This window comes from Arvicanthis niloticus, chromosome 3, assembly GCF_011762505.2.
Source record: "Arvicanthis niloticus isolate mArvNil1 chromosome 3, mArvNil1.pat.X, whole genome shotgun sequence".
Taxonomy (NCBI): Eukaryota; Metazoa; Chordata; class Mammalia; order Rodentia; family Muridae; genus Arvicanthis; species Arvicanthis niloticus.
This window is the reverse complement of record NC_047660.1, coordinates 46,354,499-46,426,304: the sequence shown is the minus strand read 5'-3', so window position 1 is coordinate 46,426,304 and position 71,806 is coordinate 46,354,499. Positions and strand designations below refer to the sequence as shown.

The window sequence follows — 71,806 nt, the reverse complement described above, 5'->3', positions numbered from 1 at the left end:
GGGAAATTGTCTGTGATTATTTTGTTTACAGTTTGTTTCCTTTAAAAAATTGTTTTCTGGGTGATGGTGGTACACACCTTTAATCCTAGCATTCTGGAGACACAGGTAGGTGGATCTCCAAGTTTGAGGCCAGCCTGGTCTACATCCAAGGTTACACAGAGAAACCCTGTCTTGAAAAAAAACAAAAGAAAACCAAGCAAAAAAAGTTATTTTACTGTATATGTATGGGTATTTTACCTGCATGTATGCTCCATGTGTGTGCCTGTCTACAGAGTCCAGTAGAAGACATTGGATCCATAGGAACTGAAAGTTAAGAGACAACTGTAAGCTACCATGTGGGTACTGGGAATTAAACCCAGGACCTCTGAAAGAGTGGCTAGTGCTCTTAACCAGTGAGCTATCTGTACCAGCCCTAATGTTTTTGTTCTTAAAAAATGCAATTAGCATTGAATTCTTCTATGTTCATGATTGGCAGCATTGATTTTTAAAAATAGATCTTATGTGTTTTCTTCATAATTTTTAAAAATAAACCTTTTCTCTTTGAAAAATATTATTTTGGCTGTTTTGGTGGTGCATGCCTTTAATCTCAGCACTTAGGAGACAGAGAGGCAAGTGAATCTCTGTGAATTTGAGGCTAGCCTGGTCTACATAGCAAGTTCCAGGGTAGCCAGGATGACATAGAGAGAGTTTGCCTCAAAAAAAAGGCCTTTTATTTTATTTTATTTTATTTTATGTATATAAGTGTTTTACCTGCAGGTATGTCTGTGCCCATGTGTATGCTTGGTCCCAAAGAGACCAGAATAGGTATCAGCTTCCTTGGAGTTACAGACAGTTGCAAGCTGCCATTTGGGTGCTGAGAATTGAACCTGGATCCTCTGAACAGCCAGTGCTATTGACCCTGAGCCATCCCTCCAGCCTCTTCTCTGACTTTCTAATTTATTGTTGTCATTGTTTTAATGCTCTGGTTCCTCTGCTTGTCTTAAGGCTTAATATTCTGTCTTCTTCTATTGGTGAGGCTTTCCATTGAGCTTTTTATTTGAATTATTGAGCATTTCATTTCCAACATTATAGTTTGGCTCCCCTCTCCCTGTATTTCTGTTTATTGAATTACAATGTTATGCCCTTTATTGACTAGCTTCTTTAATCTGTTTGTTTATGTTCTGGCATTAATTCTGGAGTTTGTGTTTTTTTCTGAGTTCTTTGAGCATTCTTGTTATTTGAATTCTTTGTCTGGGATTTCATGTAATTTACTGGCACAAGAATATCAAAAATATTCCTATTAAAATAGTAAACTTTTGGAGAGTTGTATTACCTTAGTTTTCCACTTTTCTTGTATATATGAAGTTAAGCCACTGGTTGAATTTTTTAAATCACCCACTCTTACTCTTTCTGTGGAAATGTGAGTAACTAGGTTATATTAGAGTCACGGTGTCATTTTCTTCTGCTAGATTTAGGTTGGAGGCACCAGGCTCAATTCCTAGTACTCCCCTGACAGCTGAATACTGTGTACAAAGCCAATCTTGATCAATGGGTAGGCCTACTATGAGAGTATGGTATAATCAAATAAAAATATTTCAGAATGCCAGGAAGTATAGGAATGCTGTATTGTATGAACTAATGTATTAGTTACTGTGGTGTAAATGGAAGGAAGTAAAGCAGTACAAGACAAACCACTAGTATGATCAGAGCAACCACTAGTAATGAGTTACAGAGACGCAGCAGAGTGGAGACAAATAGAAAGTGAATGAACAGTCAGGACAAGGACAGGGAGACTACTTAGTTCTGATAAAGAAGTGCAATCTGATAAGGCAAGACAAGCCTAGCCTCAGGCTGAGACAGTCAGACTAATGCCAGCATGTTAGACCAAAGCTCCTCGAAAGGAAAAGAAAAATGAAAAAAAAAGAGAGAGGAGGAGGTGTGTGCAGAGTGGCGATGGGGTGGGGAAACAGAGCAGGATGAAACAGCTGGCTAAAATGAAGGGTGAGAACTGGTCAGAGCCTTCTGTCTCCGTTTCAGCTTTCCGAGGACTTTCTTCCTGGGGTTCCAGATACCTGTTATGTTCCTGTGATCCATTCTGAGTTTAAGTCACAGATGTTGGCTTTTTCAGTGGGTAGTCCTTCCTGGGTCAGGCCATAGAGGCTGGTGAAACCTCCTCAGGCTTAGGTTGTAAGCACATTTTAACTTTTGTTGAGATGAGGCAGGGATGGGATGCTGTTTCTGTCTGTGAGTGGTTCTTCATGGGCTGAGTCACAGATGTCAGCTATATCTCAGGACTCTGGTTGTAAATGCTGGACTCACCCCTGAGTGGTCCTTTCCAGTGTCGGGTATGCTGCCTAGAACCTGACTCTGTTTTCCTGCAGATAGTCTCCAGCCAGATCTCTGACTTGCCAAATACAATGCCTCAAAATTCCTTTCCCTAAGTCTAGAGGTTTTCTGCTGGCCAAGTGTCGTCATCTAATCCCAAAAGTTTGGTTCCCTGAGGTTCTGGGATGGCTAGACTGATGATTCAATGGGTCTTGTTAAAATAGAATCTCACTGCTGCCCTGGTAGGCAATACCAGGAGTGTTTTCCTGGTGTTTCTCCTCCTGTAGAAGTGTGTGTGTGTGTGTGTGTGTGTGTGTGTGTGTGTGTGTGTGTAGTATATGCATATGTGTGTAGATGTACATGTTCGTGCTGAACCATATGGAAGCCAGAGTTTGATGTCAGGATAGTAACCTCAATTTCTTTTTCTTCCCAACTTTTTTTTTTTTTTTTTTTTTTTTGAAATGAGATCTCTCACTGAATTAAGGGCTCACATTTTAGTTAAACTGGCTGGCCAGTGAGCCCTACGGCTCCTCCTGCCTCTGCCTCTCAGTGCTGGGGTTACAGATGCGTACCACTATGCCCAGATCTTTATGTGGATGCTGGGGAATCTGAATCAATGTCCCCAGGCTTGCACTTTCCCTGTGAGATGTCTCCCAACCCCATGTTGGAGGGTTTTAAGATAGACCTACTCTCCTGAGTTAATGTGAGGATTAATTTTGAAAAGGTAGATTCAGGCTTAGAGCTATACTTACCCTGGGCTGTACTCAGTGGTGGTCTTAATTGTCTTTCCTGGTGACAGACACATAATCATTCTCTGGATGTCATAAGAGGTTTGTTTAGGGAAAGGGCCTACCATTAAGGGCTTTGAAGGGGCTGAGGTTATAATAATGAGGAATAATACAGAATTACAAAAGTGGGCCAAGTAGACCATGGAGTTTCAAGTGTGAGCTTACTGAGAGATTTCTTAAAGGATTAGGCTAGTCTTTTTGACCTTCCAGAAGAGTAAGGATGTTGGGAGTCAGGCTATGTTAATTTTGAAAGCCTTACTCCCTGAATGGTATTAAAAATGAAGCCTGACTATTGTCAGCCAGAAGGGATCAGAGGAGCCTGAGGTACAGAATAACACATTCCACGAGGACAATGGTTACCTCTGAGGCCATTCTTGCCTTAGTTTGAACAGCCTTTCTCTCCCCAGTGAGTACATGCACCCACTACAACTGGTAGTTGTTTGTGTCCCTTGTATGGCTGCAGTTGTCAATCTTCCCTGGCACAGTTCTCCTATGCTGAGCTGGCTGTAAAAGGGGAGGAGGTCTGAGAATCCTTCAGGATTGGCCTGAAAACAGATGGGTAAAGCTTTGGAAATGGAGCATGGGTCTAAAGATTCCTATGCCTCTGAAAGAGGCTCGGTTAGAATTTGGACAGTGTCATAGCTATTGTCAACTTGACACAAACCTAGACATACCTGGGAAGAGGGAATCTCAATTGAGGAAGTGCCTCCATCAGACTGTCCTGTAAGCATGTAGAATATTTTCTTAATTGCTAGTTGATATGGGAGAGGCAAGCCCGGTGTTGACAGAACCAGCTCTGGATAGTCCTGGGCTGGATAGGAAAAGTAGCTAGGCAAGCTTGTAAACACCGCTCCTTCCTTGTCTCTGCTTCAGCTCCTGACTCATGTTCCTGTCGCTACCCACGTCTGACCCACGGAATAAGGCAATGGCAACCGTGTTCTTCTTCAAGCGGTTTATTCAGCTATCCCTGTACAGCGATCTTCTTCTCTCTCTCTTCTTTCCTCCCTGTGCATCCCCTTATAAGCATTACCTTAATCCTATCAGCAGCTGCCACGAAGTCACTGGTAATTGGCCATTCTCAATGATGTGAGGTGGGGTGATCAGGTAACCACACCTCTCAGCGCATACAACTCCACATACGGAGTTGTCTTTTCTCTCAAGCAATGCCTATGCCAAGCGCCACCTTGTAATGGCGAGAGCAGAGCCGCTTCCCACATGTTCCTACCTTTCCTTTCCTTGATAGAGGACTGTAACCCATAACCCGATAAAGCCTTTCCTCTTCTAACTTTGTTCTTGGTCAGTGTTTTATCACAGCAACAGAAACCTAAGAGGTCTTTGGCCCCCAAAATGTGGCCTTGTAAAAATTGTTCAGGGTTTTTCATTAGGAGGATCCAGGAAGCAACAGATAGTTTGAGGGCCCCATAAAAAGACATGATTGGTCCCTTAGGGGTTGTGAAGCCCTGATTTAAAGCCTGCGGTGTGTCTTGAGGGATGTATCACAGATGAGGGGAGCTTTCAGTTGGGAACTAAGGCATCTTGCAGTGGAAGGTGATCCACGATGTGGTTGTTATCTGGAGGATCGTCAGAGAGCTTCTGGTGGGTCTTTCAGTGAATAATTACCACCTAATTTGGAAACCAGGAGGCTTTGAGTATCTCAAAGGCATGTAATAAAAGTATCATGGGTTGTGAAGAGGCTCCTCTCTCTACAGATGGCTTCTCATGGAAAGCAGATGAACTTTATATCAATAGCAAGTCTCACTCCTATCCTGCGACTCTGTGAGGGTCACTAACACCTCTGTTCTGTCACATAAACCTGTTTCCACCTGTGAACCAGATGGCCTTGCAGTGCGGAAGTGGAGAATCTTGTACATCTAGCCCAGTGCTCCAGGTCCTGTCACCTCTTTCACAGAAATGTTGTAGAGGTCTCAGAGTCAGGGTCTGGCAGTAAGGTCATGGGACTTAACCTCTGGCAGGTCTTACCATATGCTCTGGAGGTTTGTAAGGGCAGACACTGGCACTTGCTCTATACCACCTATGACTCAGTGGAAGGCTCTGGAATTAAGAGATTCAGAGAGCTCATGAGGCACGTAGGCCATCATACTTAGCCTTAGGGTTAATGTAGATGTCTCTGCTATTCAAGGAAGTCTAGGAGCCATGTCATTTTAGGGGCTATTCTATTCACTCTCCTCTGGTCTCCTTAAGGCCTCTAAAGAGCTTTAGCTGTACGGCCAAACTGGGGAATCTAATTTCTAAAAAATTCCGTTATGACAAGCAAGTCCATTGTCCTGTTTTCTGACGGGTCTTTGTGGTCAAATGAAGTTCTTGTGACTGGAAAGGATCCTTATGAGTGGAATGATAAACCCTGTTAACTGGAACTTTTGATACAATATTGGGGCTTTTGAAAGAGAAACCTTATCTTCACATAAGCCTAGCTTTTGAAAGGTGAGAACAGTATTTTGATCAAGCCCAAACAGTGGGCTTGTTTGGGCTGCTGGTTAATAAGTCATCTAACATATTGAAAGAGTCTATTCCCAGGGGGGAAATTAAGGAAGGAGAGTTTTTTGGCTAGGGTCTATTCAGAGATAGGCACTCTCTTGAGAGCTAGAAGGGACATAGTTCAGGTTAGCTATTTAGTAGGCTAGTTAAAAAAATCCAGTCTGAGTAGACTGGAATACAAAAGAAAATGCCCTATGATGTAACACATAAATGAAGATGTATTAGAGAGTATATTACCAAGAAGTTCATCCATTAGAGGCTAGAAGCTCTCCATGCCTCAGGCTTTGAAGGATATTGGGACCTTGGAGGAATTGATATGGTTCTCAAGAGGAACTGTGAAAGGAGTAGCTGTTGGTGAGCACCCAGAAATGGGACCATTTCATGCTTCAGGGAGAACTTGATGGGTTCTGTCAGGTCTACAGTATAGACTATAGGGAAGACCTTTGGGCTCCCAGACAGCTCTGTGCCATGGTAGAACAGCAGGCTGGTGTCAGGAATGCCATGGGTGCTTCTGAGGTCTCAAGGATATCCAAAGGACCCTGAAGTTTAGACATGATGTCCTTACCTCAAGGGGAGAAAGACAACCAGGTAGGACCAGAAAGGAATGAGTTTTAAAATATTTGTCTATTGTATAGGCTCAAAAAGGGTTAGGGGAGCTTGTCACTAATAGCAGTGGGGTGGATCAGGGGCCAGATGATTTTCCTTGGGAAGGAAAATTAGTCGAGTGTCTAAGAGCAAAGCCATTCTGTTCCCTACCACATCTAGGGTTGCTAGATCTGGTTTGTGTGGCCTCTGGACCCCAATTAAATTTCAAATGTGAGCTCCTTTTTGCTGGGTCCCTTAAAGTCCAAGAGCAAAGTCAGAGGCAAAAGTAAAAACAAACACCTTCAGGTTTGATCTGAGCTCCTTAGGTGGAAGCTGGCCTTCTCTCTTATGGGAGAGAAGCACATTATCACTTCAAGTAAGCCCCCACTTTGTAGACTGGGCATAGCTGGCCCTTGGAAAAGCTCTGTGGCCTTGGGCACTCCCAGATGAACTGTTATCTTAGATAGGGTTTCTATTGCAGTGATGAAACACCATGATCAAAAGCAACTTGGGGAGGAAAGGGTTTATTTCACTCACAGCTGAATATATCAGTTCATCATCAAAAGCAGGAACTCACGTGGGGCAGGAACCTGGAGGCAGGAGCTGATGCAGAAGCCTTGGAGGAGCACTGCTTACTGGCTTGTTTATCAAGGCTTGCTCAGCCTGCTTTCTTATTTGTTTGTTTATATATGTATTATTCTCTCAGATATTACATCTCACCTGCTGTTTTCTCCTCTCTCCTCTCAGTCCACCCACCCCCCATTTCCCTTCTCCCCCAAATCCACTCCTTTTCCATGTTCCTTCAGAAAAGAGCAGGCCTCTCAGGGAGATCAACTAACAAGGCTAACAAGTTGCAATAAGACTATCAGCCGCTTTCTTACAGAACCCGGGACCACCAGCCCAGGGATGGCACCACCACAATGAGCTGGGGCTTCCCCATCTATCACTAATTAAGAAATACCTTACAGTCAGATCTTATGGAGGCGTTTTCTCAATTGAGGTTCTCTCCTTTCAGATAACTCGAGCTTGTGGTTAAGTTAACATAAAGTTAGCCAGGACAACTGTCATAGTTGATCACAGTGAGAATAGAGAAGAGTCCTTTTATTGAGGGCTGGGTTGGTTTTCTTAGACTAAACCGTATGGTGACTGGAGAGATGACCAAGGTGGAAGCAGTTACTACTGCCATTCATTTCACCTGCCCCATTTGCCTTTTCTTCCACAGGGTTGACTCTTCTGTTCCTCAATCCCTTCCTCATTATTAAAGACTCAGATCTCTTTCTAGTTATTAAAGATCTTAGAACTTGTGTTTAATAAAGTAGGGAATGGAATCTGGGTCTCTGGTCTAGTTTTTGAAGCCTTTGTCTAATATTCGAAGGCACTTAGCTTATAAAATGTACAGCCAGGTCAACGTGAGCCTCTGGCCTCTGGTGAGTGTACTGTGCTCTCTCTCATCTCTCTAGACTGAAACAGTGCAGGGTTTTCAGAAGATCCCACACAATATCTTAACTGTTAACTTGGTAGTTAACAGGCTAGATAAGGGCCCCTCCCAGCCTCCTAATAGATTATAGTGATATGGCTTCAGCAAACTCTACCACACTCATTCCTCACACTGCTGATCTGATGTGCAAGCATGCCAACAAAACCTGAGCAGGCTGTGTCTGGGTTAGGAGTGTGAGCCTTATTTTCCTGGTGTGCTTGAAAGAGCAGATTTGGGACTTTTCTTCTTTTGCACAGGCATGCAGCAAGTCATCAGATAGGCATCTTGTCAGGTTATAAAAGCCACAAATAGCCTTTTGGAGCTCTCTAATGAAGGTGGCAGATCCTGGCTTAATGACCCTGTTGGGCTTGTCCTTGCTTGGGTCAGGTCATTCACAGGGATGGGGATACTCTGAGTATGACAAGGTTAGCCACCTCGTAAAGCAGAAAAATGTTTTCCCTGGGAAGAGGGGGAAGCTTTTATTTATTTTCTGCATTTCCTGTATGAAGTTTCCCAGTGGGTGGGTGACTGAGAGAGTTCACCTGGATAGGGATGGGGTCAGTTAAGAGAGAGCTTCATGGAAAGAGCGAGGATGAGCAAAGGGGTGACTGTTGGCAGAGGGGTCAGAAGTTGAGCAGAGGCTTTGTGAACACAAAGGGCTATCGTGGATGCCCTCGGTGGCTGAGTGTGGTGGAGAGGGACGTGAGTAAGAGAACCTGGCGAGGCACCTATGACCTCCCTCTCATAGATAAGGGATCTCTGACAAGGCCATGAAAGCTTGGCCAGAGAGATGACACAGTCATTTCCTAAATTACAACACCAGAGGCCTGACTGTAGGGATTGGTGCTCACTGTGCCATTAGGCAGCCAGTGTTTGTGGCTGAGTATGAAAGGTTTCTTGAGGGTACATCATCGGGTTGAGTCAGGAGAAATAGAAGATGGGACACCTATTGTGAGTCCTATCAGAGGTACAGCAGGTAGCCTGGAAATGTCCTGGAGAGTATCAGACCTCTCGGAGTGTCTTGGGTGAGTCCTGGTCTCACTGAATTGACTCTTGAGCAGTGTTCTCTTCCGGGACATACCCAAGAGAAGCAGCAGCCTGCCAGCCTGTGATGGTAAAACCTGGTTTCACTCTGGAGCTAAACTGGTCCAACTGGCCAGGCCAGGTCAGCCTCACAAACTGAAACTGGCCACAGCTCAGCTATGAGAGACAGGAGACCCTCCCATCCTGGAGAAAGTACAAACTTGTGGACATCTTGGATCAGGGAATCTGGTGGGGAAAGAAAATGGCAGATGTGAACACCAAAGCCACACACGGACACTGTAGCCACATGTCCTGTTTCCTCCCTCACAAAAGCACAGAAGGGAGAAGCAGTGGGAGGCAGGAATGAAGGCATCCTCACAGACTGTGTACATCTGCCTTTGACAAGCTGCACTTGTCAACACCCCCACATGTTGAGAGTGAGGAAGGGAAGTCGCCTCTTTGTAGACTAGCCTCATTTTCCTCTTGTCTTCAGGTCCCACTGAAGTGTTCAGCCTTGGCCAGGGTCCTTCAGACGCAGAGGGGAAGTAAAGCCTTCTGCAGTATACTGAAAGGCATTTCTTGGCTTTAACCTGATGGGCAAACTTGTCTGGAATTCCAGCTCAGAGGCCTTCAGATCTTACTGGAGAGCAGCTTCAGCCAGGATCTTTAGTAGCACCAGTTGGCCACCCGCTATAGCACCAGAATGGAGAAGCCAAAAGCTGTAAAGAGACTTCCTAGGCAGGCCACCAAAATGTCATGCCAGGAATAAGAATCTCCAAGTATGGGGATAAAAGTATTTACCCTGTCAGAAATGATATAGAGAGTTTTAAAAGAACATACATGTTGGAGAGATGGCTCAGCAGTTAGGAGCACTTGGTGCTCCTTCAGAGGACTTGTGTTTGATTCTCAACGCACATGGTGGCTCACAACCATCCTCATAACTCCACTTCCAGAGGATCTGATGTCTTCTTCTGTCCTTTGGGAGCAATAGGCATGCATGTAGTACACAGACATACAGGAAGACAAAATATCTGTACACACAAAATAAAATAATTTTTTAAAAAATGAAAAGTGTATATGCAGTGAGGGCTGGGACAGTAGCCCAGTTGGTAAAATGCTTGCTGTACAAGCATTAAGACTGAATTCCCCAGCACTTATGTAAAAAGCCAGGTGCAGCCTTGTAAACCTGTAATCCCAGTGCTGAGACAGAATCCCTGGGGTCTGTGGGGTACTCAGCCCAGCCAGTTCTGTAAGCTCCCAGGTCAATGAGAGGCCCTGTCTCAAACACAACCATGAGAAGGTAGGGTGTGATTAAGGAAAACCCTAATATCAGCCTGTGGCCTTGACACACGCATGTGTACCGGCACACACGTAAGGGGTGCGGGTGGGAGAAAGGGGAGGTAGGAAGGAGGAAGTAGGGAGAGGAGGAAGGGCACGACTATGGATAGGAGTGTAAAGAGAGAATTCTCAGAAAATCAACCCCTCTCTAGGGGCTGCGGTGTCCTTAAGAGTTAAGTGAAGTGACATGGTTTTAAGTAGGCAGTTCATTATCTTATACATTTTATTTATTGATTGATTTATTTATTGACACAAGGTTTCTCTTTATAGCCTTGGCTACCCTGGAACTCATAGATATTCTCCTGTCTCTGCTTCAGGAGTGTTGAGATTAAAGGTGTGAACCACCATGCCCAGCTCTTATAAGTTTCATAATGTCTTTTGCAGTTTCTGAGTGTGGCCATTTGGGGTAAGGCTGTACTCGGTGCCATAAGGCAACACAGGTCACTGCGTCAGACTCCAAGTTGTCAAGTCTGATCAAAATAGAGTGGGGAATTGTGATTTTTATTTTTGGCCTTTTTATCTCTAAAGGACTTTCAATTATTCTTCTGGTGTGTGACATTTTCATAAGTTTTTCTGAGCTTTGGGTTTTGAAAGCCAAAAGTTCAGCTTCTTTCAGCTCGAAGCCCATGCATTTCTTTGCAACTTAAAACAGGTCCTCTGCTTACAGGTGTTCCTTTAGAGACTAATAAAATTAATTGATTAACTAATTAAATGAAATTAAAGATGGGAGGTTAAAAATGGCAATTGGGAAGTTGGGCTCGGCATCGTAGGCCTTTAATCCTTTAAGGCAGGTGAATCTGAGTTCCAGGCCAGCCTGGTCTACAGAGCTAGTTCCAGGACAGCCAGGGCTGCACAGAGAAACCCTGTCTCACAAAACCAACCAACCGACCAACCAACCAACCAACCAACCAACCGACCAACCAACCAACCGACCAACCAACCGACCAACCAATCCCTGCAAACAGTTGTTATCAACTCAGGTTCATCTTTGCTTCTAACATTTATAGGGAATTTGTTTTAAGGTTGCTTTCAGCCTTTTGGCTACTTTCAGCAAATGATAATCACAGCACATACACCCATACATTATTCCAGTTCAGAGCTTAGAAGAGTATATAACTTAAGAGTAAAGGTAAGCGTATAATGCATTTATAACTCAGGTTATAAATGCTGATTATAGACATCCAAGACATAATAAAGTTGTTATGTTGTTCTCTTAAAGATAGGTTAAACTCAGACAACACACAGTAGGATAGCAGGTTGAGTATGTAGTCTTAAATGCTCTCAAACAATATTACTAACTCAGCTTCTAAGTCTTAAAAAATAATTCAGTCTGTTTGCAGGCTTTCTCCACCCTACCCCCTCAGAAAATGTTACTACCACAACCTGGCACTTACTATGTGGCCAAAGATTACCTTTGGACTTCTGATCCTTCGGCCTCCAACACTTGAAATGCTGATGTTACAGATAGGTGACACTGTGCCCAATTTCTGTGGTGCTGGGGATGGATCTATGGCTTCATGTTTGCTGGTTAAGCACTTTGTCAGCTGAGCCACAGCGCCAGGATTTCTTCCACATATGTAAAGCTCAGGGAGTCTGAGAGTGGGAGCAGGGGCTCGGTCGTCTGTCTAGCAGGGGATTTTTATGGCCCAGTACATGCTTTTGTGATGGTTGGCTTTAATTATGAATCTGACACAATTTAGAATCACTAGGGAATGGAGTCTCGCGAAGGGATTGCCTGGGATTGCCTAGATTCCGCAGGCCAGTGGGCATCTCTGTGGGGAACTGCCGACTAGTGGGAAGACCCGGTGTTCCCTGGGTGAGGGATCTGGATTGCGTGGGAGTAAAGAAGACCAGCTGAGCAGCAACCCACTGCTCCTCTGTGCGTGGGATGTGTCTGGTTGTTTCAAGTTCCTGTCATCCCGCTCTCCCACAATGATGCAGTCACCTGGATTTGTGAGCCAAGTAACCCTTTTCTATCTGAAGTCGCTTTTGTCAGGGTGTTTTACCACAGTGCCAGGAAGTGAAATTAAGATGATGTGCGTGTCTGCTCCACCTAAAGACTCTAATAAAAATTCCTTATTTCCCCTGGGTGAGGCCTGGGGTGCTTTTCTTGCTTTTTTTTTTATTTAAAAATATTTTTATTAGTATATCTTAACTGTACATAATAATGTGTTTCATTGTAGTATTCCACTTATGTATCTAATACATTTTAAAATTTCACCTTATGTGTACGAGTGTTTGCCTGCTGGTGTGTCTGTGTACCAGTCGCATGTCTGGTGCCCTTGAAGGCCAGACAAGGGCATCAGATCCTCTGGCACTGGAGTTACAGATGATGTGAGCTGCGACATGGGTGCTGGGAATCATATCCAAATGTTCTGGAAGAGCAGCCACTGCTCTTAACTGTGGAGCCATCTCTTTAGCCCCGGTATATAATTCATTTCCATCATATTCACCCATTTCCGTCTTTTGTTTCTCTCCTAATTCTGCAGGCTTTCCCTTCATGTCTTTTCTTTGATGACTGAACAAGTTTCCTTAGGCTTCGCTTACAGGAATGTAGCTACTCCAACTGAATAAACTGGCCCTTCAGTGCCAACCATTGGCTTTCAATTTTCACAGAGGGGTGAGGTCTCATGAGGCCATTACCTCCTCCATGACAGGATGCTGATGGATTTCAGGGATAGTTGGATATCTCTCCCCACCCCCCTTTAAAGACAGCGTCTCACTGTGAGTTGTAGGGTAGTCTGGAGTTCTTTAACTCCCCATCATAGCTTTCACTGGGATGGAACTTCAGGCATATACTACCAGGCATGCCTCGGGGTGGGTATATCTTAAAAATTAGCATACAGCTAATCGGCTTTCTTACAACACTTTTATATGTAGTTTTGGTTGATCTCCTCCTCCCCTTATCCCTGTCCCTTCTCACACGTGTCCTATTAGTTACTGTGCCTTCACCACAAACAAAATATTATTTTGTCCTCTCATGGGGGCCCTCTATAGTTTTCTGGCCTCTAACCTCTGCTCACAAATAAATACATACATATAAAAAATCTAAAGGTAGCATATTTAAATGAGAGAGGACATGTACTATGTCTTTCTGGGCCATGGGTTACCCTACTTAATGTCTTTTTTTAGTTCGAATATAATAATATTTTCTTTTAATTGTACGTGTTGTATGTATGTGCACGTGTGTGCAGGTACCCAGGGAGGCCAGAAGAGGGTTTCAGATCCCATAGGCTGTAGTGAAGTGTCTGACATAGGTGTTGGGAATTCAGCTGGGTGCCACAGCCGTACCAGCTTTTTAACTACTAAGTCATCTCTCTGTCTCAGAGATACTTTGCTAGTGTTTTCAGTGTGGTGGGCTTCAGTAACTAGTGAGTAATAGTCTTTTTAGTATCAGTGGCACTGTTTTTATTATTTTATCTTGTTTTATTATCTATTGTATCTTAAAGGCTCAACGCACACATTGGCTCTCACTAAGCCCATCTCACAGGTGAGACTAAAAGAAGGTAAGAAGACGGAAGTAGCGGTCACAGTTCTCTAGGAAGTGTTCTGGTGGTCCTGTGGCACATGTCACTAAGGTGAAAGTTCTGAGGGCCAAAGTTCGCTCTGTGCCTGCCCAACTAGGCCAGTCCGGCAGCGTCAGGGTTAACCCGAGGCCCCGCCCCGGGGATTGTCCTTGTCCCGGGCCGGGTGCGCCTCTGTAGCAGCTGTGTGTCTGCGCCTGCGTAGTGCTGAGGGGACGGGTCGGACTCAGAAATGGCGGCGTCCATGTTCTATGGCCGGCAGTTGGCTGCGGTCGCCCTGCGGAGCCACCGGCCGCAGACTACGCTGCGGGCCGCCGCCCAGGTAAGTCTGCCCTGTTCGCTTTAGCCTCGGGGGTCGGCGGGCAAGGCGCGGGGGCGCGACCCGGCTGCGGGGCTCTTGGCGGCGCTGGCTCGGCCGGGATGTCTTGCGGTGCTCAGAGGCTGCGGGCCAGGGCTGCGAGCTGGCGCTCGGGTTGCTCGGCTGTGCTGCGGCCCCGGTCCTCAGGAAGCCCGGCAGGGCGGCCTGGCTGTCGGCCTCCTTTGCGGGAGCCTGCCGGAGCGCTCCCATAGGAGACTGGGGCCGTCCCTGCGGGGGGCCAACGCGTCCGGGCCCCTTTTGGGTAAGGGGGATGCCCTTCAAGTGTACTTTCAGGTCCCGCCAACTGTCGTGGATGGGAAGGACTTCGGAACACCAGCAGAGTCGGCCTGCCTGCCTTCCCCAGATAGTTGTGTTTTGATCAGCCAGTCCTGGTAGTGAGTACTGGTTTTACGTTTCCCAGCTGACTAGATGGGAGAGTAAGGAAGGCGTCTTTTAGGGACTTCATTTCTGGACAGACTCTAGTACCCACTTTTTGTTGCTTTGTTTCTCGATATTTAGAGTGTGTCAGGTGTTGTCCTAAGGTCATTAGGCTTGTCAACAGCACTGGAGTTGTCATTAAGGCCAGTTACCATTGATGACAATCTGGTGGCTTAGAGAAGTACTTTGGCCTAAGAGACATAGCAGACAAGGCAAGGCTGAGGTTTTATTCCACAAGGGTCCATTTCTGAAGCTGTGGGCTTGTGTCCGTTCTACAGCATTAAGAACATAAAAACTGGGTACTGGGGATGCAGTTTATTTGGTGGAGTGCCTTCCTGGCATGTAGGAAATTCTGAGTCCCATCCCCAGCATCCTTGTAATCCTAACACTCAAGGCGGAGGTGGGAGGATCAGACATTCAAGGTCATCTTTTACATAGAGAGTTCAAGGCCAGCCGTGGCTAAGGGAGACCCAGTCACTAAAGAACAAAACAAACCAATTAAACAACAATAAGCCCCATAAAAATTGGGCCTCAGTGTTAGTACCCTAAAACTTCAAGAGCAAGATTAGCTTTCCAAGACAGTTTTGGTTATGTTTTGAAGTAACTAGACACACCATAGTTGGATAGATTTAGCCCCTCCCCTTCCTTAAATAATGCTGCCAAGTTTTTAGAGGATAAGGATTTAGTGAACAAATAGGTTTTTATTCTAATAGTTTTTAAACTATTTGGAAATCCCTTTGCATCTCCCCATGGGATGTTTAATACACCATCTTTATTGCAGCTCTTTTCCGTCTACCCTAGCATTAAGAATGAGTCTGTGGAGTGTGCTAGTCGTCTGAAACCTTGCTCTTGTGTCATAGGAGGAAACTTGTTCAAGGTCACACATTAAATTTAGTAATTCAATTCACTTAAAGAAATTATTCCTCTGAGCAGGATGCTGGTGTCTCAGGCCTCTTAATCCTAGCACTTGGGTCTCTGTGTTTAAAGTTAACCAGGTCTACAGAGTAAGTTCCAGGACATCTAGGATACACAGAGAAACCCTGTCTTGGAAAGAAAAAACAATGATTCCTCTGGTCTCCCAGTTTTTCTAAATTTATGTGGAGAATAACCCGGGTTATGGCAGGTATTCATAGCTTTGTCCAGGAATTGGCTACTTTTTTGGGTCAAGAATGTTCTTTTTCCTTAAGTTCTCCTCCTCCCTCCTATTTCGAGACAGATTCAATGAGTATCCTGTGTAGCTGCCCTGGAATTTTGTAGACAAGGTTGGCCTCCAACTTAGACGCCTCCCTCTGCCTTCCAAATGCTGGGATCAGAGGGAGGTGTGTGTCACTGTGCCCAGTTTTATTTATCATTTCTTTATGATGACAACATGTATAACTGTGGCTTCCCCTTGCATTCAAACAGACTATACATTGTTGTTACTCATAGCCACGGCAGTAGAACACCAGAACTCTCTGCTCTTGTCTGACTGTAACTTCTAATGCTGCCCAATCCTTTGGATTATGCAGGGATTTGAAGTACTAACAGAACTTTAAAAACCAGTGAAATTTGAAGAGACAACAGCTAGCGCTGTAAAGAAACAATTTATCTAAATACTTCAGACAGTAAAATTCTTTACAGAGCTGGGCATGGATCTCTGAGTTCAGGACCAGTCTGGTTTATAGAATGAGTTCTAGGATAGCCAGGGTTACACAAGAAATCCTGTCCTAATCAAAAAACAAAACCAACCAAACAACCAACCAAACTCAAACTAATGAAAATGTTTCAACAGTAGTATTGTAATGTTTTCACCTGATTTAACATTTTACAATATATGCTTTATTTTTTATTTTATTAAGAGATTGGACTGCCTCTACCTCCTGAGTGTTGGGATTAAAGGCATGTGTCACCACCACCTGGCTCCATTTGCTTTATCTTAATTATATGCATATATCTAACAGCTAGAGACCACCATAACAAAACCCCTAATACTAGGCATGAGAAGCCCCCTTTTGAATTGTTGGCTAAGAAACTCTCAAAGCATATAGCCTATTGCTCTTGTCCTTAGTTACCCCCAGGAGGTGGAAGATAAGTGTGCTCCTGAAGACACCATGTACTTTAGAAAAGGGCTGGGAGACCTATGAGCTGATACTGACCCAAATGTCCCCTCCGTGGAGACTAGCTTTCCTGGTACTAGAAGGCACCATACAAATCTTCCCAAAGGAGGGAAGCAAACAGCAGTCCTACTGTATCAATGACCACCATGGCATAATAACCCCAAGGGTGCAATAGTGGCACACATACCATCATAGTAATCAGGAACCCCAGTTAGATTTAAGACCTGCTCAATAAGAGGGAGGCCAAGCCTGACATTGGAAACTTAGTTAACTGCTTAGTGGCAGTCAAGTCATGATTATTGGAGGAGAATCTACAACCACTAATTTATTAAACCAGCATAATCCCTAACAACATTCCATCTTATACCCACAGATAAGTATAGTTCTCACCCCTCATTATGGAAACTTCACTTTGTAACAGATGGAGACTACTACAGAAAACCACAACCAATCAAAATGCAGAGTTGTGGAACCCAATTCCAGTGGATACACCTGCAGAACATTCCCTTACCTAAGGCTCAGGGAACATTGATGAAGAGGGGGCTGAGAGACTGTAAGAGCCAGAGGTTCAGTACGGGGGAGTTTGCTGTGAGACTGTGTCTTTTAATAATGTTGGAAGCTATACCCATAAAGTCTCACCAACACAACTGCTCAGTGTGAGCTGAACAAGGATGAGAGCGATGGACATGCCAAAGTGAATGAGGAAAAGGCCACAAGGCTTCAGCCCTAACTCTGAGAACTTAAGGCAACTAAGAACAGCTGGGAATGGGAGAGCACCTCACTTAGTTGTTCAGTGCGAATGATCATCTCTGAGAGCGTACATACAGGGAGCATTAGCTGAACTGAACAGGCTGTATTTAGGAATACATATGTATAAGTTCATCTATAAATGCAATAACTAGTGAAAAAAGAGACCGAATTTGAAGGAGAATCAAGAGGGGTGTATGGGAGAGTTTGGAGGGAGGAAAGGCAAGGCAAGGATAAATATTGTAATTAAATTATAATCTCAAGATTATATGCATATATTTATATATCTATGAAATCATATCATTTCTTTTTGCTGGACTACCTGAGAATAAATTGAAGATATCATGGCACTTATCTTGTGTACTTATATGTGTATCATTAAAAATAAAACATTTTGGAACCCATAATATGTGTAGTACCAGCAATTTGGGGACTGAGATAGCAGGATCACTTGATTCCTAGGCCATCTCAAACCAAACCAAGACCCCCCACCCCCCCCCCCCCTCCGGCTCCATTTCCCAAGGAATAGGATCTTTTCCCAAATAACCATAGTATAGTCATATGGATGAACTTTATCTTTGAGAAAGTGAGTATCTAACTTGGAGTTGAGATTCTGGAATCCCTACAGCATCTTCAGACTTTGTTTCAGGAATGGGGATCTGTTTCTATGGTATTTCTGATACATGCAGCTAAGGAGGTACCATCTACTGGTATAGACTTCTGATTCTTTTATTTTTAAAGGTTTATTTTGTTTTTAAGTGTGTGTTTTTGTTTGTGACCATGCAAGGGTATGTGCACACGTGTGCAGGTGCCTGTAGAATCTGGAAGAGAGTATCAGATTCCCCAGAGCGAGAGTTACATGCAGTTGTGAGCTTTTCAGTGTGGGTGCAGGGAACAGAACCTGGGTCATCTGGAAGAACAACAGTATGTGCTCTTAGCCGCTGAGCCATCTCTCTAGCCCCAGCATTAACGATTGTAATTAGTGGCACACTGTCTCCCTATAGAAACATTAAAAAAATTAGTGTGACAACCTTTACTAGTTTTATCTAGGTACTTCTTTCACCTGTATTTATTATTATTTTGAGGTGTAGTTTAGGTATAATAAAATACATGATTTAATTTAATGGCTAGATTGATTTTTAATGTTTGTCCAACTCTTAAGTCACCACTCGGATAAGGCAGGTAGAGTTGTCAGCTCACAGAAAGCCCTGTGCCTCTCTCTTTATCAGTATTCCCTTGAAAAGTAACCTCTGATTCTGACTTCTGCCACCACAGGCCAGTTTTGACCAGTTTGAACTATGTAAAAAGAGAGCAAAGGGGCCAGCAGGATGGCTCAGTGGGTGAAGGTATGTAGCCCCAAGCCTGAACTTGAGTTGGATCTGGGACTCACATCGTAGAAAGAGAGAACTCACTCACACAAGTTGACTTTGAGCTCTTCATATGTGTCATGACATGAGCACCCACATACATAAATGAATGTAATAAAAGCTAGAAAATATCATAGAAGTTATTATTTTTCTTTGGCATCTTTGTTTCAGCATTACATTTATGATTTTAATTCACTGATGTGTGAGCAACTTCCTCCCTCTGAATTATATAAATACTTATAATTTAACCTGTTGATAAACAATTGGGGCATTTATCTTTCTGTCCTAATGAGTAAGCCTGCTGTGAATGTTATTATCTTTGCCTTTGGGTAGGTATTAGACTCATTTTCTGTTGCTAATATCTAGGAATAGGTCATCAGATAGACATTCATAACAGTTGCCGGCTTTTAATATTGGCATAACACTGAATCAAGGTATTGAGTTAGTTAAATGAAATGTTAGCCATGCCTTTCTTATTTTTTCTTGTTCTTCTTCTTCTTGTTCCTCCTCCTCTTCCTCTTCTTTCTCCTCCTGTTCTCCCCCACAGAGTGTGTGTGTGTGTGTGTGTGTGTGTGTGTGTGTGTGCGCGCTCTGTGCTCATGGGGTTCAGAGGACAACTTTGTGGAGTTTTCTCCTTTCATCTTTCATGGTTTTGAGGTTTGAACTCTAGTTGCTAGGCTTTTATGGCAAGCCACTTTTACCCACTGAACCATGTTGTCAACCCTAGCCAGCTTTTAAATAGATGAATTAGCAACAAATTGCTGTTGAGTGGCTTGTTAGGTTAGAGGTTCTTAAACTAGCATCCTTAAGATTCAACTAAGTGGTTTCTTACTAGTTCAGATTTCTTTGAGTTCACTTTAGAGATTCTGGTTTTGTAGACAATGGAATCCATGAAACTGCATATTAAGAAACAGTTTTCATTTTGATCATTTGCTGTGGATCAAGAACTCACTTCAAGAAACAGCCTTTCTATATTGCTCTTTAAATTTAACTCTTATGATACTCTATTTTTTGATGTGAATTATATTTTGGCGTGTTGAGTTTCCTGTGGAAGTGATGGAACTGTATAGCTAAGGCTTAAGAGTCTAATTTCAGTGTGGCCTTGGAAGATTTTTGTGGCTTATTTGTTCTGTATATTGCCTTGAGGTTGCAAGGATTGAGAGTCTTTATAAAGGAAGGCAGGTATTTCAACGTTTTATTAGGTTCAGCTTAGACTCTGTTAGATGCTGGAGATGTAATGACGTGAGTCCTGAGATGTAGCCTTGGGACAGGAAGCTGAAAAGTTAGCTGCATACTTCTTCTCTTCCAGGAGTAAGGTGTGTTAGAGATTTCTTTTTGACATTTTATTGAATAAGGAAAACAATGTGTGTATATGTGTTGAAATGTCTTTATGTGTTGGGGTGTATGTGAGTATTACCCACTGCATGTGTGGAGGCCAGAGGGCAACTTTGACTTTTGCAGGGGTTCTGAGGATTAAGCTTAGGTTGCCAGACTTGGACTGTAAACACCTTACCCTTGGAGCCACCTCTTTGGTATTTTTTTGGTCATAATTCTGATGTTTTCTCTCTGTATGAGCAGTCTTTCTCCTTCTTATAGCCATCTGTCATGTTTGTGTACTGACTGTCCTTGTGTGCAAATACACACAAGAATTCAGCCTTAGAGAATAATTTCCTCATTCTATGTCTAGTTCGTACATGCTTTAAATGTTTAACAGAATGAATGAATATTCAGTATAGGTTGAAAAGGGCAGGAGTTTGTAGTTGTCATGTTCTCTTGGAAGGAGTGTGGATGGGTACCAAATATTCAGTTATCACATCTCTAATGCCAGATAGATTCCAGAGGAGGATAGAGAAGAAAATTGGGAAACAGTTTCAGTTTGATGGAGAAGATGACATTAGCTTTAGAGCCTCTGAAGTTATGATTTAGGTAAGTATTTCCTGTAAGCTAGTGGAGATATGGTAATAAAACATAGGTTCATAGGTGTAGTAAGATAAGGACTAGGGATGGATGAGGAGGAAACAGTTAAGAGTTACAAGGGTAATATTTGATGTTTAACTGTAGACCAGCTTTTAGTTTTATATTATAATTGAGTTACTTTATTGTGTTTGGATGATTTAGTATAGCAATTTTGTTGTAGTAATGGAGAACTGAACACTCTATAACCAAATACCTAAACGTGTCTCCAATTTTTTTAGGTTCTGGGAAATTCTGGATTATTTAACAAGCATGGATTCCAAATTCAGCAGCAGCAGCAAAGGAATCTTTCACTGCACGAATACTTGAGTATGGAATTATTGCAGGAAGCAGGTGTCTCTGTTCCCAAAGGCTTTGTGGCAAAGTCATCAGATGAAGCGTATGCAATTGCCAAAAAATTAGGTACTTTAAAAACACCTTAGTCACCTTGACATAGAAACTTCTATAAGATGTAAACTTTGATGATTTTTGACACATTTATATATTTTGGGAGGTAGGTTCTCACATTGCCAAGGATGACTTTAAACTCAGACTTTCCTGTCTTTACTTCCTAGAAAGTGGGCTACCACATTTGATTTGGCTTGCTTTTGAGAGTGAGTTCCAGGACAGCCAGGGATGCACAGAGAAATCTAGTCTCAAACAAACAAAAACCAAGCAAACAAACAAAACAGAGAACTATAGCATATAGGATTACTACAAAAGAACACTTATAAAATGCTGTAAATTCACCTACATTGGAAATGTTTACTACCCAAGTCAAAACTTGATCCTAAAGTTAGTCAGGATGGTATTTAAGAACTCTGTAGACCAGGTGGGCCTCAGACTCAAGAGATCCACCTGCCTCTGCCTCCTTAGTGTTGGGATTAAAAATGTGCCCCATAACTTCTTATTTGATCACCAAAACCATTGATTATCTCAGTGATTGGTTATTTATTCTCCTTTATTCATCGGAAATAACTTTTTCTCATAATACAGTGCCCATCTTACGTCTGTTCAAATATGTATTTATAGGGTAGTGATCATATCCCAGAGACGACTTTGTGCTTGAGGTACAGCAGATAGCATGAGGCCCTGTTTTTTTTTTTCTCCATAATATGGTAAATGATGCTACACGGCCAGGGTGGGCAAAATGTTAAGAGGATCAGAAATTGTGCATGTCGCGACAAGAGAATACCGTTTTAAGAGGTATTAACCGTGATTACAAACGGAGTAAGATCTAGATTAACTACCCAGTTTGCTAGGTTTGGGCAGAAATGCTCCTGTGTGGGTGGGTGCTGTGAGGTCAAAGGTCAGTATTGGATGTCTTCCTTTATTGCTTTTCACTTTTAAGAAAAAATTTGCCTTTTTTTGTGTGAGTTTGTGTGTGTCTGTGTGAGAGAGAGTGAGAGAGAGTGAGTGTGTGTGTTGTATAAGTATGTGAGGTACGGGCATGCTTGTGCCATGCTCTGTGTATGTGCATGCAAGTGTTTTGTATGGTGTATGTGAGGTACAAGCATGATTGTGCCATGCTGTGTGCCTTGTGTGCATTGTGTGTGTGTGTGTGTGTGTGTGTGTGTGTGTAAAACAGAGAAAAACCTTTTAGTTTTCTCCTGTGGGTCCCAGGGTTTGAGTTAGGTCCCTAGGCTTATGTGACACAGTTTTGCCTGCGGAGCATTTTGTCAGTCCTCCACATGGTTTTTGAGACAGGGTCATCTACTGAACACAGAACCCACAGTGTTAGTAAGCCAGAGTTTTCCCTGTGTCTGTGGTTGTGCACCTGACTTTAATGTGGGTGCTCAGGCTCTGAACTCAGGTCTTCATGCATACACATCAAGCAAGCACTTTACCCACTGAGCGTCTCCCCTGTCCCAAGTTTGCTAGTTTTGTACAGTAAATTAGAAAGGGGAGGGAAAAATAATATTGTATAATATGCTGATTTATAAACTATATGATTAAACACAGCATTTGGGAATTCTTTTATATGCCTATCGTCCTGACTCTTGGTAAGCACTCTTTGTAACGTCACTGCTCGGTGGTGTGCAGTGACATAGCATTTGCTGTTATTGGAGGGAATAAGGCATTGTAAGTCCTATCAGTCCAGTTACTGGAATGATTTCAAGTCATAGCCTTATCCCAAGTCCTGCTTGAAGTAGTATTTGTGACTCAACAGTCACATGATACAAGTTTACATTTGGATAGAGAGGCTGGGAAATAAGTTGTGTGTGTGTGTGTATGTGTGTGTATGTATGGGTGTTTTTGTCTCCATATGTCTCATGTGTGACTAGTGCCTGTGTAGGTCAGAAGAAGGTATTGAATCACCTGATATTGGAGTTACAGATGGTTGTGAGTCACCATGTGGGTGCTGGGAACTGAGCCTGGTTCCACTGGAACAGTAATTAGAGATCTTAACCATTGAGCCATCTTTCCAGCTCTGGGAAATTTTAAGAAAACATTTTAGTTTTAATATTGTGCTTTTAATATCTTCCAAAGCACTAGTTTAAGAATAACTAAAATATTTTCAGTGTACTATTTCAGAAATGATTTAAAATAAGTGCTTAATATTTAAAGGGATAGACCTTTTATATGGTGAATGTTTTACTTTTCAAATATAGAAAATCTATGTATATGGAATGCCTTAGTCTTAGACATTGTGGTAATGGGACTTCATTTAATAACACTTATTAGTATGCATGTTAAATAAAATACTGTCTTGCATGTGAATCCCTGCTTTCTGTGTAATAAAAGTATTTTTCTTCTAGGGTCAAAGGATGTTGTGATAAAGGCACAGGTTTTAGCTGGCGGCAGAGGAAAAGGAACGTTTACAAGTGGCCTCAAAGGAGGAGTGAAGATCGTTTTCTCGTAAGTCATAGTTACTAAAGAAAAATCATTTAAATTATCAGATTGTTGAAAACACTGAGCTTTAGCTGTGGTGGAGAACAGAAGAATTTGAATTCTTTTTTTTATTATAGTCCAGAAGAAGCAAAAGCTGTTTCCTCACAGATGATTGGGCAAAAATTGATTACCAAGCAAACTGGAGCGAAGGGCAGAATATGCAATCAAGTTTTGGTCTGTGAGCGAAAATATCCCAGGAGAGAATACTACTTTGCAATAACAATGGAGAGGTCATTTCAAGTGAGTATTTGTGGACAGGACAAATGAAGATTTACTTATAACTTTCAATTTCAGAGGTTGAACAATATACACATGAGGATAAGAAGTATTATCCATTATTCACACAGAAAATTTGACAGTTTTGAAAAATAATATGGTAAAATTTGACATGTAATATAATTTTTAAAAAACTATAGGGAAATTCTACTGTAATATGTTTTATGGAGTTTTCAAGTGATTAATTCTTTAGACATACCTTAAATCTCTGAAGATCATATTTGGGTTAATGGATGGAGAAAATTAGTTTCTTGCATTGCAAAATAGTCTTAGCAAAGAAGAAAGAATAAACCAAAAATGGCATCTTGTTCTTTTTCTACTTCTGGTTTTATTTTATTTTCCTGTTTGTTTTGTTTGTGTGTTTATGTTTTACTAGGTTATTGGTATGAGTGGAAGGTGATGGTAAGTATAAATGATGTAGGTGTGAAGGAACAAGGGGTTTCAAGGGCCTTTAGTCCCGCTTCCTTCTCTTTATGGTATCAAAATTTTAGCATTGAACATAGGCATCCACTTCAGTACAGACCCGGTGTACAGAAGATCCAGTGCACAGAGGGCTGTTTGGGATGTTAACTAGCTTTTTGTTCGAAGCAAACTATGCATGTTTGGAAGTCTTGGTAAAGATTGCTATAGAAAACAATTATTGTGTGCTTTAGAGTAACAAAATTTAAGGATCATACAGTAGTTTTCTATATAATAACTTTTAAAAAGTATTTTTTTGTATTGTAAAACTTTCCCTTCTACAGCTAAAATCTTCAGTAATACTCGGTTAATAAAAGTATCTTACAAGTTTTAATTTCTATTAAGAAGTATTTCTTGAGATATAACACTAGGTGGTAGCAAAACCCCACTCCGTATGATTTTTAAAAGTATTTTTTTTTCCTGTATGGTATAATTTAGCTTTGTAAATGATTTCAGAAATTACACCACAATAGTTTTAAGCACAAATATTTGCAGAAGTTGTGTTTCATGCATTTACCTGCTGCTTTTTGTTTTACACATTCTTTTCTTACTTGGTATACATCAGTACTGATCATCTTGTTAGTTATGTAAGTGTCTGGACAAACCAAGAGAGACTTTAGTCCTTTTTTTTTTTTATTAGTGTGTATGTTCACGTGTGGGTATGTGCATACATGCACAAGCATACATAGGACCTGCACTGGGTTACAGGGCTCCTTGTTGTGTCCAGACTTCTTTCTTTTTTAAAAACGTCTTTTTTGAGACAGTCTCATTCTACTGGTAGTCCATGCTGTCCTCAAACTTTCAGGGTCCTTTTGCCTCAGCCTCCTGGGTGCTAGGATTGCAACTTCTGCCCAGAAGAACTCATCTTGATTGTAGTGAATGTAGCAAACTGATACATGTTACTTAAGATGTGGCACAGCATCTGGGAGGAAATCAAATTTGAGTTTATTTCAAGATCTTGAATATTCAGAGAAGCATTTGGGTCTTTCTTACTAATGGAAACATGCTTTTATTTCAATTACAAAAGTAATGTATTTGTAACGATTCAGATCAAAAATACTATTAATAGTGAAATCATTTGGCCAAAACCATGATGTTCATTTGTTTGAGGCAGAGCCTCCCTCTACATCCCAGGCTGGAAAATTATAAGACTCTTTGGTGTTATCTCCTTAGATTGATAGAGAGTTTATTGTGCTTTCTGGAGTATATCCGACTTTTAGGGAAATCCCATGGATAGGTCTCTGTTGAGCAAGCAAATCAGTCAGCAACTGAGGATACAGCTCAGAGCTTACAGCATGGATAAGGCTGTAGGTTTAAAGTCCAACCATACCAAAAGTCACTCAGCAATTAAAACTAAAAAGCAAAGTAATTTTTGATTGAATTAAAACAGTATACATGGCTAGGTGTGGTTGTGCATGCTTATAATCTCAGCACTGAGGAAACTGGCTGGAAGGCAGGAGATACAGTTTGAGGTTACTTGGCCTGTGTAGGGAGTGCCAGGCTTCCAGGGCTCCTTTTGTTACTGTTATGCTTTAGTTGCGGCTGCTCTGGGCTTTGGTAGCAACACATGAGAATCCTTGGGCAGTCAGGCATGTCTGTGAGCTGGTGTGCCAGAGTGACAGACATCACCGTACCCTCTCTAGCACTTTGGGAGATGTGACATTTGCCTACTGCCTTTGGGATTGACTTTGTCCTGAGAAAACTGAATTTGACAGTTGTGTCAATATTTTCTATGGTATCTTCTGCACCTGAGATTTTCTCGTCTTATCTTTTGTATTCTGTTGGTGATGCTTGTGTCTATGACTCCTGATTTTTTTCCTAGGTTTTCTATCTCCAGGGTAGTCTTTCTTTGTGATTTCTTGATTGTTTCTACTTCCATTTTTATGTCCTAGATGGTTTTGTTCAATTCCTTCACCTGTTTGGTTGTGTTCTCTTAAGGGATTTTTGTGTTTCCACTTTAAGGGTTTCTACCTGTTTACCTGTCTTCTCCTCAAATTCTTTGAGAGTGTTATTTATGTCCTTCTTGAAGTCCTCTATCATCATTATTAGAAGTGATTTTTAAATCTGAGTCTTGCTTTTCTAGTGATATGGGAAACTCAGGACTTCCTTGTGTGGGAGAACTAGGTTCTAATGATGCCAAGTACCCTGGGTTACTGATGCTTATGTTCTTGTGCTTGTCTTTCACCATCTGTATCTCCTTAGTGCTACCTGCCCTGTCCCTGACTGGAGCCTGTCTTTCCTTTTTTCTTGGTTGTATCAGAATTTGTGAGGTGGGTGTAACTACTGGGGTAAGCGCTGGGGCCCAAAATCTGCTCAGTGCTCAAGCTCAGACAGGATACTGCTCAAGTTAGAGCACTTGGGATCCCCGCTTCCTCTGGGTTCTTGGATATTGGGGACAGAGCTGCCACCCAAGATCTGCTCAGTGCTCTGGCCCAGACTGGAAGGAACCAGTGTTCTGGGCCAGGAGTGACTTCCTGGGTCCTTGTGGGTCCCAGTTACTCCCTGTTTGGAGTGGGTCTTGCTGTCTGCTTACCTAAGATACTGCCCGAGTTAGAGCGCCTGGGATCCCCGCTTCCTTCGGGTTCTTGGATATTGAGGGCAGAGCTGCCACCCAAGATCTGCTCAGTGCTCAGGCCCAGACCGGAAAGAGGTTGTAGAACTTTTTATTTTCCAAAATTGAAACTATTGAACACTTCACTTTTCTCTTAACTAGGTAATAGCTACCATTCTTTCTCAGAGTTTGGCTATTTAGATGCCTGTGTATATGTAGCATTTGCATTTTTGTGACTGGCTTATTTCATTTTTTAAGTGTCTCCAAAATTTATTTATGATAGGTAACATATAACAATACTTTTTGAAAAGTTTCTTTCCTTTTCCCTTCCTCCCTCCTTTTCAGTTTTTGAGTATATACAAACAGGATTACTGGATCATATGCTAGTACCCTAGTTTAAATGTTTTCTTTCTTTTTCATTCAAATGGTACAGACATCCGATTATTTAATTTCCTTGCCAATACCTATTTTCTAATTTTTTGATAGTGGCTATTCTAAAGGATGTAAAATGATACCTCACTATGGGTTATCAAATTTTAAAAATTACACCTACTGTTATTTGTCAGTGTGTGTGTGTATGTATGTGTGTGTGTGTATGTATGTGTGTGTGTGTATGTGCACGCATATCTGTGTATGCCTGCCTTTCTTCCTTTTACCTTGTGAAAACTAGGATTTGAATACTGGGTTGTTGTGCCTGTCTTTACCTAGTGTGAGGATCTTGCAGGTCCCTTATTGTGAATCTGATTTATGCTTCTGTAAAAATGTCACTGAGTCTTCTTATATGCTTGTTGTCCATATGTATATCTTTTTAGAAAAATGCATATTCATTACCAAGAAAAATTTCTTCTAAAAAAAAAAAAAAAAAAAAAAAAAGCATTCAGTATCACCTCAGCTGCCAAAGAAGTCTGTTAAAAGAAAGGAAAAGCATTTCCTTGTAGGATTAAAAAGTCATTAAACCTGGAGGCCACACCACACAGATGAGCAGTCCATTGTCAGCTTCCATAAGCTAATAATGCCAAGCAGCATGGCAGCATGCAGGCAGACCTGGTGCTGGAGCTGAGAGCTCATCCTGCAAGAGACTGTATTATACTGGGTGGAGCTTGAGCATAGGAGACCTCAAAGCCCGCCCCCACAGTGACACACTTCCTTTACAAGGCCACACCTCCTAATAGTGCTGCTCTATGGGTCAAGCATTCACACACTTGAGTTTTGGGGGACCATACTTATTCACACCACCACAGCATTCATGTGTACTGGGTGGACTGCTTGCGTGCCTGTGAGTGGATGCATGCATGTCTGTGCATGCGCTAGTGCACTCCAGGCCAGGCCATATGTGCAGAGGTCAGAGGACAACTTCTAGGGAGTTCTTTCTTTCCTTAAATCACATGGGGATTGAAGTCTGGTTGACAGGCTTGGCAGCAAGCACTTTTCCCAGCTGAGTCATCTCACTGACCCCTTAAGCAGTTCTTCATGTAGGCATGATCATTTAAAAAGGATTTGGTTTTGTTGCCCATTGATAAGTTTCTCTTGTCCCAGACTTGTGCTTTATTGCTGACTCAAACACTTGAAGACCAAACTGTTACCAGTTGTTTGATTGGAGTCCTTTCTACCTGGATAGAAATTTTGAGTCGGTTTGGAGAAGCTTTTCTAGAGTTAGTGGTCCCTAGTCCTTGAGTGTTCAAGGCCCCAGAGCTATATTTTACAACCTAAAGGGTTGTATCTCCAAGCCCTGAGCACTTGGAGTCTATTGAATCAGGCTTTAGACGCCAGAAACTTAAGGCTGTGTTTATGTTGGTTGCTTATTGCTTTGGGCTTTTAACTACCAATGGCCTCAGTACTTGGTGGCTACTGTAGTCCTTGCCTCCCAGCTGCAGTGAGTGGTATGACTGGCAGCAGCAGGCATGCCTACTAGTGTTAAAGCTCCTGAAAGGGCCAGAGTTGTGACCCTCTCTTTCTTTAGTAGCTAGTGTTACACTTCTTGGATTTAGTGTGTCATGATTCTTAAGCCTGACAGCCTGGCAGCTTCCTGGGACTGCTCTGGTGACTGGGCCCACAGTCTCCATCTCTTCCATCCTTCTTTACCCTCGGCTTGCTGGGTTCTTCCCCTTCTGTCTACTTTTCCTGGGTTTTGTTGTTTGTGCCATCACTTGCTAGGTTTTCTGTTTCTGCTGATTTTGTCGTTGTTACTTGAATTGCTCTTCCCTCCCATTTAGTACACATTTTAACTGTCCAGTTCTTTGTTTTGTTATTTTTTCCCAGTGTTATAAAATTACCATCACACTGTTACTAAATGGCTGTCTTGTTTTAGAATGTTGTGTTGGTAAAGTTTTATCTGGATGCTTACAGTAGCCCTCATCTGAGGCAATCTGACTGCTGCCCTTCCTCTTCAGCTGGAAGCAGTTGAAAGCAGTCTGCACCTCACAATCCCTAACAGCAGTTCAGGTGACCTCTGAGAGAGGGGATTGAGGGGCTAGGAGGGAGACAGATTACCTGATAGGCAGAAAGATAGGGAGACAGGCTGTGGCCAGGTAAAATAAAGATGATGAATTTCCAAGATGGCTCCCTCCTCGTTCTTCTGAACAGAGGCAAAAGCCTGGCAGCTTAAAACTAAGGCCGTGTGTGCTTTTCTCCTGCCAATAGGGCCCTTGCTGATGGACTGGTGCAACAGGTTCAAGGCCAGATTACACAGCAGTTGTGGGCCAGTTAGCCATCCTGTCCTTAAACTGACCAACCTTAAATTAGAGGAGGTAGAGCCTACAGATACTTTAAAACCTCCCAGCCTTAGAAAAGAAACTGTTTTGCCAAGCGCCTTTTTCTTGCTGTGCCTACTGTATGTGTTGTCTCCTTACCTTCAATAAAAAGCCTTTCTTCAACTGCAATCATTGTCATCAACAACATCATTATCCCTGTTTCTGTTAGTTCATCTAACTTTTACTAGTTACTCTTTTGGTTCCTTGTGATATAAATCATATCCCGAGCTGGTGTTTTTTTCTTCATCAAAGTGAGCCACATGTGTCAGTCTGACTAGAGCACTATTTTCTGGTACATCCACAGTCTTTCTTCTCATTTCTTGTCTCTGTGGCTGGTTTTCTAGCTGTGTTTGGAGTTAGAGAAATGGACTAGCACCCTGGAAAACACCCTGAAAAGCCAGAATACGGATGTATGTGTCACCTTTTTACTCCTTGGGGCAAAGGTTGTTTCCCCCTTAGTCCCAAACTGAATTGGGGTGGGTGGCCAATGCAGATAAAGTGAAATGGCTTTTCTTAACAGTTCGTACACATGTGGTTAGTGTTAACTGTTTCTGGGTGCAGTGACTCCACTGCACTGGTTGGTGTCTTGAGGTGTCAGGCCTTTTCAACTGCGGGTTGGTGCTAGAACCTGATGCTTGCGGGAGGCGGCAGATGAGGGTTTGGTTTTCGTCTTTACTAATCACCTAATGCTACCATCTAGAGTTTTTTGTGACTTTATTGTTGCGGGGATGATTAAATTATTATCTCTGCAGTTGACTAAATTTTTAAATCTTTGTCCTCTACATGGTGTTAATCAGCTCAAAGCTGTGACCCTCTGCTCACCTGATTGAGCGATGTCCCATGGCCATTGGCCAAATGACAGTGTCTTAGGTTTTCTACTGCTGTGAAGAGACACTGTGACTATGGCAGCACTATAAAAGAAAATATTTAATTGGGGCTGGCTTGCAGTTTCAGAGGCTTAGTCCATTATCATCATGGTGGGAGATATAGCAGTTTACAGCCAGACATGGTGCTGGAGAAGGAGCAAGAAGTTTGAGCCACACTGGGTATAACTTGAACATAAGAGACCTCAAAGTCCACCCTCACAGTGACACACTTCCTCCAACAAGGCCAGCCCTACTCCTGATAATGCCGTGTGGGCCAAGCATTCAAACATTTAAGTCTGTAGGGGCCATTCCTCTTCAAACCACCACACTCAGCATAAAGTGGGGTCCAGGACCTCTGACTCCTTCCTTGACCATAAAGATGGCTGAAGACTTATCACACTGGAGCAAAGTCCAGCTAGATAATTCATTATCACATATATTAAAATCTAACCACATGATAGAAAATAATTTTTTACTTAAATATGAGTCAACTCTTAAAAAATAGATTTCCTTTAGTTATTGCTTTAAGTATTTTAAGAATTACATTTTCCAGTGAGGGGGACTAAACCATTTTTTGAAATTACTTTTTATAATTGTTACTTAAATACTGTAATGACATAAAAATACAGTGACTTTTTTTTTTAAATGTCACTGAAACTAGAGTGACAGGTGGTGGTTGGTGGTTGGGAGTGAAGCCCAGGTCCTCTGAAGAGCAGCTGTTTTAGCCACTGCGTCAGCTTTCTAGCTCTGATCTGTATTTTCTTATTCTTTTTATTAGCATTTCCTCTAGGCTCCGCCCAAGCATTACCTAGCAACAGCTAGCATCTCCACCCACCAGGTAAAAGCCAGGATCCAGCATGTAAAAGATAGATCCTTTACCCACACCCCTCTTACCCCAGTGTTCCTGGCTAACCTCTTCCTCCCTTCTCTCCTTTTTCTTTCTGTCCTTTTCTGTCCACCTTTCTCTGCTTCTACCCCATTCTCCAGGTCTCCTTCCCTTCCTGCCAATAAACCTTTATATTAGGTCTATCACATGGCTTGATTGTTTAGGGGACACACCTTGGCTGGCAGCCATGCTTCGTCCTGCTGTGTTACACTGCCATTGTATAAAACACAACACATTAATATGATTTTACTATTTTTACATGCCACTAGATTAGTTCTAGTCATACCAGATTAGCAAATTTACAAGACATTTGTTTTGTAATTTTATTGATTTTTTTTTAGAGGAACTGAAAGTTCATAATTTAACTCTTTGTACATATGCATTATTTTCTTACAGTGTGTGTCAGTAGTCAGGACTGTTCTTGCAAGGTGGTTAGTTTTGTTTACTTGCAGGAAGACTAGTGGCTCAGAAGAACTGCAGATTTTTCCTTAGCCTTTTTTTTTTTTTTTGGTTTGTTTGTTTTTTTGTTTTTGCTTTAAGCAATACTTTAACTTCTTTTTAGTTTTATGTGTAAAAATGTATAGGTTATATTTTATATATTTGATTGTATTTACTTATTTGGTATAGATGTGTGTATTTTATCTTTTTCCCTTGCAGGAGAGATGCCATTTTTATTTTCTGTTTCTGCTTCTTTTCTATTTTTCAGTTAAACATTTATAATGATTACTTATTGGAGATAATGTTACATTGTCAAAAATAATTGAAAATATGATGTGGGAGCTGTCGATGCCCCAATCTGACAGTTTACACATTAGTTTAAAAACGTATTGAATTTAAAACAAAATTTGATGCTTTGTCTCCTCTTTCCCTTGTAGGGTCCTGTATTGATAGGAAGTGCACAAGGTGGTGTTAACATTGAAGATGTTGCTGCTGAGAACCCTGAAGCCATTCTAAAGGAACCTATTGATATAATCGAAGGCATCAAAAAGGAGCAAGCTGTGAGGGTAGGTTACATTCAGAAACATCTTCAGTTCTTAATTAAATAATTATAATACTTAAGATAGTTAACTTTGGAAAACACTAAACAGTTTAACTAAGACAGTTTAATTTCTTACTTAAATTGCAGTTTTTGAAAGTATTTACAGTATTTTTAAGATTTTGAAAGTGTCTGCAGTAGTTTTCTTGGAGATTTCTGTGCCATTGCTGGATCTAGTCCATTAACAGTGATTCCGTAAAGTCAGCATATGTCCAGTCATTCTCAATAGCACCAGAAATGTCTCTTATTGTAGAGGTTGTCTGAGTCAAGATCTGCAGGAGGCCCTTCACTGTGACTAGTTAATATGCCCCACACCATTTTTCCTAATGTATAGGTCCCCCTTTCTCACTTTTTAATTTATTTGTCAAAGAATCTGGTGATTATCAGTCATTGCTTTTTATAATCTGAGTTTTAAATCCTCATCAAGTCATTTTAAATGTTCCCCAGCCCCCCTGTAAATTCATATAGTGGCAGGGAGGCTGTCTTACAGCATACATGCAGTAACATTTGTTGATGGTTTCCAGCTTTCTGTACTGTCCTTCCTCCCCTTCTGCCTAGCTTCTGCTCCTTCCAAACAAAACTGTAGAATTTAATACTGTGTGTCTGAGTATTGCTTGATAGTATTTTTAATGATGCTGTTGAATTAAATTATTTGGTTTATGTACAAAAGTAAGCTAAATTATTTGTTGTGGATATAAACACAGGCTCATGAATTGCTGTGAGAAAACATTGTTAAAGTAAGCCCAGTTACTGAAGTATACCAACAGCAGGCCTGTGACTGACGTAAGGCTCACAGGGCACAGGGGTTTCTGTAGTGAGACCCATGGTTTAAACAGATGAGTGGAATAACTATGCAAAAAGCACATATGATTTATTACAAATCATATGAGAGTGGTGACTAGAGAGTAAATTTCAGATGAGGAAGCAAATATTTGATTCATGAGAGCTAAGATACAGCAGCAAGGCTGTGTGTCCCAGTGTTTGGCAATGGCATAGTAGATTGGTGAAAATCATTTTGCAATTCTCAAATATTTATGTCTATACAAAAAAAATCTTTATGGTGAAATGGTAATTAGTATTTAATTTCTTTTTTTTTAATTTATAAAAGCTTTTCACTCAACATTCTATTTTCTAGTTAGTGACTCCACTTTTTTTTTTTTTTTTTTTTTTTGCTATTTGTCTCTTTATATAAATCATATTCACCCTCAAAGGATTTAAGATTTTCTGTTCCTGAAAATCAGGAGTTTATTGCAGCCTTTGATATTTGAAATAGAGGGCGAGAATTCTTTGTAGTGTTTCTAAGCAGACTCCTGTCCTGTGTATCATTATTTCAAAATTTCTCAAGTAACTTTGAAATTGATAATTATTCCAGCTGGGAAAGTAGCTTGGTGGGAGAGTACTTGACACACAGGTAGGAGGCCTTAGTACCCAGCAGTGACACCGCAAGAGGGTTGTGTACTTGCTGCACCATAGAAATTGTGACCTACAACTTCTGGCTTGTGACCTTGAAATTAGTTGTTTAAAATGTTCCATAGATGTCTCTGATTCAGACTTCTGCTCACCTCTGTAACTTTTTCTAGATGAGAGGCTCAAATGCCTGTGTCTTTGGGGCCTGTCAGAGCTGAGTTTTGAATGGACGAGACAGTGTCCTTTGACAGCCTCTCCAATTAGCCCACTAGACATGCCTTGCACTACCTTAAAGGCAAAGTAGGGTACTTTATTAACTTTGCTTAGTGTTTAGACCATTGAGATTATCAACCTTTTTAGATGTTGTTTTAATAAATATAAGTCTCTTTTTCTTCTCTGTATTGTTCCTGTTTTTAGTATATATGCTGCTAAAGTGAGCACATCCGTGTCTTTTTTCAGTTTCGGTTGACTGTAAGCTTCCATAGAGGCAGAGAGGAAGCTATGAAGGGAGCACTGGACTGTGATCTAGGCTAATGGCTAGTGCTTGAATTCTGAATCGATTTCTGGTTTGTAAAATAGGCATAAAGCGTACCCTGTAACAAGTTTTTGTGGTTTAAACCTTTAGTAGCTGCTCTTTCAGTGATTTAACTACAGTTCTCGAATACCTTTTTAAATGATAAAGTTTTTATTTGTAATATTTTAATGCTGATTAGACATATACAAGTTACTACTGAAAAAGACAAATTACTTTCAGCTTGCACAGAAGATGGGATTTCCTCCTAACATTGTGGATTCTGCAGCAGAAAACATGATCAAGCTTTATAAACTTTTTCTGAAGTATGATGCAACTATGGTAGAAATAAACCCAATGGTAGAAGATTCTGATGGAAAGGGTAAGGTACCTTCTTCTATCACATGTGTCATCTGTTGTTCTTGTGTAGCAGTTGATCTTCTGATGAATTATGTATGAGCAGATGTGAAAGAAACCCATTAAAACACAAGAGTTGTGCTGCCTGTGACCACTATTCAGTCACAGTTGTCTAGTTGAATTAATAAAAATGGTACAACTTGAAAATCCAAGTGAGTAGTCACCCAGTCACATTCCAGGGGTTCAGTAGTCACCATAGTGGATTGGACAGAAGTGGAGCATTTTCACCCAGGCAGGTGTTGTGGAGCAACACTTGGTTGGAGAAATAAGGGTATGGTAAGAGTTAGCTATGATCCGGGAGAATTAGCCATCCAAGCCTCCGTGCTTGAATCCTTTCTATGAAAATATATGCTCAGACATGAAGTCATTTCACAATTTAGAGCCACTAGAGAAGAAGGGTAGCTTGCTTATCTTTTATTGCTGTGCAGAGATACACCATAACCATGGCAACAGCGTACACAGTGGCCTCACTAGGACTCCATGCAAGGGACGTCACTGACACATGCTTGGCCTCGGTGCCTTTTCTTAGAGTGAGATTCCATAATCCCTTTCTTCTATTCTTGACTCTAAAGCCATGTGGCTGAAGCTGCCAGTTCTGCTGCTTGCTAGGGCTGGAACGTGGCCCTGTTCAGTTTCATCTTCACCAACTTTCTGTTTTCTAAGGTTTCCTTCACTGCCTCAGGTTGCCTGTCCTGAATCTTACTCTGTAGATTAGGCTGGCTTCAAACTCAAGGTCTTCCTGCCTCTGACTCCTGAGTGCTGGGACTAAAGGCATGTGCCACCACACCTGGCCCTAAGCTTTTGTAAAATTTCTTTTCACAAGTTAGACTTTTAGCTGGATGGTATAGTTTCCTGATGTCACTACTCTCTTTATACCATTTAACATCAAGCTTTTCTTTTATCTGGTTATCTCCTTGAACACAGGATTTAGCTCCATTCCACTTCCTGGTGCTCTTTTTTTTTTTCCCCACTCAAATAGTACATTTTGTTTTTCCTTGCTCAGCTTGCTCCTTTTTCTTATAGATCTGTGTGAGAGTGACCACTAATAATAACACAACAGAGTCAATAATGCTGTTTGGAGATTTCCTCTGACACTGTAATTAAACCAAAACTCTTCATTTTAGTTTCAGGCAGACTTTTCGGACAAGGGCAAAAAGCAGAAACATTCTTCATCAAAATATCACAGAGCAGACACTAAGCCACATACTAACATTCTTCGCTGAAACCTCTTGAGCTAGGCCCTCATAGTTCAAATCACCCTCAGCACTACGTTTTTCTATGCTTCTAATAGTATGGCCTATTAAGTCCCACTTAAAGTATTCAATTGCTTTTCTAATCCAAAGTCTCAAAATTCATAATTCTCCAAACAAAAGCATGGTCAGGCCTGTCACAAGCAATACCCCACTCCTGGTACTGACTTCTGTTGTAGTTAGGGTTTTATTGCTGAGAAGAGGCATTGTGACCATGGCAACTCTTATAAAGGGAAACATATAAGTGAGCCTGGCTTACAGTTTCGGAGGGTTGGTCCATTCTCGTCAAGGTGGCATGCTGGCAGATACAGTGCTGGACAAGGAGCTGAGAGTTTTGCATGTTGATCTGGGGGCAGTAGTAATCTTGTTGTATATTTTGCCATTAGCTAACCTAGTGGGTTTTATCTTCAAGCTGATGATGAAGAAATGGTGTTTTGTCTAATTTATTCAGTTCTTTGATTTCTACTAACATATATTTTTCATGTTTGTTGGGCATGTTTTCTGTTTTGGAGTTTTCTGTTGATGTTCCTTGTTACCTCTATTAGTTTTCTATGGCTGATAAGAATGACCAGAACTTTAAGTGACTTTCCCCCTTCATAGTTGTAGGCTAGAAGTCCACATCATTATCCAGTATATTCCAGGTATGAGCAGGGCTGCATGTGTTCAGGGGCTATGGTGAAGAGTCTATGCCTTTGAGTTCTCCCCTTCCTGGTAGTATTCCTTGGTCAGTAGTCACTTCATTTTTTTTTTTTTTTTCTTTTTCTCTTCTGTGTGTATTTGTCTAGTCTTCTGCCTTTCTCTTGTAAGGATGCTTATGGTTCCTGTAATCTAGGATAATACCTGGTCTCAGCATCTTTATCATGTCTGTAGAAACTGTCATATCAAGTAACAGTTTCTGTGAATTTGTAATTTGCTTGCTGTAGTACCCAAATAGGATTAGTTTTCTTACTACTATGGTGACTTCTGGATATTTTCATATCAATTTTTAATATTACTGAAAAATTAAAACAATGTAATGAAGTATATTTACTCATCCTTAAAAATCTTTTTCTCTCCCCTCATCTAGTCTGTCTGTGACCTCATTTTTGGTTGTCTTTTTTTTTAACTATTCATTTTTTAAGTAAAATATTAGAAAACATGTTATTAATTAATTACTTAATTGAATATTGCAAACTACATGCATTTTGTATTTTTCTTTATTCACTTAATAACTTTTCCTGGTGATCTCTCCAGGTTATACAGGCTCTTTGTTTATTAAGAATGCTGACTTCTTTTCTGGCATTTGAGCTAAATATTTTCTTAATTATATTATTTGTTTAATTTTGCTTGCCTTGAACATATTAAAGCTTTTAGTTTTCAGTTAGTCAGACCTCTTTTGCTTTTTTTATTTTCATGATGAGATTATTTTTCCTTACCTCAGGATCAGGAACTATGAATGTGTAAATTGTCCTTCTTTATTGTTTTATTTTAAAAGTTTTAAGTTTTTAGCATTAACAATGATTTTACTGCCTCTTTTTTAAAGTATGCACTTTTGGTAATATTGTTAAATACAATGTTGTTGATCTTTGGTACCCTGACCCATCACACCCAAGTACCTGATTATGGACATGTGATTATTTTTTATGTGGAGTATTCTATAGTATGTGAAAAAGTCACACATAGAAAGAGAAAATTGTGTGATTCCACTTAGATAAGAAATTACGTTCACTCATAGGAAGAATTAGAAGGGTGCTGACCAGGCTTGAGATGTGAGGAATGGGAAGATGCATTGGTCAGAATATGAGCTTTCAGTTATGAGGAGTAACTCTGAGATCTAATCTGCAGTAGGTGATGCACCACATATTAAGATGAAGAAGAAAGGATTATTTAGTTGATAGTTTTGGTTAGGGCTAGCTGTTTGGGCTTCTGATGAGAGCCTCTCTTGGTTGATGGTTTTACAGTGATGGGAACACACTGACAAGTCACACCATGAGGACAGGACACCAAGAAGATCCAGAGTGCAGGCTTGCTCTTTTTATTACAGCTTGCTCTCATATAAACTAGCCAACATACCCATAAGAAGCATGTTAATCTGTTTAGGTGTCAGCACTCTCGAATGCTTGGTTGTAGTAGCCTTTCCTCTTAAATGAAGGTCCTACCACCTCCTAAGTGCAGGACGAACCTCTAAAGTATAGGCGGTGCTTTTAAACCATATCCAGGCTTTTTAGCACTTTACCTCAGGTCTCATGCTTGTGCAGCAAACACTTACCCATGGAGCCATCTTTCTAGTCACTGTTGATGATTTGAGTGAGATCTTTGCCACTGTTTCTACTAGGTTGAGACTCTGGAGTTTACTATAGATTTTAATTCTATATTGTTTTTTATTTTTCTTAGTTAAAAAAAGCCTTTTGTGCATTGCAGTTTGCCATTTATGTTTGTTATTAAACAGTTTTGAATTTTGACCTCACTAACATATTCTAAGCATACTTAGGTTTGTATAGTTAAAAAAGTTTTTAAAATATGTTTTTTCATTAACAAGAACATACCAATGCCAGGTTCTGTTGTAAGTACAAATTTGGTCCTCTTTAATGTGTTTAACATAGACAGTAGTTCTGTGAGTTGGATATTATCCCTGCCTTATAGACTGTGAGACTCAGGCTTGCCTGAGGACATGTGGCTCATTGTAGAGATGTGCTGTCAACCCCAAACCTGCGATCAGTAGAGCTGAGGCCTTATTTCTAATAGCTGCATGCGGGGGGTATTTCTGCTAGGGAATGTGTATGCTGTGCTGGGAGCAGGAGGTTAGGAATAGGGGAGACCTTAGATAGCTGTAGCTGTAGCAGAAGATTGTAAGCATAGTGTAATGGAAGAGAGAAGGCTTTATTTGACAGATTAATTTGAATTTGGGCTTTGTTACCAGATCTACATTTTTTTTCTTTTTTTACAGTGATGTATTTACTTATTTCCATTGGAAACTTAAAACAATGTAGAATGTAATTTTAGCATTATAGATTGACAGATTTTTTTTAAGAAGGTATATACTTAGTTCCAAAAGTATTCATTAAAATGTATTCGTCTCTTTGTAAACTGGTACATGGTTGTCATAAAATATTTAGTATAAACTTAGAGAAATTTCCATAGCAGTCTTTTAAAAAAAAATTGGTAACTAAATTTAGAATTACTGTTTTGTGTAGTTTTGTAGGAAATATCTACCATGTACGATGAAGTATACTGTGTAATTGAAAGATGGAGACTTAAGAGACTTTTTTTTAGTAATGGGAAAACAATGTCTAAAAGCAGGATAACATAAAAAGTATGTAGTGCTTGGTATAGTGGTCCCTGCCTTTAATCTTAGCACTTGGAAGGAATAGGCAGGCAGTCCTCGATGAGTTTGGCTTACATGGTGAGTGCCAGGTCAAGCAAGACTCCATAGCAAGACCCTTGCTTAAAAAAAAAAAAGAAAGGAAAAAAAATGAAGGGATTTGCTTAAATAGCTTATCATCATTGACATTAGAATCTCCTAAAGACCCTTGAGTGATTACTTCCTTCCTCTGCCAGAATTTAGTTAAATTGGATCTGACAACTCAATTACAGATTAAGATAATCTACCTACTCAAATTTTAAACCTCAGTAGGACAGAATTTGAATTTGCCCTGGATTAGCAGATAACTTGTTCCCCAAGGTAGCTCACTCCAAGAGATGATGTGTTTATAGTATCTGAGTATTAGGCAGATAATTTGTTATTTACCCAATGGGGAGAAGTGAGTATGAACAGGAAAATGGGCCAGAAATGGTGATAATCTGAACCTTTGATGTTGTGACCTCGGCTCTCAACTCTGGTGTATTGGAGTGGATGCAGGGCATCTCACTTGGGTACTGAGGCCACTGTTACCACTCTCAACTAGTTTTCCCTTGGTCTCCAGGCACACCTGTGGCTATCTCAGATGTTTGTTTCCTGAAGTTTCTAGTAAATAATGTACTCATTGCTAGGAGAAAGTGTTAGATGAATCCTGAAAAGCATTTTTTCCCATAGTAGATTATTCTCAGTCATGTTGTCTAACACAGAATCAGGAATTTCTGTAGTGAAGTGAAGTTAAACTGTGACACTAAGCTGTTCTAAATAATCAATGATAAACTGCCTAAATATGCTTCTGGAACCCTAGACCAAATGTAGTGAAGCTTGAAGGACCTGAGGAGCTGGAGCTCTGTGACTCTAGAAGTTTGTAGCTGTTATTACATAGAGAGTTGCATCATGAATTCGAGGCAGAGTTGGGATTGTTTCCGTCAGGGCAACTTGGACTGCTTCTCACAGATATGGACAAGTTTTTTTTTTATAGCCTTATAAATTATATTGTTTGGATTTCACATCTTTTATTGTGCCTTACTTTGAAAGTAGTAAGATATTTATAGACCCAAGTGCCTCAGGGCTTCAGCTTCTCAGGACATTTACAGCAGCAGCAGTAAACTCAAGCCTGGAGAACCCTCGCCAGTTAGTCTGTTGAAGATTGGTTCTAATGCTTTGATTCAATCAGGAATCTGCATCTCCAAACACAAAATAAAGGTCCTTGTCCCCAGTTGGTTTTTGATCGGTCAGTAAAGATTCCAGTGCCCATTGCATGGTCAAAGGGAGACAGGGTGGGACCCTTAGAGTTGAGAGGGCTAGGATGCAGGGGACAGAGAGGGAGGGTTGCCAGGATGTGGTGGGAAATGGAAGAGGAGAGCTGCAGGAGAGCGAGCCAACGAGCCTTGTAAGAATTTGGGTAAGTGGCCACTGGCCACTTCCCTGATTGGGCCTGGGGTAGCAGGGGAAGATATAGGAGTGTCCAGTCATTGAGTTAGCCAAGGCATTTCAAAAATAAGCTACTGTTTGTGTGCCTTCATTTGCAAATCCAAAGAGTTCCTGGGCTGGTGGCTGGAAGCACTTGACCTACTGGGTGCACAAAACATTATAGCCAAAACTCACCACTACAGGGTCAGTTACTAGTTTCCCCAGGCACAGTACATTGTACTTAGGCTTCCTCTCAGCCCCTGCTACTCAGTTTTTATCAGAAGTCACATCAAGTATGTAGTGCTTATAGTGAAGAAGACTTATCAAAAGTGGTAAGCATTTTTATAAACAATGTAAATTTAAATGTCTAGGAATTATGCAACAGTGCATCACTATGCAATTTATGTAGAAAGTAAAAGGTGACAGTTGTCATATTTTTGCTTTATCAACATTAATGTAACATGATGGATGGATCATTTACTGAGTTAATCACTGCCTCTGCTCTTTCTTGCTTGTGTGCAGTGCCTGGGAATGCCAGCAGAGGGAGGCAGATTCCCTGAGACTGTAGTTAGAGTTGTCAGCCACTATGTGGGAGCTGGGAATTGAATCTGGTCTTACGAAAGCACAGTCAGTGCTCTTAATTGCTGAATCCTCTTTCCAGTCATAAGTTTCTTATTTCAGAGCTAAGTAAACACTCATGTAGCAAACCTAGCAAGAATTGGGCACAAGAGTCAAAAGGTTAAAGTAAATGGAAAGGAAGGTATGTGTTCAAGGCTTCTTAAGGTATGAAAAGTAACAGTAGAGAAAATACTGAGTTTGGAGAATATTAGGTTTAGAAAAAGGATAAGTAAAAGCCTTTTTAGAGAGTTACAGTTAAAACACAGCAAAGTCTAAACACTTAAGATGGAGTATTGTAGTTCCTGTTGGTCTTTGTCTTAGTTAGGGTTTCTATTGCTGTGAAGAGACTGTGACCACAGCAACTTTTATAAAGGAAAACATTTAATGGCGTATGGAAGACCCAATTGCCTGTGTTTACTTTTTGGGGGCCTGTCAAGGTATAACTCAGCCCAAACCAAGTTCCGACCTCCCTGCACTTCTCTGATCTTGATCAGCCAGGTCATGAGGGGTGGAGCGATGGATGTAGAGACAGTAACTGAGAGTTTTAACTTTCCCAACTATTCTTCTAAGTTGAGAATCTCAGCTTCTGAGTCCTGTGCCAAACTTAGCTTCTATGTTCACACCCTGTACTGAGGAAGGGATAACTGATGAACAGTGAAGTTGGAGAAGCAACCTCTAAGAGCTGCTTTGTGTTGGGCATGGTGGCACGTGCTGCCTGTGCCCTGGACTGCTCTCTGCCCGACCCTACCTCCCCTTGGGGGATGGAGGTGAGACGGTGCAGAGTCAACGACACAGACTCCAGGAGCAGGTGAGAAACACCACAGCAAGTTCATCTGAACACTGCTGCAAGCTCCTTTAATACCCTCCATCCACTCTCCCATTGGTTCCAAGAAAGCATCTCTTCTAAACAGCAGTTCCCCATTGGCTAGCATTGTCTGCGCCAGCAATCCTTGGTCTCTCAGGCAGTCCTCAATTAGGTCCTCCTGCAGGAGAAGCTTTTGTGACTGAGGTGGCCCCACCTCCCGCTGTTCCTGTTACAGTCATGTGCCTGTAATTCCTTGGGAGGCTGGAGGAGGAGTTTGAGTTGGATTCATAATAGACCTCGTCTCAAACAACCAAGGGTTGGGATGTAGATCAGGTATATAACTTTCCTAGTATATGTTATGTTCTAGGTTACATGCACGTGATACCTTAAAAAAAAACCAAAAAACAAAAAACAAAAAAAACCTGCAAGGGTAGTAGCTAGTTGGACTGGGTGTCAGAGTGAATGGTAGGAGCACTGGGACAACTAGTTTAACAGGTTAGGGACAACTAGTTTAACAGGTTAATGGTTCCTAAGTATTTAGTGCTTTACCAACCATTCCTGATCTTGGATTTTTGGGAGTTACTATTTTTGTTCCCCTTTTCTTCTTTTCTACTTAATCTTTTAAACTGTGAATCAAGTTCTCAGTTCACAAGTCTATAGTCAAAAGTCATCAGGTCCACGGGCCATAGTTTGCTGGCCTCTGCTTCCCGAATTCAAGTCTTCAGAACTCCTGCTGCTAAGAAGGAAGCATGAGGAGGAGCTGTGGGCTTGAGAGGAAGCTCCATCAGTGTTAACACTATTTTGCAAGTCAGTGGGGAGTAGCCATTATAAAAGTGGGGAGTGGCTTTGAGATTTATCAGAAGACAGTTCTTTGAGTTGTAAGGAGTAGTATCTGGGGTCCATGGGAAAGAATTTCAGCTAAGAATACTACAGTTCATTCTTGAAAAACTTAAACAATGTGTAATATCTTTGAGGAACTTTTTTTCTCTTTCTTTGTTTCTTTGTTTCTTTTTTTCTTGTGCCAGGATGGATGCAGAAAAAGTAACTTTAGGGTATTTAACATTCATTCCTATGTTTTGTATAAGAAGCGATTTGAATTCATTGTGAACATAAATTGAAATTCTTTGAATAAATAACAAATTAAAATGTGCTTTTCACCCTATACTAAACCATGTTTTTATTGGATAGTTCATTGCATCTGTCATAAAATTTAGATTATTTTCTTCATTTCTCCTCTAAGTGTTGTGCATGGATGCAAAGATCAATTTTGATTCAAATTCAGCCTATCGCCAGAAGAAGATATTTGATCTTCAGGACTGGAGCCAGGAAGACGAAAGGGACAAGGAGGCAGCTAATGCAGATATTAACTATATTGGCCTCGATGGGACCATAGGCTGTCTAGGTACCCACTGTATTTTCATGTTATATTGGCTTTCTGCATCTTGGTATGTTTTCTTTGTCCCTTACACAAATCATCTTCCCTCTTGATAGTAAATGGTGCTGGCTTGGCTATGGCCACAATGGATATAATAAAGCTACACGGGGGGACTCCAGCCAACTTTCTTGATGTTGGTGGCGGCGCCACCGTCCAGCAAGTAACAGAAGCATTTAAACTTATCACTTCAGATAAAAAGGTAAGGGTGGGGCTTATGTGCTAGGATTTGAGTTGTGAGAAGTAACTTGATTAATTGATAGACCGTCATTGTGCTAGTTCAGCATTAAAATTCAAAGTACTGCAGAAGTTTGAAAAAGAAGAATTGAAATCTTAAGTGAAAACAAGTTTAGAACCTTTTGACGGAATTAATGTTGAAATTTAGCAAACAGTGAAGACATTAGATTAAATTACATAAAGATACCATTAATGCTTCTGGTGAACTGGCGTGGGAGCCATTCACAGGGGAAGTGGTCTTGGTGATACTATTTAATTGCAAAATCCTGGAATTGTAAAAATATACATGCCCAAGAATACTTTGTTCATTAATAAATATTGTTGATATTGCTGACAATATTTAGTTCTTTTGGCATTAGACTTTAGGAAAAGGGAAGTAATAGAGAATACTGGAAGATGGAAGAGTATTCCTTCCTGTTTAGAATTAAAAAAAAGATTTGTACTGTCTTTCCCTTGGAGTCCTACAGAGTTATTTACCACATGTATTAATTTTTTTTTTAAACTACAAATTCAGCTAAAATGAGGCACAGTAGGTGTTGGTTCCTATTGTACTGTAGAGGCAATGGTTAAGGATTTTGAAATTGATGTGCTGAGCTTGAATTGTGGTGACTACCTCATAAACACTTGGCTGTGAACATAGTGTGTGTGTGTGTGTGTGTGTGTGTGTGTGTGTGTGTGTGTGCATGTGTGCATGTGGATCCCCATAGAAGCCAGAAGAGGAGCTGCTGAAACTGGAGTTGTTGGTGCTTGTGAGCTGCTGAACGGGGGTGCTGGAAACAGCTCTGGTTCTCCGCAAGAGTAGCAGACACTCTTAACTGCTCTCCAGCCCCAGGATGTTTTACTTATAATGATTTGAAAGTCTTCAGCATATTTGGGGAAATTGAGGCCTTAGGAACTAGAGAGATGAGGAAACTAAAACCTGTCCCCTCAGTTTCATAAAAAAGCCACTGAAAGAGAGAGCGTAAACTGGAAGAGGTAAGATCACGCCAGGAGTGGGCTGATGTGCAGGGCACACAGTTTAAAGAAGAGGAGCAAGGACTGAAACAGCTACTGGAAGACCTTTCGAGGACAGGCAGTGCCAGCGTGTAAAGGATGAGCTGTGACTAGTTAGAGGGGCTGTGGCCAGAGGAGACATAGTTGTGAGCTATTATGACCAGGGTTTGGGTCAAAATTAGTTGTATTGGTAGGGTGAAGTGAAGAGAACAGTAGGGGATGAATACAATGGGGATGTCTGCTGTGACGGAGCCATAAGGTAGGACCTGAGATGGTTGTGTTGGGCACTAGGAAGAAGACTGACTTACAAGGTTTTTGTTGTATGTGATACAGTAGAAAACAAATATAAGCCAGGTATTGAAATTAGTGGTTGTAAATCCTGGTGGTAGTGGACTGTGAGATAAAAAAGAAAATAATGGGGGCTGGAGAGATGGCTCAGTGGTTAAGAGCACTGGCTGCTCTTCCAAAGGTCTTGAGTTCAATTCCCGGCAACTACATGGTGGCTCACAACCATCTGTAATGGGATCTGATGCCCCCTTCTGGTGTGTCTGAAGACAGCTACATATACTCACATATATAAAATAAATAAATAAATCTTAAAAAAGAAAAAAAAAGGAAATAATGGTTTTATCTGAAATTGTTTACAAGGAATTGATCTTTATATTCCACCGTTTTGGGAGAAGAGGATAAATACTTAACTTCTTTTTAATACTTTATTAATAGGTACAGGCTATTCTGGTCAACATTTTTGGAGGAATCATGAGATGTGATATTATTGCACAAGGAATAGTCATGGCAGTAAAAGATTTAGAAATTAGAATACCTGTAGTGGTACGGTTACAAGGTGAGTGTCAATGATCTTAGTCCTTTCTAGTTGTTTGAATGATGCAATTGTGAGGTGCAAGGTTAATTTAAAAATTGATCTTGTAAATAGATACATTTTTTTTTCAATGAAAGCATTAAACACAAAACTTGAAAAGTGTTATTTTCCTTTGCTGTGATAAAATACCCTGATCAAAGGCCCTTAAGGAGCAGTTTATTCTGGCTTACAGTTCTATGGGAAAGGTTGTCCACAGCAGTGGAAGAGGCACTGGGGAGGGGAAGAGAGCTGACGCTCATATCTCAGTCACAGCAAAGGGAGATGAGACTATAAAGTCTCATTTCCTGTCTCTAGCGACATACTTCCTCTAGCAAGGCTCTCTATCTTGAAAGTTCTGTGACCTCCTCAGATAGTGCCAGCAACTGGGGACCAAATGTTCAAATACATGAGCTTGTGGGGCATTTCTCATTTGAACCACCACACGTCATTGTTGTTGGTTTTTGTTTTTTAAGACAGGGTTTCTCTGAATAATAGCCCTGGCTACCTTGGAACTCACTTGTAGATCAGGCTGGCCTCAAACTCACTGATATCCTCCTGCCCCTGCCTGGAATTAAAGGTGTGGGCCACCACTACTTGGTTTCACAAAGTGGTTTTTTTTTTTTTTTTTTTTTTTTTTTTTTTAAGAGTTTACTACATTGGGCAAAATACTTGAAGTTCTGCTTTGTGTAATGTGATGTGGTGATTTATTTGAGATTCTGGCTTTGCTTTTATTACCATGGATATGGTAAAGCAAATTATTTCACAAGGTAGTTTCAAGCTCTTAGAATACTTTTTTTAAAGTTAAGTATTTGTGTTAAATTATAGAAATTCCTGTGCTGAAACTCTTATAGTGAGAAAAAGATTTAAATGCTTTGTGAGTGTGTGTGTGTGTATATATATTTGTTATTCTATTTTCATAAATCATTTCTAGGTACACGAGTTGATGATGCTAAGGCACTAATAGCAGACAGTGGTCTTAAAATTCTTGCTTGTGATGATTTGGATGAAGCAGCTAAAATGGTAAGTGGGCTCTAATGACCCAAGGATACTTTTTTAGTGCGGAAAGGATCTAGATACCTTTAGATTCTAAAATGAGCCAGCCAAGTAGTAATATTAGTGCTTCAGGAAAGCAGGCTTAATTCTGGGGTGTGACAGCAATAGGTACACATACTGTTATGATGGCGTTGCAGTGGGGGATTGTCCTCAGCCTCATGCATCAAGGAAAAGCAGGTCTATTCAAGGATCCAGATGGGTAGTCAGCAAGTGGGAAGTTAAAAACAACATAACTGAGGAAGATTCAAACTGGGCAGTGCAGAAGAGGTTGGAGGCAGTGAGAATTTACAAATTCCTTTTCAGAACCCTCTTATACATCTATCTTAAATAATGGTCAATTTATATCCAATCTGGTCTAATCTATGATTTTTCTCTCATCTATTATTAGCTAGTAAGTCCCCATGTGTAGCATTTTATACTTCTCAATCACATATATGAAGGCAAATTAGTATGATGATGGAAAGAAATGACTATTATTTAAATGGAATATGGGTGTTCTGATTGTGAAAGTTCTTCAATTATTTTGTACCATCTAGGTTCTTTGTTAAGCTTGGGGCCAAACTGTTTGCACTGCAGTTGGGTAATATGCCACTAACTATATCTCTTAAATGATAGCTCTCCTGTTTTAAAATAATCCTCCTCTGGAGTTTGCTTGACAAGTACTATGTTATGATCCTATATAGTCTCAGTCTGGGTTTAATGATTGCAGCCATGGGTATCATCTGGTTAGCATGTTCTTCTGGCCTTTGTAATTTTCTTGTATTGACTGTTGACAATGCTTCCCCCACCCCCAAGGATTTTCCTGGTGGTAAAATTTCCATACGTATAGATGAAGAAATAGGCTATCTAAATTTACTCATTTAAAGTCATATACCTCTAACCTCAGATTACTTTTTTTTTAAACTACTCTCCTTGGAGAGAAGCTGAATTTTGATTTTAGACATGTCTAATTTGTATGACATTTTGTATGGAAGCAGGTAGATATCATACAGAGCATTGGAGTTTTTGTTGGTTACTGTTATCTCACAAAAACATGGCCTTATGCCAGCAGTTCTTATACCTAAACTCCTACCCCAATACATTAAGCTTGTAAGCTTTTTCAAGGTAGGTTTTATTTAGTTATGCTTTGAATTATGGGGTGTTTTGCAAAGATACTCCTTGTTTGTGTCTTCAAGGTAAAATTTAGGTAAGACATTTAGTTATATATCTTTATCAGAACATATTTAGTTGAATTATAGGTTATGAAGAATGTCAAACTTGACAGTCTTTTAAGTGACAGTTCTTACTAGACTATAGTGTGACTTGTATCAATGTCAGAATAGTCCTAGTGTTTTAAATGGAAACAAGTCTGTTTCTTTTGCCTTGGTTTATAATGGCTCACCTTTTTATGAACATACAGATATGCTCTGTTCTCTCTTTCAGGTTGTAAAGCTCTCTGAAATAGTGACCTTAGCCAAAGAAGCCCATGTGGATGTGAAGTTTCAGTTGCCAATATGAGAAAGACCTTGGTGGATGGCTGTGGGTATTGATGTGCTATAATTCTTTATTATACTGTGGTATCTCCTAGTGTCCCTTTTCTTTTAAATGTGTGGAGAATGTAATCACCACATAGGCACACATACCTTTGAAAGCATTTGCTCTGCATTTGATTCTGCTGCTCCAAATGGACTGTTTATATAAAGAATGTCTGATGGAAACTTACTTACGGTGGTCTCTTTTCTTGCAGCCATCTTTTTTGCTTCCTCCACAGAATGTCACTTGGAGTATGCCTTTTTTCTGGTGTTGGATACGAAGTTCTTCATTGATAAGAGTCCTATAAATAAAATTACTACAAAGATAAAGCTTTATTCTTTAGTATGAAGATATATCTAATAACAGCCTCATTAGGACAATGGTGTGTTATAGCAATGTTTTATATAAGAAATATTTATCTTAAGCATCAAATGGCTCTTAAATGTATCAATCATTATTTATACACAGAACTTGGAAGCACTCCTCAGAATATCTTTTAAGTTAGAGAAGTAACTTGCTGATTATTTGAACATCGTTTTAATCATTACAGGACAATGATAACCGCAAGTTTTCATGATTCTGTGGTGGTAAAAACACCTGCAGGTTGATAAAAAAAAGGCACTTATTAAGAACTTGGACAAAATTAGAATGCCAGTTTAAGTTAATAAAAGTTTCCCAATGTAATTTGGAGTAATGTTGTTTTTTCTTTTGAAGTAACAGGGGTTCATTTTATTAATTGGTCTAAGGAGCCAATTTATAGATCATACAACTGGACATGGCAGTATATATTCTAAAGCTTTAAAAGTCTTTTGTTCACAGCTCTACTGTCTGCTACATACTGTTATTTCTTTTACATGCATATTTGTACCTTTGAATTTTGGGGTATGAGATGGGGATGCCCTGTGGACTGCTTACTTAAAAACCCCTTTGACACCTGAAATCTCACATTTACAGTTAAGGTAGAGCCCTGTACATTACTGTAGTTTCTATGGAGAATATAACACATTTTAAGTGTGTTTGCATGGGTGACTTTGGGGATAGGATTTATGGCCTCCTGTGCCAGGCAAGCACTTGACTACTACTCGGTAGATGCTAAATCTCCTCGATTATAGTACTTTTAGCAGATGCACATGGTTGGGAAGGAAGAGCCCAAACAAAGCAGTGCTCAAGCAGCACACTGAAGCTTGTTTTGGTGAGATGTTTTTATCTGGTAAAGAATTGTATTTAGAGAGAAATTTAAATATGGAGTTTAAGTGTTCAGCAGTGGGGGCCAAGAGTAAAGGAGGAGAGCGAGAACCGTGCCCTTTCCTGTGGAGACAGTGGTGAGAGAAGTGTGTGGTAATCAAATTTCAGATTTCTGTAATGTGTAGTCTTTAAAAAAATAAGTTTGAAGTTTGTGCTATTAAATTTAAGTTTTGATTGTAAAGAGTTGAAAGGATAAGACAGTAGTGTTTGATTTAGAAGTTGTAGTGACAGCCTGAGGAGAGCTGGGGTAATGAAGCGTGTATCTGAGTCCCAGGGTTGGATACACTCAGTGTCCACAGTGACACAGAATAGTCGAGACAGTGAGGCCCCAGTCCTGAGAATCAGAATGGTGATATCTAACACTATATATATATGTATATATATTGTTATTTGGCTTTTGTGCTTCCACATGAATTGTAACATTTTTTCTGTGGAGAATGTCTCTAGAATTTTTATTAGGGTTGCATTGAATCTGTAGATAATTTTTGGTAGGATGGCCATTATCACGTTATTAATCCTATCAACTCATGAGCATAAGAGGTCTTTCCATCTTCTAATGTCTTCCTCAGTTTCCTCACTGTTATAAGTATCCATTATAGAGGTCTTTCTCCCAGGCTTATTGGTTTTTTGTTGTTGTTGTTTGTTTTTCGGTAATTTTGAATAGAATTGTTTCCCTGATTTTTTTTCTCAGTATACTTGCCCTTGGCGTATAGGAAAGCTTTTGATTTTTGTATGTTAGTTTTATATCTTGGTAACTTGCTGAAAGTGTTTATCAGCTCTAACAGTTTTCTGGTAGACTCTATAGTGTTGTGTATAGAGTCTGTAAATAGAGATACTTTGGTTTCTTCTTTTCTATTTGTTCTACTCACTTTAAGTTTTTCTCATTGCTCTAGCTGGGACTTTGGTACTATATTGAATTAAGACTGGAGAAAGTGGGTACTTTGTCTTGTTCTAATTTTAGTAAAAATGCTTTGAATTTTTCTCTATTCCAGGGGTTCTCAACCTATGATATGTGACCCCTGGAAAGTTGAAAGACCCTTTCACAGGGGTTGCCTAAGAGTTTTAGAAAACACACATATTTATTTTTATGATTCATAACAGTAACAAAGTTACAGTTATGAAGTAGCAGTGAAAATATTTTTATGGTGGAGGTCACCCAACATGAGGAACTGTATTAAAGGGTGGCAGCATCAAGAAGGTTGGAACAGAACTAATAGAATGAATATATATGGGATTTGTTAGATATATGGCTTACAAGCTGTGATCCACCTAGACCATTAATGGCTGTCTCCCAACAGAAAAGTCAAGATCTTGGCCTCTGTTGGAGTCCTGAAGAATTAGGTTCTAATAGAGCGAAGGAATATCCAGCAGCAGGATAGATGGATTTGCTCAGCAAGAATGAAGGCAAGCAGGCAGAAAGCAAAAAACAAAGTGCTTTCCTTTTAAATATCCTTTTAGAGAAGATGTGGCCAAAATTTAGGGTGGGTCTTCTCAAGTCAAGGACATGCTCAGCAGTCACTTATGCTGAGTCACTTATGCCCAGTCACTTATGTTTTAGATGATTCCAGGTGTAGTTGAAGGGACTAAGTAAGGTCACTAAGGTTTTGATTCCATTTCTTACCCAAAGCCACATCTGCCGAGGCAACATACTTAGGATTTCCATGACCCTGACCAAGGTCCAGAACTATTAATCAGTGTAATACCTGTATCAACTAAACATAAACTGAAGTAACCGATAAAGGTATGAATCAAAATTGTCATTTGTGTGAGTAACTGCTATGTTCTGCTGAAACTAATATTGCAAAGTCCCTCTGCCCCTCATCCACTGTTCATGTGGTGTGGTCTGTGTGGTTTTTGGCTTTAGAAATGCTGTCACCCTGACCTTGGCACTAAGAGTTGCTCAGGCACTAGCCTGCACTCAGTCACACCCCAAACCAAAGAACTATTAGACTCCAAATTGTCTCAGCGTGCTGGTGGTCTGTACTGTTCTCTTGTGGATTATGTAATAGTCATGTTGACCACCAAGACCAGCCACCATACTACTCATGCATTTGATTGGGGAATTGAGACCATTAATACTCAGTTGTTACTAAAAAAGTCTATTTGATTCCTTTTCAGAGTATATTTTTGTCCTCTCACTTAACTGTTATTTTAGCATAGTTATTTCTTGTGGTCCAGTAGATTTTTTTCTTTTCTCAGCATTCCTTCACATACCTCTGTAGAGGTGACTTAAGTGGTCACAATTTATTTAGTCTATTTTTATCATGAAAGCTTTCATTTTTTCTTTGGTTATGACAGATGGCTTTGCTGGTTATAGCAGTCTGGATTGACAACTCAGGATTGTCTTAGAGTGTAAAATACATCATTATAAGCCCTCTGGCTTTTAAAGTTTCTGTTGAGAAATTCACTGTTACTCTGTTGGCCCTGCCTTTATCTGTGATTGGTGTGTCTCTCTTGGAGCTTTCAGTATACTTCGTTGCTCTGCACATTCAGTGTTTTGTCTGTAATAAAATAAAGGGAGGCTCCACTCTGGCCTGGTCTGATCAGTGTCCTAATGGCCCCTCGACATGGACTGGCACCTCTTTCCTAACTGAGCAGTTTTCAGTTAGAATTCTTTTGAAAATGACTGTAGCCTTTAGGATGCGTCTTCTCCCCCTCTGCCCCAACCATGAATTTAGTGTCTTTAGAATGTCACGTGTATCTTGAAATTCCCACTGGTACCTTATTACTGTCTGCCCCTGTAAGACCAGTCCTTCCACATTGTCTTCAAGCTCAGATAATCTCTGTTTTTCTTGTCTATTCTCTTCCTGAGACTTTCCATAGGTTTTTTTCTTTTTCTTTTCTAGATTATGTCCTCCCCATCCCTGCATTCTCCTTCGTTTTAGTATTTCTATTTCTTTGTTGGACTTCTCAGTGTCCTGATGATAGCTAGTGGATGAGACTACAAGAAAAGAAGCAAGCCAAACTCATCTAGTTTGTGTAGCAATTTTCTTGTGAGATAAAAACCTTTCATCTTGGAAGTTTGATAAGACACAGGATGTGCTAAGGCACAGATTCTCAACCTGTGGGTCACAACCTCCTTGAAGGTCGACTGACCTTTTCACAGGGGCTGCTTATCAGATATTTACAGTAGCAAAATTATAGAAAACAACGAAAGTAATGTTATGTTTTGGGGGGGGGGGAGTTCACGGTAATATGAGGAATTGTATTAAAGGGTTGTAGCGTTGGGAAAGGTGAGTACCACTGTTTTGAGGTGAGGTCAAACAGCCCATCTTTCAGGAAAGCTCCTTCAGCTCAGGAAGTAAAGAAGTCAAAGGCTTCAGGAGCTCCTGAAGCTGACCAGATTCTCTAGGCTCCTCTCTCCTCCCCGAGCATGTGTAAACAGAATGACTGCTGACAGACTCAGATCATCAGCCAGTTGCCTAGAAGAGGCTCAGAGCAGCTGAGTGGCCTGGCAAGGACCCTTGCAGCTGTGGGCTCCCACAGGCTGTGTGATGCTGCAGGTTTCCACTTTGTGTGAGCCTCCACCCATGCTTTGGTGGGCTTTTGGACGAGGCTGGTTTGAGTCAATTTTGCTCTTGTAAGTTACTGCAGTAAATCCCACTGGTTCACTAAGTTGAATTTGGGTGTCATCCTCACTTTAGCCAGGTATCAGTTTGTGATCTGGACTGAGTAGACTTTGTGTCTCCCCAGGAACCGTGTCACACAACATCCATGAGGACTTTAATGTTGTTTCAAGCTGAAAAGCATTCTGGCATTTTTATATGAAACACTATACTATATCATACCCAGTGGTGCTCTGTGTACATTGTGTAAACCAGTTTGATAGCTTTTTTTTTTTAAAGTATTTATTTAATGTATGTGAGTACACTGTAGCTGTCTTCAGACACACCAAAAGATGACATCAGATCCTATTACAGATGGTTGTAAGCTACCATGTGGTTGCTGGGAATTGAGCTCAGGACCTCTAGAAGAGCAGTCAGTGCTTTTAACCACTGGGCCATCCTCCAGCCCTTGATAGCTTTTTCAAAAAAATTTAGAACTTAAAATTTTAATCTGTCTTGACCTGATTCTTAGATAGAATCTAATAAAAGTCATTACCGGAAAATAAAATTTTAGACATAGTCATTCCCAACTTAAGTTTGATCTAACACCATAAAAATGTCTTATAAGATTTTTATAAAGGTTTCCAAATGCTTAGCTATTCACGGACGATCATCAGTCCACTGATCATGTTTTCAGTAGAGCCAAGAATAGCTCCATCATAGTTGGTGAGAATGTCAGCACTGGAAGTGCAAGTCAGCTGTAAGTGAATACTCAGGAGAGGCGCATGCCTCCTGCTCAAACTCAACACACTTGAGGTTGTCAATCTCTGGAGTCCTCGAGTCTAGTTACCCCCCAGTACAGTAGCACAAGTCAGCAAGCTTAAGTGGATGATGTGTTTGTGGCTTTGGTTATCAGTGAACACATTCATTCATGTGTCCATTGCCTCAGAAGGGAATGAGAGAGTTTATTTTTGAGCCAATATGAGTGACCCTAGCCCACAAATGGAGGTTGTTTCATGTTCTGATGTGGATGCAATTTCATCATGTAGTTACAAGAATAAGAAAGTCACCAGGCACTTCTCAAATGTATTGCTGGGAATGGTTGGATTACAGCAAATAAGGAAATCTTACTATTTTAGTTACTATCTGATGGTATTTGAGTTGGTGGAAGGGAGAGGTGTTAATACACATTCCAAATAATTTACCTGCTAGTCCCAAGAATGTTTTGTCAGACATTGAGGTGAGCAGTGAAAGACTATTAAGGGCTTTAAAATAAAGACAATTTGGCTATGGATCTGACAACATTTCAGCTTTGCAATCATGAAGTTCTCAGTCAGCCAACCTTTTAGAACCTTTAGTGTAAGTATGGCTTTTCCCCACCCTGGGGAATCAGGTCACAAATATCTGTTAGGAATTGATTACCCACTAGTTGAGACTGTAGTCAAATAGTTGCAGGTGATGGTTCTGGGGGTATCAAGATGGGCATGTGAAAGAGACCAAAGGCAAACCATGACTATTCATGATTAGTTCCCAAAGCAGACAAGCATCTTTTTATAGGTTTTATATAGTGCTGAATGAAGCAAGCATCATCTTAGAAAAAGAGCTGTTTTGGTAAAAAAAAAAAAAAAAAAAAAAAAAACCTGAAAAACAAAACAAACTAGAAAGCTATAAAAAAGCACAAAGACAAATTAAAATCACCTGTGCTGCCAGCAAGTATTCTGGTCTCTGTAGAAGCACAGTGTAATACAGGGCTATCCTTGGAGCTTTAGAGCTGTGGTTGTTGTGAGTGCTGCTGTGTCTACCTACAAAACACAGACACAGACACCCACACCTCTAGTCCTTAAGGCTTTCATTTGTTTATTGAGCATATGTAGAAGTTGAGTGTGTGCTTTGATGTGTGTATGTGACTATATTTTTTAACTTTGTTGACCATTCTTACTGATGTTAAGTAGATTTTGTATATTTGAGATAATCCATTTGTCTGTTATGTGTTGCGAGCATATTAGACATGCTTTTGTAGCTTTGAGTCAATACCTGAAGTAGAAAAGTTCTGTTTTGGCCCAGTCTTGTGCAGTCATAGTTTCACAGTTTCAGGGTTCCGTTCATGGTCACTTGGCCCTCTTGCTCCTGGGTCGGCATCATGGAGAGACTGCATATCATGGTGGATAGGCATGGTGAAGGAAAGTGATTTACTTGACTGCTGGAAAGTGAAGAGAGGAAGAGGCTGGGATGAGAGATACCTCGCCATTGGCCTGCTTCCTTCAGTTCTCTATCTCCTAGATTCCACCACTTCCCAGTAATGGCATCAAGGCTATGAATTTATGAATGGATTAATCCACTTGACATTAGAGCTCCTATAATCTAGTTGATCCCCAAAGCCCGTCAGCTGGCAGCCAACTGTAACACATGAGCCTTTGGGCAACATTTTATGATTTAAACCATAGTAACTTGTTTGCTATATGTGACTTAATGTCCATCAAATGTGTCACTCTGGTTTCTGGCTTCCATGACATATGTAAATATGTAAAGTCTTAATTTGTCTTGACATAAGATCTGAATTTGGGCTATGTATACAGATTTTGTTTCCCATATGGCTTAGTTACCCAGACACCAATTATTTACATTATCCATTTTTGAGATGTCGTATTTCTGACATGCCAAATCATTGTGTGTTCTTGGTTGTGTATGAAACATTTACAGGGAGACTATAGTATTTGCTTTTATGAGTCAAGGTCTTGCCATGTACCTTAGATTGGCCTAGAACTCAGTTTATGCAGCACAAACTAGCCTCAAGTTTGAGATCTTCCTGTCTCAGTCTCACTTAAGAACTGGGGTTACAGACCTGAGCCACTTGCCCTAGAGCAAGACTTTTATGTAGGAATTAGGAAAGTGATCTAGGCAATACTGTGTGAGACCATGGCATGAAGCAACGTGAACTGCCATGAGATAGAAACACTGGCTCAGGTGCCGATTTAGATTCATGTCTATCTTTAGATTCCCAGTAAGCATGCAGTTCCTTTAGCCAGTACCCAGAGATTCTGATTCAGCTGGGTAGGCGACACATATATGTAACACATTCTGTAGGTGATTATAATATAGACAGTTACTTGAAACACAAGATTAGGATAAAGTGTAGAAGAGAAGTGAACGGTATTGTTTAATGCACCATTCACAGTCATGACTGGATCTCATTTTGGTGAGTTCCTCCCAGATCTCAAATATTGTGTGCATCTGTTTCAGACACTGTTGAATATATGTGTAAGAACTCAAATTTAGGGAATGAGGTTTACAACTGTCATTTACTTATGTATGAATATGTCTTCTTGAGTGTATACCACAATTATAGATACCCTGGGGATACAAGACTGCATTGGATCCCTGAGTTGTGTTGGGAGCTAAACTCTGGTCGTCTCCAGTAGCAGCGAGTGCCCTTAACCACTAAGCCATCTCTCCAGCCCCCTTATTGTCCTTTAAAATATAGACAATGGAAATCATTATTTTAGGCCTTATAGCATGAGGCCATTGGAAGTGTCAGTCTAAGGCCACATGCACCTTATATAAAACCAGGGTAAGGATTCTTTTTACCAGAATGTCAGTCACTGAGCACAGGTGAAGAAGCTGACTGGGGACAAGTAGATTCAGGTACCAACTTACTAACATTTAAGTGTGCAAACAGCAGTTTTGGGTGGACGAACACTCCTCTCTATGTAGTGGGAGATATTTAAATCTCTAACCCAAATATGACCAGTCAATGAAATCACAACTCAGTAATTATAAATATATTCTGTATGCCTAGATTGGGCAGATACCCCTACACTACTCTGTTCCCCAGCTATGAGAACCTTATAACTTGAGGGTTTTCCAGATCCTGCGTTTGTCCTTCTACCTCTTGCTTCCCAGTCATCATCCTCCGTCCTCCGTTGTCTTCTCTCTCCTCTCTTCTCTCCCCAATCATCATCGTCTCCTTCATCTTCCTCCTCCATTGTCTTCCTCCAGTTGTCCTCCCTCTCTCTCTTACCACCAACCTTTATTTCTCCACCTCCCCTTCCTCTGTCCAATCACTGGCTCCAGCCTTTATTTTACAAATTAAGATGGATAGAAGGTTCACTAGAATTCACCTGAGTACTGACTCACTCCTCCTCTGCAGCCCTTCACAGGAAAGGGGAATTAGTATCAAAATACAAGGCCAGGACTATCCACAACATCTCTATGACCCTGAGTAGGAAAAGGACGAGACAACACTAGACACCACATACCAGCTCTGTTTATCGGCACCTAAGCCAGACTTAATAATAATATCTGGGTAGAAATCATATAGCTTGACTTTGTTTCTTTTTAATTTAACCCGTCCAACTGTAGAAATGCCGGGGAAAGAAAATGCATTTATTGTATTTAGAGAAGAGGCTGAACTTGTCAGCCTGAGGCCTCTGGATTAAGGGAAGGGTGGTAGGTCATGGCAATGTCTTTCTCAGAGAAGTGGGAGCTGAGTCTGACGAGTACTTCAGTTTTTTCAGTCTTACCTTTTTTTAGATTTTATTTTTTAAAGTGTGTGTGTGTGTGTGTGTGTGTGTGTGTGTGTGTGTGTGTGTGTCAGTGCCTGTAGCATTAGATCCCTCTAGAACTGTAGTTAACAGGGATCATGGGTTCTGGAAACTGAGGACCTGTAGTATTCTCAAACCATCTTTCCAGCCCCCAGTGAACACATTGGACAGTCGTTCAGAACCCTCTTATCATTGGTAGTGCACCTACCCACAAGATTAGATTCTCAGTTCTTAAACTGTTCACCCCAATGCTCACACTTGACAATTATAATAGCCAAGAGGACTATAGAGCTCTCTTCTAATGAAAGAGTTGGTGATGATAGAATTCAGTTATTCTAGTGATTCTAGAATACAGTTTTTCAAGGACCAACTCCCAGTATTCATTCAGCTCATTCAGCACACATTGAAGATCTCCTGAGCATCACACAGGGCCAGATCAGTGACACAGGATCCCTCATTTAAGCAGCTAAATCTAGAAGAGCATGCACCAAATACATAACCATGAGCTGCGAGCCTCTGATGAAAGGCAAGTGCTTTGATAACCATCAGGTATGGATTTTAGTCTAACCTATCCAGCAAATGCTTGCTCTTAAACACAGTGAGTACTGACCTTTTGTTCCCCACACATAGTAGGCAACATGTACAAAGGAGTGACCTTCCCTTTGCCTCCATCTTACAACAGAGGCTGCAGCCAGCTTCTTTCATCTGAGTCACAGCCAGAGCGCCTGCTCTTCACAGCTCTAAGGCAGTACATCAGTTTTATATGGTGCGCGTGTCTGTCCTCCTGACATTTCATTTTTCTTAAAAAAGTGGAATGTTCTTTTGTGCTTCTTCCCACTGGCATTAGTATTTCTACCCATGGTGAGATAGGCAGAAATTCCAGTTTGGATCAACTTACTCAAACAGGTGGAGCTGGGGTCATGGTTCGAATGCACTCAGAGAAGTAGGAACAGCATAGTTTGCACAGTCGCCAGTAGGGATCTCTGTGAGATAAAGAGGGCTGTGTTCTCCCAATAGGTTTAAAGATCGATAAGCCAATTATTTTTAAAAGTGAAGAAAAATACAAATATTCACCTTATTTGTATTTTGACTCAAAAGTAGCTGACCATCTTTTTTTTTTTTTTCAGAGTTTGGAATTTGCCAGGCTGAATTTTAGTCTTGTCTTGTCTTGTCTTGTCTTGTCTTTTCTTTTCTTTTCTTTTCTTTTCTTTTCTTTTCTCTCTTTCCTTTCTTTCTTTTCTTTTTTTAAATTGGATATTTTGTTTATTTACATTTTAGATGTTATCCTCTTTCCCCATTTCCCCTCCCTAGAACCCCCTATCCCATCCCCTCTCCTTCTTTTTACTTTTATACCATTCCAACTACATGCAAGTACTAAGGTCAGCTCCAGGTTGAGGAACCAGCAACACAACAGATACAAATAGCCAAGGAATAAGCAAGACAGCAAACAGTCAGAGAACAAGTCAGCTGGCTTTCTAAGTTCTGCCAGGATAGCTCAGCTCTCCCAGTAGCAATCCAGATCATTGCAGGAAGGGAAGGCAGTCCTGAGTCAGGCTCCCGAGGAGCTACTGCTACTGTTCCTGCTTCTTTTGCAGCCTTTCAGTCCCAAAGACAGGAAGAACCAGGATTGTAGATGAAGTGGCCTCAGTTCACAATGCTGAGGTGAAGAAAAAGAAATCTGCCTTTTCTGAACTGCAAAGGGAAAGCTCAGAAGCGGCTCTGGTGGCACACCAGTCAGATCCAGAGCTGTTCAACTGTTGCACTGAGCTGGCTGCCGTCCTCCTCCATCTCCTTAGCGTTCACTACTGCACCTTTTGGGAGCTGAGGAGATGGGTGGCCAGTGTGAGAGCAGTGGGCATGACCCTGGGGGGCAGCACACCATTCTGAGTATTGACTTTTACCGTCTGTTGTGCTGAGTGTTAGAGACAGAAACTAAAGATTCCTATTATATAATTCCAAACCTCTGCTGTAATGTTAATCTGAAAGACCAACTGAGGTTTGTTCTGTCTTCAGTTCACTCTGGATATAGTCAATTCTTGTTTCATACAGTTGAAAAATATCATTGTTCCTTTCAATGCTCCCCTCACCTCCCCCCCGCCATTTTGTGTGTAGAAATACGTGTGAACAGGAGCGTCTGTAAGAAAGTGGCATCTCGGCTTTGGTTGGGTGTCTTCAAGCGTTAGTTCTCAATCCCGTTTAGTACAGGCATGGGAATACTCGGCTCCCAAGGACGTGCTCTCTGCACCCACGGTTGAAATATGAACCTACAGCTTCATGTACCAGTCACAGCAGCCCTTTGGGGCAGGACTTGACAGATGACCCCAGATTCGAAGGTTAAGTGACTCACTCAAGGCTTCAGTGCTGTGACCTGAGCCCACCCGGCTGTCTTCACTGCAGCATTACACGCCTCTTCCATCACTTTGCTGGCTTTAATGGAGAAGTGATGTTAGGCTTTTAAATTTTCTGTCCTTTATAGTCATTGCTGAGAGAGTTCTGAACTCATTCCAGAAGGTTCTTTCCCCAAGTATTAGAGGAGAATAGTGGGCTGCTCCAGGCAGCATCCATGATACCCTGGCTCTTTGTTCTGTGTCTTCTCCCCTCGTCCTCTCTGTTTGCCCGCCTTCCCTCCCTGTTTTTAAGTTTTGTCTTTTTCCTTCTAGTTCCTTGGCTTCAATCTTGGGGATGAGATGTTGTTGTGACCTCAGCGCTGACACATGATCTGTCCTTGTCAGGAGTACAGGCTAGACTTAAGTGTCTCTGAGTCCGCAGGGTTGGAGTAGGGGGTAAAACTCATTGGTAAGCATCCAACTGGAAAAGTACAATCTCCAGTGAGAGATTGGATGGCCTAGGTTGGGAGGCAGTGCAGAAGCACACAGGAAATGTACCACCTTGCAAAGTGAGAGCTTTCACTAAGAACACAGACTTCACATTTATAATGAAAGGGTGGTTTTTGTTTTACACACACACACACACACACACACACACACACACACACACCACCACCACCACCACCACCACCACCACCACCATCATCATCATCAGTAAAGATCATGCCCCTGGGGAGTGAACCTTGCTCTGACTATGACAGCTGCTGTAAGCTGAAGCATTGGGCCAGCAGTGCTCAGTACAGTTTCCCACTTCTAGACAAGACTGTTCCAATTAAGCATCTAAAAATTAGCTGATGTTTCACATAAAAGTCTCGGCCACCTGTAAGACAGCACCAAAGGTTTATTTTCTTCATGTCAGTCTGTGGTATTCATTATCAGTTAAAGGTCCATTTCTGGTTTTCTGCTGTGACTCCCTATGGTCTTGTGAGAGGACGTTTGCAGGAGTCTTCCTTTCTGAGGAACAGAGCCACCGCCTCCTACCTACTGTAACACAGTTTTCAGGGTTTTTGTTTTCTTTCAACAATAGGACCTTTCATGGCTTGCAGGAACACACTTGCTGATCACTTTAGTTGACCAGAAGGCACTGGGAAGATAAGGATGCAGAGACAACAGTTCTGCCTTTAAGGGCTTAGAGCCAAAAGCAGGAGGGAAATCATCTGCGTTCAATACACTGTGGTTTTCACAGCTGTAAAAGCACTGAGGGTGGAGCACCATGCCAGAGATCAAGGGGAAGGCTTTCAAAGCTAGATCTAGAACGAGGAGAAGGAATGGAGCAAGAAGACATCCCTGGCCAGGAGTGGCCTGGATGCACATGGGTAGATCCCAAGTGCAGGAGATGTTAGCCAGCAGGGCATAGTAACGGAGGAGGGAGGCTGGAACTGGGGGGTTGGGTGGGGAAAGTGGAGAGACTGTGATCCTTCATTCTTTTCCTAAGCTCCTTGGCAGCCAGGAAGGCTCAAGGCTCAAAGGAGCTTTATTGTATGAAGAATGGATTGAATTTTCCCTCCTCCCCTTTCAAGCTGGTTGTCCTAGCACTGTTTATTGCAAATCTAGCTTTGCCCCATTGAGTTGGCATCATGCGGTTCCCATCTTCCTGTGTCTCTGGCTCCATTTTAGGACTTTACCTTTTCTGTAGTGATCTGGTTGTCTACTAGGTGTTATGGCAACTCTGTGGTGTACTGTGGTTGGACTGGTTCTCCTCAGAGCTTCTCCTTTGATGTTTTCTTAATTTTTGTATATTTTTTACTTACTTAAAATTTTATGTGTATAGGTATTTTAACTGCATGTATGTCTGTGCACCTAGTGTATGCCTGATGCTTATGGAGGCCCCAAGAGCTTGCTGGATGCCCTGGAACTGGAGTTACCGATATTTGTGAGCTACCCTGTGGTTGCTGGTAATCAAACACAGGTCCTTTGGAAGAACAGTAAATATTTTTAACCTCTAAGCCATCTCTCCTGCTCTATCCATCCATCCATCCATCCATCCATCCATCCATCCATCCATCCATCCATCCATCCATCTATCTGTCAGATTTCATGTATCCCAGGCTGAGTTCAGATTGGTTATGTGGCCACCAAGGATGACTTTGAACTTACGATTCTCCAGCTTTTCCCTGGAACTCTAGGTATGTGCCAGCTCTATGTGGTACTGGGGATGCTTCTTGTATGCCAGGCCAACCTGCTACCTAGGATCACCTTTTGTCATTGAATTCTTGATTGTAGTTAGCCTGGAGGGTAGGTATCAGGGTAGCCGGTTTGGCAAGCTATGGGTCTCTAGATTGCTGTCTCCTCTGTGCTATGAACATAGCTGCAGTGATACAGGTGATAAGGGTGGCTCACGTCTTTCAGGTGAGTTGGACTTCAGAGGAACAGTTTCTAACCCCCACTTTCAGGATAGAATAGATTGAATTAAATCTGACTCTCACAGGAAGATGCAATGGCTTTTGTATTTTTGTTTCTTAAAAAGATTTCCTCTGTACTCCAACTCCGCTTTAATTATTACATTGCCATATATACTAATGAACATCTAGATATGACCTAATGACCTCATTTATTGTTGATTATATGTACATATTTTTTAGGGCTGACCACTTGGTGCCAATCAGGTAACCAATCAGGGGCCGTCCTGGGGAGGGTTAATTCTCTCTTTGTTAGCAGTTGTTCATTCTAAACTCTTGATCTAAGAGTGAGGCCCCATGAAACTTCCCCATTCCAACTGGCATTGGTAATACTCAGGTCTTGCTTAGGCGGCTGTATTTGTTGAGATTTCATAGGTGTAGCTGCCCTAGCATATTTAGAAGTCACATTTGCTCACCAGATTCCCTGGTCCTGTGGTTTAGAGAGCACAATGTTCATGTGTTCACAGACAAGCACTAGGGAGACCAGGAAGATTAGTCCAGCAGGCCATTTCTTTAACAGAAGGTTGTGTATACCTGTTTCCCACCTAGAAGGCTGGGAGTGGGTGTAGTTAATAATCTGGTGATCCTTGCTATCTGTAGGGCCTGGCCAGGATCTGTATCCCCAGGATCTGTATCCCCAGGATCTGTATCCCTGACTCTCCCGCCCTAGATCTTTGGCTTGAGCTTAGTTTCTCAGTCAGTAGAACCCATCCTTAGGAGAGATGACACAAGTACTTTGTAGTCTGATCACCTCCATGCTGTTTTGGTCAGAGACCACACAGATCCTAGGCCTTTAAGCTATAGAACCCATCTTCATAGCAGAGACCACATAAACTTTGCAAAAGAGTTGATGTACTCACACCTAAAGCTTTGTTGTGCACATGAAATTGAGATAATTGTTAGGGAGCTTAAAAAAAAAACAAACAAACAAAAAAAAACCGATACTGTACTTAAATATGTCTAAAGTAACTGGCTGGTATCAGACTCCAGAAGTTTGAACCAGCCTGCTTAAGTCGTGCTGAACTGAGTTTCTTTCTTGATTTTCACAGTTCATTTCTCTGCTGGTAGGGACCCCCCACATACTCTGGTTCTTAGTCTTTCCACCCACTCTTGATGTTCACGAGCCTCAGGCATTTGCATTTCCAGTGGCTCTCCAAGTGATTATACCATGGAGCTGAAAATCCTAGTGTCAGATTGGCCACCAGGAGTATCTTTGATTTTACAACAGCTGCAAAGGTACAAGAAATTTCATGTGGTGGGCTGTGGAGAGAGGAGGTGGCATGCTTGGCTGTCAGAAGTGATGAGGTGGTGTTTGGGAGGACAATCACAACAGTGAAACCGCCAGCCACAGCAGGACAGGGTGAGGAACACCATTGCCTGTAGCCCAAGGAACCCTTTTCCACCTCTACTCAGGTGGTGAGGTCCAGATTCTTGACTTGGGCCCCAGGTCAGAATTTCAGGATGAGTCAGTATGAAGCAAAGTTGGAGTTCATTAAGGAAAGGGCCTAGTGTAGATGGAGCCACAGGCACTGAGATAGGGGAGGAAGCCACACATGTGTAGCAGATACGCAGCTCAGTCTTCATGTGGGTCTTAACATCTGGAATGAGGGCTATCCCAGAAGCTGTTGCCTGTACGTGGGATGTGTACGAGGGTGGGAGGATACCCAGGGGAGGTGGGGATGGGGGGATCGTTAGGGGGCCCAGGAAGGGGGCAGAATGTAAATTAAAAAATGACAAGAAAAAAGTCCAAAAAAAAAATATATAAGGGAGGAGAGAGGATAAAAAGGGGTGTAGTACATACCTTTGAGTTGGCACAGGTAAACCAGAAAGAGGGTCACATTTACAGGGTTTAAGAATAGGTATATTTGCCGTATTTTGGTGGCTTAGGAGTTACACTGTTCAGAGTAAAATGTTTTGGTGTCCTTTTAAGGAATGTCTTAAAGGTTGATGAGATCATGGGGTGACTACACTATGCAGATTAACAGGCTGATAAGATTTCAAACACAAATCAAAAAGTGAAAGGCATCCTTAGCACAGATCCAAGAGGTAGTCAAAGTGTGTGTGTGCTGACTGTAGCATGGTTCAGCCTCTGTGATGAGATTCTCGAGGTTCAGCCAGCAAAGGTGGGGTGCACTGCTCTCTGTCCATGTGCCCCACGTTTTCTGTTTGTTCTATCACAAGGTGATGCTGGCTTCCAAGGTAGCCCAAGCATTCCCAGCAGGGACACAGCATCATCTTCACACTTACTAATGTTTGCCAACTAGTTTGCTTCATTCCACTTCTTGAAATTATTCAGCACACATGTGACTTTCTTGAACTTCAAATATTTGTTGTGCTAATGTGCTTTTGCATGTGTGTTAGGAGAGCAAGTTATTTTCCAAATGAGAACAGGATTCACTGTACACTATAACATATAATGTTATACTAGCCATGAATTACTCCCATGATATAAGAATTCCAAGGAATGTGAGTGGTGAGAATTCATACCTCTGGGTTCACTTCTGGAACTTTGTGTAGCACTGTAGGTTAACATCACCAGAAGTTCACATGCCTGACCAATGAATGTGAGTCATTTTGTATTCTTGTTTGATGCTTAATTCATATCCTTTTATGTACAATTTCCTCAATTACAACTGGAATCTAGTTAAAGAGAAAGAGAAGGAAAAGAATGAAAATACTTTGAAATTTTCTGTTCTTTTCAATTGAAGAGATGTCCTCATGAACATTTTTAGTCAATATTTTTGCAGTGGATGTGTGCTATGATTGAATAAAAATGTTGGAAAGAAACCCATCATTTTGTACAGTCAATATACTCCAAGTTGCACTAGGGAGACAGCGCAGTAGTTAAAGCACTTGCCATACAAGCACAGGGACCTGAGTTTGGATCCCCAGCACCCATGTAAAGCTGGGCCTGGTGCGTGTGTTTAACACTGGGAAGGCAGAGGCAGGAGCTTTCTGGCTAGCTCCTACCTAAGTGGTGAGTTCCCGGTTCAGGAAAGACATCCTGTCTCAAAAGACAAGCTGGAGAGCAACAGAAGAACACTGCCCATCTTGATCTCAGGCCTCTACTCAAGTGCACACAGATGTGTATCCATGTGTGTACACACACTTATCCCCTTCATACACTCAAGTTTAGAATAAATGAGACCCACCCATCTGTGTCGCCTCTTTGAAGCAATTCTCTGTCGAAGATTCCATTGGCTGCCTCTGGCCCTTAAGTCAGGAGATGAGAACAGGCATGGTTTATTTTAGTTGGTGGAGGTGGAAATACTAGTTTCTCTGTTCATTATAGGTCCCAGATATGTATCAAATTCTCACAGCATACCCCACAGCTTGTAGGATTATTATGTCAGTTAAAAGAGAAAGAAGAGAAAAATACCGTTCTTTCTTGTTCGGTCCACTGCTCATCATCGCTAATTAACACAAATGTGATTTTACGTGACGCTGCCCCTTCATGTCTCATTATTTTTCCCTCCAGTGTGGGAAGCTGCCACTCACAACGACATTTCTGACATTTCTTAGTCTCTCTCTTTCTCAAAGAAAGCTGTCCAATTTAAAAGCTATTTTCTTTAGTTTACTCCCATAAAAGCCCTTTTGTGACCTCTCTCTTGCCAACAAAAGAACCATTTCCTGACCACCAGAAGCAATCAACTCTTTGTAATCAGTTCCCTCTGAGGTTAGTGTTGGCCAAAACATAAAGGTATCTAACTTTAAAGAAAAAATGGAAATAATGTTATCATGAGATATTATGTTACAGAAAGTCCATTTTCTGATGTTTTTGAAGCAATAACACCCCCCGCCCCTGCTCCTGCCCCTGTCTTCTCTCTGACAGGATCTTATGCAGCTCAGCCTGGCTGTTTCCTGTCACCTGATGAAAGGCTGTAGGGACTGGTGGGTGATCATTCACAGGACTGATATAAAGGTTTGTGTGTGTGTGTGTGTGTGAGAGAGAGAGAGAGAGAGAGAGAGAGAGAGAGAGAGAGAGAGAGAGAGAGATTGAGATATTTCTATGATTGTTGTTATATGTATAGCTGCTTTGTGTATTTGTCTGTGTACTACATGCATGCCTGATGCTCTTAGAAGGCAGAAAAGAGCGTTGGATTCTCTGGGAATATAGACTGCTGTGAGTCACCACGTTTATTCCTCATAAATGTCCACACACAGAAAGATGCTGCTCTCCATCTGAGTGCTGTAGCCCGGTGTGGGGCTGTGAGCTTGGGAAGTTCAGGCAGGAGGATTGCAACACTGCTAGGCTCTATGGAAAAAGACAGAAACCAAGACAATGATACAAGAGAGCTGAGCTTGTTAACACACATGGAGTTGTTCCTTTCCATCATGCATGGTAGACAGAGCAGATCTAGTATCCTTCACACAGCCACAGAGGAGAGTTCTTGCAGATCCTGATGCAAGGATGAGCCCTAGGGACCCTAAGCCAAGATGTAGAGTGAAGGTAGCCTGCAAGGGGCCCGCCCCTTCTCTTAAGATACTTTTAAAAATCCACAACCCACTGTGTTCAACCTGGACATCTATTGCCTTTTTCTTTTGGAAACACCATCTTGATAAGGGGTCCATGGAGCAGCTCACTCAGGGTGATACATTGTTCCTCTAAAGTTGTATGTTTGAGATTATTCAGGATTTCATATGAAAAGGAAACAGAAGCTTCTCCCTGCTTTTTCTTTAACTAGAAGACCCGCTGTGGTGTGAGAAGTCTTTTGCTCCCCACCTTTCTTCATTTCAGCTGACCACTGACAAGTGTTCACTTGTTCAAGGTCACACCCTGCAAGTGTGTCCCCGGCACATGCTGTGGAATGTGTGCCATGCCCTGTCTGCCTGTGGCTGCAGCATGAGACAACTTATGGGTATTGTTTTGAAAACAAATTTTTGAAAGCACCAGCTGTCTTAGTGCAAAGCTGTATTTTGACAGTCTATGTAGCAGACTCCCTTGAGCAAAACCCTATGGAAATGGAGGTAATAAAGTCTCTAAACACCTCACCTGATCTCTGTACCTCCCTCAGCCCACCCATCACCACCCTATACCTCCTAGAACCTTTCCTCAGCTTCTCAAGGAAGCAGAGTTGAGACCTGGATTTCCTGCCTTCTATTGCAAGACACCTCATTTTGATCATTTGGAACACTTTGGAGTGGACCAAACAGTCTTGGTTCAGTGATGATTTGTTGACCCAGCAATTAGGCCAGCCATTCTCAACCTGTGGGTCATGACCCCTTTGGTGGTCCAAAAACCCTGTCACAGGGGTTGCCCAAGACCACCCTGCATATCAGATACTTACATTACAATTCATAACAGTAACAGACCTACAGTTATGAAGAAGCAACCAAAGCAATTTTATGACTGGGGACTCACCACAGGGGGAGTAACTGTGTTAAAGGGTCGCAGCATTTGGGAAGGTTGAGAACCACTGCTCTAGGCAAATCCAGACAAACACTTTACCTGTGGATAAATTAAGCAGCTGCCTTGAGCATCTCTTCAAGGGACCTTCCCAAGGACTTTGCTCCCCTTGGTGCTGCTGACTTTCAGTAAATAATCTTACTTTCTCATAGTGGGGAACTGGTTTCTGGGTCTAGAAGGCATCCTGTTTTGGGAGTCCTGGGCAGAAGTGACTGCTGTGCAATCTCTCCTTCCCCCTGGTTTATCCTGAGGGTCTTGTTTGGGAACATCTGGCACTTAGCTTTGTAGAGGAGGCCTTGGCTTGGCTTTTGTTTTGAGGGCTCTCACTTGGGCATGCTCAGCATTAGGGAAGGTCCAGGGTGCTGCATTCCAACCTCAGCTTGAGAGAGGGTCCTGATGGAGGGGTGAACGGGAGAGGTGGAAGAATGGCTCAGAGTCAGTGATAGATGCAAGATGACAGCTCTGGAATCTGCTCATAACTCTCCCTTGCAGACCAAATCCCAGTCTTTTATTTGCATAAGATACTTCCTTAGAGGTTAGGTATCAGTTTAATCATTTACTCCAGGTTCCGTTTTGATCATCCACAAATCATCTTATGACCTTAGTCATAAGATACTCTTAGATAGAAGCTGAAATACAGAGCACATTCAAGGCAAATGAACCAGACAAATACATTTTTTTTTTTTTAACTTAGTAAGTCTTATGCTTGTGGTTGCTAAGTCTGGACACAGACTTTTTAGGTGGAAAAAGTTAGCTTTAAGTATAATACCTTTTATACTTTCTTGCAATTTAGTGAGCTCTTATTTTTGCCGATACAAGCAGTGTTGAAACTCATTTTTTTTTTTTTTTGGTTTTTCCAGACAGGGTTTCTCTGTGTAGTCCTGGCTGTCCTGGAACTCACTTTGTAGACCAGGTTGGCCTTGAACTCAGAAATCCACCTGCCTCTGCCTCCCAAGTGCTGGGATTAAAGGCGTGCGCCACCACTGCCCAGCTTGAAACTCATTTTTTTTATCCTTTTTAGCTACCCCAATATATTTTTAGTCTTTGGATTTTTTTCTTTTTTATCTCAGCAACTCCAAGGCTTATTATTGAAAAGTATTAAGCAATTCCAGAAATTAGGAATATCATCAACCATCATTATTTTTTGATATTAGATGTTTTGTCCATCTCCAACCTCTATTTGGATTGAATATAAATCTACCTTCTTTAGGAAGTGAATATCTGCATCAAATTTAGTTGTTGATAGCTTCAATTTAACCACTAATATTATATAACCATCTATCTAAGCCATTTAACCACTAATATTATATAACCATCTAGCTAAGCCTTGTTTTTTTTCCATTGCTTTTTCTTTCATGATCCAGGTTTTTTCCTCTATTGACTGAATCATGTCTCCTTCCTCAATAGCATTCTAAGCTGACTCATTAGTGTATCTGCCTGTTCTTTCAGGTCCATGGAGCCCTCATACAATTCATATTGCATTCTTATATTTTGCATAGTTGAGAAATTCTGTAAAGAACAGTTTTAAAATTGATTTAGGTATTCTTGAACTTCTGTTGAACTCATGTTTTCAGAGTTCTTTCCTACAGCCTTAAGGGCTGCCCTGAAGGTCATAGCATCACCATTTTGCTGAAGATCACCAGACACATTCTTGCTTCCCAGAATCCTGCTGTTTCTGATTATAATGGAGTCATTAACCTTGGCAGGGAGAGCATTCCCTAGAAGGAGGGAGGAACACGAGTAAAATATGTACATTATTATGCAAACAAGCTTTATACCTACAACACCCATCAGCATTCAAGGAGACCCACATCTTGTTGGCTCTGCTCCAGGGGCAGGAATCATCTCACAGGGCTCCTTCTGGGGCCATGCTGGACCCAGCACTTAGGAGTCTCAAATCACAGTTCTCTTGGTTTGTTCAATTCCTGAGATACATAGATTTGGTTTTAGCTGTAGCCTAAGTATCAAACATGCATTCTCCTGGCCAAGAATGTCTACCTTCTGAAGCAGGTGTTAATAAGGTGAGTCAAATACCAACAGACACCCAGCTATTTCTTAACCCCATTGTTCTTGGAAATCAGAAAAGAAATACTCTGAAATGCATTCTGGAGACAGCATTGGACAGGAGTTGATCCAAAACCACCAAGGTAACTGACCCTGGAAGTCCTAGGGAGTGTTACCACAAGTCTCTCTGCCTTTTGTGGTCAGGGATTTCTTTTTTCCCAAATTCATTTTTGGTTAGTTATATATGTAAATGGTTGCTTTACACATTTGATTGAGAAGTTTCTTGTGAGCACTCACAGAAAACTGTTAAACTGCAGCTACAGGATTAGCAGGAGGAGACCTTTTAGCTCTCTGCCCATACGGAATCTGTTGATTTTTATTTGAAGACTTTTTACTTTAGCAATTTATATCTAAAATGTAATCATCTAATTGTTAACTCTGAAACTCATTTAAAACCAAGGAAAAATGTAAAAAAAATTCTATTTTTAAAAAAAGTTATCATGAGACCTGTTTGACTTGGGAACTATGGTCTGCTGTCTTCACAGAGTTATAAATGACTAATTATAAAACTGTCAGTAGACATAAGGACTTGTTAAAAGTCACCAGCATCCACCCCCATTTTCTTGGCAGCTAGCATAGCTCAAGCCCCAGCTGGTCTAGTGCTTAGGGCTCTGTGTGTCTCTGCTGCAGCCTGGCTTCAATGACCAGTCAGGGAGTGATACATTTTGTGACCCAGATGGAGAGTTGTGGCTGTCTCCCTGTGCTCCCATAACCTCTGTATTCTCATCAGAACAACCCCCGCGGCCTCCCATGGAGTGCTTTGAGCAAACACAGGCCTTTCCTTGATTCCTTGTTAAGTAGTGGGAAGAGCTGAAACGCAATGCATGTGGACTCTAACAGCCACCCTCTCCATTCCCAGTGCTACCATGTTAGCTTATCCTCGGAGGTTTGAGACTCTTCAAATAGTGCAGCTTTCTTACCACCCTTCCACCAGCCCACAATATTCCAAGGGTGATTTCTGGACCTTTTCTCCTTTCTGATCTTTCATCTATACTGACTTGTCTTCTGAGTAGAGGTTGCTTAGAAACAGAGGGGAAAAATGTGTTGAAATCCAGAGCAAGTGGAATCAGATTTAGATATCTACAGACCTTAGACTCCCTTTTCAACCAGACCTTCTCTTTAAAATGACTGAAGTCTGTGATATGTTAAGACAAGTTTTAGGGAACTGACATCACTTTCCCACATACTCCCTCGCCAGTTAAGTGGGCATAAGAAGTGCCTTTGGAAGGTGTGGTAGTTTGAATATGCTTGTCCCATAGGAAGTGGCACTATTAGGATGTGTGGCCTTGTTGGAGAAAATGCATCACTGTGGGGGTGGGCTTTGAAGCTCTGCCTAGTTTAGAAGAGGCCCTCTTCCTGGTGGCCTGCAGAAGAGCCAGTTTCCTTCTGGCTGCCTTCAGATCAAGAGGCAGAAGTCTCAGCTCCTTCTCCAGCACCATGTCTGCCTGGATGCCAACATACATCCTGCCATGCTGATAATGAACTGAACCTCTGAAACTGCAAGCCAGCCCAGGTTAAATGCTGCCCTTTATAAGAGTTGCCTTGGTCATGGTGTCTCTTCACAGCAGTAAAACCCAAACTAAGACAGAAGGCTACTAGGCTCAAGTATGTGATCTGATTAGAAAATGAGCTAGGCTAGGACTTAAGTACATTTGGGATTAAAGATTGCTTAGAATGATAGAGGAAGACATTGGAATATTGACAGAATAGAAGAGAAAGCTTATCTGAAAGACAGCAGTTGAATCTAAAAACCCTGTGCCTTAGTCAGGGTTTCTATTCCTGCATAAACATCATGATCAAGAAGCAAGTTGGGGAGGAAATGGTTTATTCAGCTTACAGGTCCATGTTGCTGTTCATCACCAAAGGAAGTCAGGACTGGAACTCAAGCAGGTTAGGAAGCAGAAGGTGATGCAGAGACCATGGAGGGATGTTACTTACTGGCTTGCTTCCCCTGCCTTGCTCAGCTTGCTTTCTTATAGAACCCAAGACTACCAGCTCAGGAATGGTACCACCCACAAGGGGCCCTCTCCCTCTTGATCACTAATTGAGAAAATGCCTTACAGCTAAATCTTATGGAGGCATTTTCTCAACTGAAGCTTCTTTCTCTGTGATAACTACAGCTTGTGTCAAGTTGACACAAAACCAGCCAGTACACCCAGTGACTTCT

The 71,806-nt window shown here is 41.3% G+C and overlaps 1 protein-coding gene across 3 annotated transcripts; it reads left to right on the top strand.

Annotated features, from left to right (window-relative positions):
- Positions 1-13,614: 13,614 nt before the first annotated feature.
- On the top strand, positions 13,615-48,735 carry Sucla2 (succinate-CoA ligase ADP-forming subunit beta). 3 transcript variants are annotated; one of them, XM_034498488.2, is made up of 12 exons: positions 13,615-13,857; positions 20,737-20,917; positions 23,254-23,353; positions 23,464-23,626; positions 32,050-32,178; positions 34,372-34,510; positions 43,206-43,367; positions 43,457-43,599; positions 45,351-45,471; positions 46,418-46,506; positions 47,962-48,057; positions 48,266-48,735. In XM_034498488.2, the coding sequence occupies exons 1-11, from the start codon at positions 13,768-13,770 to the stop codon at positions 48,034-48,036; spliced, it is 1,392 nt and encodes a 463-aa protein (XP_034354379.1). In that variant the 5' UTR covers positions 13,615-13,767; the 3' UTR covers positions 48,037-48,057; positions 48,266-48,735. The 3 variants fall into 3 exon arrangements, with proteins under 3 accessions (XP_034354379.1, XP_034354380.1, XP_076786847.1); XM_076930732.1 differs by adding an exon at positions 18,450-18,520 and having other exon boundaries at positions 13,735-14,288; positions 47,962-48,735; XM_034498489.2 differs by having other exon boundaries at positions 13,639-14,288; positions 47,962-48,735.
- Positions 48,736-71,806: the final 23,071 nt, after the last annotated feature.

Bases quoted from the DNA above. Each gene is read 5' to 3' on its own strand.
- Sucla2 (XM_034498488.2), top strand. From the start codon at position 13,768: ATGGCGGCGTCCATGTTCTATGGCCGGCAGTTGGCTGCGGTCGCCCTG. The intron at 23,354-23,463 runs GTAAGTCATAGT...TTTTTATTATAG, and splicing joins GGAGTGAAGATCGTTTTCTC to TCCAGAAGAAGCAAAAGCTG. The intron at 23,627-32,049 runs GTGAGTATTTGT...TTTCCCTTGTAG, and splicing joins CAATGGAGAGGTCATTTCAA to GGTCCTGTATTGATAGGAAG.